This window comes from Seriola dumerili, unplaced genomic scaffold, assembly GCF_002260705.1.
Source record: "Seriola dumerili isolate Sdu_G_001 unplaced genomic scaffold, Sdu_1.0 BDQW01000003.1, whole genome shotgun sequence".
NCBI classification, from domain to species: Eukaryota; Metazoa; Chordata; class Actinopteri; order Carangiformes; family Carangidae; genus Seriola; species Seriola dumerili.
In genome coordinates this window covers 9,342,721-9,414,809 of record NW_019174258.1, presented here as the reverse complement: position 1 = coordinate 9,414,809, position 72,089 = coordinate 9,342,721, and the positions used below count along the sequence as shown (strand labels likewise).

The 72,089-nt window shown below is 39.9% G+C and overlaps 1 protein-coding gene across 1 annotated transcript; it reads right to left on the bottom strand.

Moving 5' to 3' along the window:
• Positions 1–28,392: 28,392 nt before the first annotated feature.
• tox3 (TOX high mobility group box family member 3) lies at positions 28,393–66,953 on the bottom strand. Its single transcript, XM_022744162.1, has 7 exons — positions 66,852–66,953; positions 45,420–45,485; positions 38,110–38,361; positions 31,533–31,796; positions 31,192–31,422; positions 30,944–31,024; positions 28,393–30,724 (listed from the first exon to the last, which is right to left on the bottom strand). The coding sequence occupies exons 1-7, from the start codon at positions 66,951–66,953 to the stop codon at positions 29,882–29,884; spliced, it is 1,839 nt and encodes a 612-aa protein (XP_022599883.1). The 3' UTR covers positions 28,393–29,881.
• Positions 66,954–72,089: the final 5,136 nt, after the last annotated feature.

Below are 72,089 nucleotides of genomic sequence, written 5' to 3'. Positions count from 1 at the left end.
TGACCACAGCAATAGTGTGATCATAATATATATATATATATGCTACAATTTTAGTATTTTCTAATCTCTCACATTGGAGTAATGGGGTCTTAAAATTCTATGCACATAGGTGGATGTTGTTTATATCATCATTTGCAGGAGCACTGTTTTTGGAGCTAATATAGTCACAGGGAGCACAAACAGAATAAGAAATGCTTTTTTTGTGTGTGTGTGTGTGAGCTCCAGGTGTGTGTTTGCTGTAGCTGGAGAACAGACGAGATGAGGACAGAGACATTCAAGGTAGATCATGTAGGCAAAATGTGGTGAAGTTACAAAAGGGGCACACCTTTATTTTCCAGAGTCTTTTATTTAAGAGAGATCCCAGTCTTTATCTCCCCTCCCCTCCAACACACAGTCACACCTGTTTTCAAAGCAAATGTTATCAGACCAGAGGCCATCCAACCAAATCAAACAGACAAAGCTCAGCTGTTGTGACTTGGTAACATTTCTTGTTCGAAATAGCTGCTTTCTTTTCAAGCAAATCACACACTGAAGGGCTCACATTAAATTGCCTCGTTGTGGCTTCAGGGCATCACATCTAAGCTTCATCTCCATAAAAATATAAAGTGGTGTACTTTTGTGGAGAACATAAATGCACAGGGAAAATAAAATATCACCAAATTTTTTGTTTTACTGTGCAGAATATTAGTGTTTTCATTGCTAATGAGCAATTTGGCATGGAGACAATGCTTTATTGTTACTGTTAGTCTGCTGAGATTCTGCACAGCAATATGTCTGTGTGTCTGTAGTGAACGAGGTCAACCAGAATTGTAGAGCAAACGATGAGACTTTGTGAGTGCTAATGAGAGTTGTGTGCTCTCTGCACCCTGAAACACCTTTTAAAACCAGTTTTATACCTAGAGGTTGTCAATGAGAAAGTAAAAAAAATAGCAGATGAAGTTGTAGGCAATATGGTTTATCATCAGCTCTGACATTTTTTTAAGGGTGCAGATGGCGCAGTGTGAAAAAAAAAGGAATAAATTAATTGCTTGTAAACATGTGTCCTCATGCACCAAGAAATATGCATTTCAAAACTTGTGAAACTCCCTCTCAGCATTCATCTGGATTTGATGATTAAAATCTGGATTCTAGTTTTTAATCCGTCTCTGCACTAGATATCATAGTTTTTCTTTTAAAACTTTATTATGAAGATTTCCTGTGATTCTCTTATTCATAATGCACGGAGTGTAGCACAGAGTTCTGTTATGTTTTAATGAGTTATGTTTTAATGAAATGCTCACCAACACTTTTGTGGTGTCCTAATTTCTGGAAATGTCACATCATGACCTACATTTTCTGTGGACATTCAAATTCAAAGGTCCTTGTCTATTTTTTTCCTAAATTTTACTTTCATTTACTGTAGTTGTTGTTGTCGCGTGCACTCACATGCACTGACACGTTGTCTCCAGGGTATGGAGCTCAGTCATGTAAGCGACCTCGTCTTTTTTTGGCTTCACTAACAACTGCACAACATGACAGCAAAGAAAACAGATTGTGGCAGAAAAAATGTTTCCATTGAATTCTCATCTCTTATCATTTTATGCATATACAGAGCATGACTACTCCAGGGCAGGTGTGAGTGATGGCCAAGCAAAACAAAAGTTATTTAAAACAAACAAACAAAAAAAAAAGCCATTTTGTCTTTCCATGTGTAAATGTGGGACTAATTACTGTCTAATAGAGGCTGCAAGGAACAGGCATGTGCCAAAGAAGTAATTTGATTGTAAGCAAGCCAATTATAACCTAATTACCCAGCTTACCTGAATCAGAGCTCAGTGGGTGAACAGATCATGCATAGTGGGTTTTATTCAAGGCAAGTGTTTATTAACACAAATGAGCTGAGGGCTATTTTTATAAAAGTTATATATGTAAGGACTTTACTCTTTTGCAGCTGTAACCAGCTCGTATGTTTTTCCACTCTGCACTGCACCTAATGAAATGTGGTCTGCTGATGTTACAGCCTCAGTGAATCTCACAAACTCTCCCACACCTTAAACCTGCATTAACTGACACTTACGTAAGGGCTACAGCAACAAGCTGAAGCTTAAAGTTGTTGTGGCAGACTCATTAGCAATTGCTTAATCACACATCCACCAGATATGAAACATCATTAGAATTCATTTGGATGTCCAGTATTCACCCTCCTTGTAGCTCTGACATTGCAAAGACACTGATGAGAATGTTGATAGTGAACTGGGCCATAAAACCAAAATAATGAAATTAAAGAGGCTAAAAAGCTACGTAGAGATGAGAGAAACCAGTCAGATGATAATTCTCAGTAATTTGATCCATTGTTAATATAAAAATGGTAATAGCAGCTTTAATAAGTTTTTTTCAGATGGTGTACAGTGCATGGACAAAATGGCAATAACACCCTACACACATGATCTTACCTTAATTTGCATGATATTATACAGATGTTCCAGTTTTGAGGCAAACTTTAGAAAACATTAGGAAAGAATAGGGAGACACAAGCACATCAACTGTTATCACCATGTATGATTCGGCAGGTGTCCCTCTTTTTTCCCCATCTCTCTTAAGTAGTCTGTAGCTCTGACCAGTCAGCAGTGGACAGCCCGCAGCAGTGTGTCCCAGAGCTGGCTCCAGTTGTGTTGTGTTACATTGGATTAAAATCAGAAATGACAGCCTGGACAAGTATGAGGCAGATGGCTCCTAACATGGCATCAGTTACAGGTCTTACAGGGAAAACCTTTCATCCTTTTGTTTGCCCTCTGCTTGACGCTTTCAGAGATCACATCATTAGAATCCTATTCTTCACAGACACCATTAGTCAACAGCATTGTCAAACTGGTCGTGGGTCTCTTTTCTCTTGGTTTGCTTTGTGGTACGCTGGTTAACGGACCTTATCCTTGCATAAACGTCAAGTGGTTAACACTACTGCTTTATTCTAACTCACTGTTTGTGAAACAAATCTTATATCGATCTATATCTGTAAAATCCAGATGTTATTATTTGGCTAAACAACAGCTTGACTGGAAAAAATCCATGTGTTTGCTTTCATTTTCTGAGCTGTCAATCATGTTCTGAGACCCATGGATTACTGTTTCAAAGGGAGACTAATGATAAATACTGAGTCCATAATGTTTGGTCTGTGAAAAGGTAAAAATTGCAGAGTTTGTTTTTAGAAGCAGAGAGACAAAACAGAGAGGAAACCTGTTTATCACAATGAACTAAGCTGCTGGTTCACAAGCAGCTGCCTAAACGCTGTTGAAAATACCCCCAAGAGTGCAGCTGCAGCCTCGAGCTTAGACTTTTTCTCGTCAGGGTAAGAATGAATCCGCTACTTCTGTTCACTCTGAACATGCTGAGAAACACATGTCACTTAACATTGTCAGGGGAAATAAGAGACTGTCTTCCTGTAAAAAAAGACCCCCATAGTTCATCTCTGTGCAGCAGGTTATTATGACCCATAGTTACGTTTTGTTGTCAGGCAACATCTGGTGGCTATGGTAATTATGACAGGAGCAAAAGGAAAAGGTCCAGTGACGTAGAACAAGAGCGACAAAGTCTGCATTAGCAAGAGGTTGGGGTGGACGGATGGGTCAACAAAACACAGCATATCACAGGAATATCACAAAGGAGACCAGTGTTCGACTCGAGTTTATGTTGTTTGTTTTAACCATGACAGTTCAATGAAGTTAACATTGTTATGATGGTAACCATGACAACAAAGATTGTCTCTAGTAGTTATTTTAACATAAACCATGATCTTTTCCGAAACCTAACCAAGCCATGACCATTTATTATTGTAACCATAGCAACAAATGTCATGTACGCCGCTGTCGGTACAGTCTGAATGTTTATTATTGTAGCCATGACAACCAAGGCCCGGTACGCCTGCCACCATAAAGGCACTAGTTCAGGTGACACTTCGATGGATCTTATCAGAGGGTTGCAACAAACGGCTCTGTGGTTGTTCAGGTTGGACGATGTGTTGGGAAATAACAATTTCATTGCCTCACTACCATTAAAAAAAAACCTCATCAGCTTGGGCATTGCATCAGTAAATCAATTACAGTGAACAGAGGTGCAGTGCTAGGAACAAGGAACAGAGCACACCTATGCATGGCATGCATGCGCACAGTTGAATTGAGCCACGTTTTGAAGGTTATATAACCACTGCTCCTACATTGATAAGTTTACACAAATTAGACATTAACGTTTTGTGTTCTAATGGTCAGTCTACCGACACATTAGCGAGTAAAGTCATACAGCTACAGTGAGCCCACTGCCATATTGGCAAAGTGCTACCTTTCTTTGCCTGCTACCTCTGTCCAAGTGAGAGGGTTTTTTCAGCTGCAGGAATGTAATGTTTTTCATGTCTTTTTTTTTTCACTGTACCAGAAACATACCAGTCTTTGAATTCAAAACCAAGGTATGTATCGAAATGTGAGTTTTACACAGTTACACCTTTAGACAATATCATAGATTAGTAGGTTGTAATTAGCTTAGCATGTGAATGACTTCATTTACTTACTTGTACAGAGCAAATTAAGCCTCATTTGAAAAATCCATTCTGAAGAAAAGTTGCAGTGCAGAGAAAAGTCAAGCTCACTCAAGCTCAAGCTCAAGCTCAAGCTCAAGCAAGCTTTCATTGCCAGCATTGTGGATGCAGCACAAGCTGTCCAAGTTTAATAGGCTGGCTTTGTAATGTTTCTTTGCAAAAGCATCACAAACAAAGAGACAGTCAGACGAGTGAATGATGAATGAAAGGATGTTTTGCTGCCTTTTCATCTTAACTAGTTAACGATAGCTGGGTAGGAAAAAAAGTCATTTAACTGTACTGCTCAGATCCTGCTGCCAGCAGCTACCTGCAACTTTTAAGATGGAATGTTTTCTTGTGTGTTACTCACTTCATGAGTAGACATTGGGAATCAGTCAATGCACCTTAAAAGTCAATATGAATATAATTTTTATTAGCTCTCTTGTATGACATACGCTTCAGTGACGATTGGATCTTTAGGTGCTTAAAATGTATTGAATGAATGAATTTCAAATGGATTATGCAAACTGTGAATATTCTATTTCCTCACTTAGATAAAAAAAAAAAAAAAAAGGTGAAGCATTGTGCCGGTGTGCACAAAATAGATTCAGTTCAAATAAAATTTTTAGGTTTCTTCTCTAGCCATGGGTGTCAAACAGTGATAGAGCACATTCTCTCTCTCTCTCTCTCTCTCTCTCTCTCTCTCCCCCTCTCTCTCTCGCTTTCCTTTCCAAATTTCATAAAAAACTGCATGGAAATGGGAAACATATTGTCTGGCAGAAACTTAAGAACGAGCTGTGTGGTAAAATAAGAACCACAGAAATGTGTTAGGCTTGAGGCCATGTACAGTAGTCCTTTAACACATGTATTCTCCTACTTACCATCTGATCAGGTTTCTAAGTAACAGTATAGTAAGCTGCAATGAGAAATGCTACTTGAAATTGGAACACAGACTACATATCTACATACTATTTGCATAATTCTTTGTTAACCCACTGTTAATTAGAGAACATCATTAAACAGTGTTTCCTGGAAATTAAATGGAACCTTTAACAAAGTGTACCCTATCCAGCCAAGATACTTTTCACTTTTCCTGCTTGGTTCAGAACAGAAATAGGACCAAGTAAAGATGGATAGTAGTGTCTAAGTTACACAAGAGGTAGAGATAAGACAATGGTCTTGGGTAATTAAAAAAAAATAAAAAATTTAGCAGCTGCTGCCTTATGAATAAACTGCTAGCTGAAAACATATTGTTAGACATTTCTGTAAACTCTATTATTTCACCCAGTATAATGCTGTGAATATTTCTAGTAAATACCCATAGTTCCCATTGCCTCACTGGGAGTTGGAGATGATGTCAACATCTAAATACAGAGATTTACTGTATTTAACTACCCAAGGTGGTGGGTGCCCAGAGCTGTTTTTGCACAGTTTCTTGTTTATGCCATTTCTAGTTTCTACTGACCGATTTGAATAGATATCCTCTTACAAGACAGTTTAGACTTGAAGCAGGTACAATAGGTGGGGGAGGAATCATAGATCTGCCTGGGATTCCATCTGTCCTGAAAATGTCCTTGAGTTAACTACACAGTCAATGGAAAAGATTTTTCCACAAAAGTGACTAGCAAGCTGAGGCAATACTAAAATTCGTCAAGATCAACTGTGTGATTCACAGAGCGCTCCGATTTTACCATTGCTCAATCTCACTGCTGCCTTTAACACTGATGATCATGACATTTTAATTCAAAGGCTTCATGTTTCCGTCAGCACAGCAGGTCCTATTCTTAACTGGTTTTCATCCTACTTAAAGGACAGGAGCTTTAATGTTTCAATAGGTAGTTTTAGATCTGCAGAGAAAATATTCTGTTGGGTTCCTCAAGAGTCAGTCCTTGAGCCACTGCTGTTGAACTTATACATGCTCCCACTTGGTATTATCATAAACAAACATTATGTATCCTACCATCCATATGCTGATGACACACAGATGTACATTTCACTTGCCTCTGATGATCTGAATTGTTCGATGTCAAGAAACTTTTTAGAGCTGAATAGAGACAAGACTGAAATACTCATTGGTCGCAAAAGTCAGACAAAAAATGTATTTACACTTGGCATCACTATCTCTGAAATAAAGTGAGCAAGTCAGAAACCTAGGCATTATTTTGGATATGAAACTGACTGATCTCTGACTCTCAGAAAATGGTCCATGAATTCATCTCCAGCAGGTCAGACTACTAAAATGCTCTACTTGAAGGATTATCCAAACAATCAGTGGGATGGCTCCAGCTCATTCAAAATGCAGCAGCCAGAGTTCTTACACGTAGATGAAAATTTTAACATACTGTATAACTCCAGTACTGAAGTATTGTAGGTACGTTCGGCAGTGGACAGGGGTCAACAAGTGCAATCTGACCGATCTGCAGCTATGCAGCCCATATGCAACAAAGTTGTGATGCACTGTGTGTTCTGACAGCTATCTATCAAAGCCAGGGTTAAGGTTTTCAGCAATTTGTGCTACAGTAACTCTTCTGTGGGATTGGACCACACAGCCTTTGCTCCCCCTTAATCAACCTTGGGCGTCCCTGATCCTGTTGTCGGTTGACTGGTTTTAATTCTTTGGACCACTTTTTCTAGGTATTGACCAATGCATACCACAAGTCCTGCCATTTTGGAAATGCTCCGACCCAGTCATCTAACCATCACCGTTTGGCTCTACTCAAAGTCACTCTGATCCTTACACTTGCCCATTTTTCCTGCTTCCAGCACATCAACTTCAAGAACCTGCTGTCTAATATATCCCACCTCTTGACAGTTGCCATTGTAATGAGATAGTCACCTGCCAGTGGTTTTCATGTTGTGGATGATGTATGTTATGTAAGGTGTATGTTACATATTTTCTTATGTTTATACTTACATTTTGTAAAGCACATTGAGTTTATGTGATCCTCAACATTATTACTTGGTTGGTCTTTCCATTTGTGAAATAATATATTGAACTAAATCCTACTTTACACCTGTACTGTGTGTGCAACAGCTCTGTTGAAATACAAAAGACCAGTTCAAATGGTCTTCAGTCCTCCCTTTCAGGCCACTGGTGTCAAACAATGACAGGCCATGCTCCCACTCTCCAAATCTTGGATAAATGGCTTTGAACTGAAAAAGATGTTGTCTGGCAGCATCTTAAACAAGCCACATGGCAATATCATGAATGGAGCAGAGCAGACATTTCTCTAATTGGCATGCTGTTGTAGAAGAAATAATTGGCTCATTTTAGTCAGTTGAGTGATGACTGGAAAATGTGCCCTTAAAGAGTATCCATTTTGTTCTTTGGGGACTAATCTGGGAAGCATTCATATTTATTGTCTGTGCTCAGATAGACATGGATTTCCTTGTCTCACGTGTCAAGGGTATGAAAGGAAGGGATGATTAATGATGCAAGTTTCTCTTTTAAGTGCCATTATGGGGCGTCATTCACCACTGCTATAACCTCAAGCACAGCAGATCTTTATTCAGTCCAAGCTGCCTCTATAAAGAGGACAAAATTCAATCACTTTCTCCCCAGTAGTGAAGGAGACAGGCTGGAAACAACATGACTGTGTTTTGAAAGCAGGTAAAGTAGAGCAGCAAAGGGGAATTCTGGTGTTTAAAAACTGGCATGAAAGCAGTACAAAATACTGTTTGGGTAGGTATTCTCATATTTGGTATAGTAATGAGAATATAAAGTAATTTGTTTTAGTTGCATTTAAATTCATCAAATGTGAAGCAGTACTTGTTTTGCAGAGCCCTATACATTGCATTTTTGTGGTAATAAATTTTATAAACCATACTCTCTCACTCCTCATAATCCTATGGCACACAGTTTCCTTACATGCCCTACGGCACATTCTACACAATAAATGATGAAAAAATAACTCACTTTTCCTATAATACATCTCTGCCTCTGTAAATATGAACAATTACTAATTGTTACACTTGTATCTCCACACAAGCACATCTCTTACAAATTACTGTACATGCATTAGCAACTATTTTTCATTAGCAATCATGTTTTGGAAATGTCTTAGGGTAACATAATTACTAATGCAAAATAGTTGCATATGAATGTAATTTGTTGGAGATTGGATTGCTTCATGGATGAAATTAGTTCTCTTCTTTCTGTAAGGCAGTCCAAACACAATACTCAGTGTGAATGTTGAAGCCTACTTTTGTCTTGGCCAGGGTCACAGGTTCACTTTTGTCCCACTCCCAAAACACCATAGGGGGATTTTGTTTCATGGCCCTGTCTTGAACAGGTGCAAAGAATGAGCTAGTTGGCTGAAACACTGTAACACACACACACACACACACACACACACACACACACACACACACACACACACACACACACACACACACACACACACACACACAGAACAAATACAACACATCTCTGTGCATGCTGTGTAGGACAGACCAGAGGGTTCAGTGGCCTTCTGTTTATCTACTCTAACACTGGTGTGTTAGAGTTCCAATCCCTGTTGAGATATGCTGTAAAGTCTCTGTACTTGACACAACACAACATCAAGAAATGGCTTTTGTGATTATGTCCTGCAACAGGCTAAAGATAAAGTACGATTTTGCACTACACAATTATTGCTCTGGTTGAAACAAAAGATAAAGGGCAGATTATTAAGCTTCTGTGGCAGTTCTGTTACCATAGACGCTTATTAATCTGCCCTTTATCTTTTGCAGTGTTTGAACTCATTCACATGTTCACAACATTATCACTGGGATGACAATCAACATGGTCCTATTTATTCGTACTGAATCACTTTGTTTTTGTGTGTCCCTTGGATTGAGGTTTGCTTGGTAGGAGCGATGTGCTGTGTGAAACTTTCTAAAGGTATGTTAAGCCAAAACTTGAAGCAAATGCATGCATGCAATGCATTTAGATGCATAACAAATGCATAAAAAAACAATGGAAAATAGAGAACAGAAGTAAGCCGAGGGAGCTGAGGTGAAGATGTTACAGCTAAAGCACTTTTTTTTTTTCAAAATATCTTATGAATGATGCATAGTTTGGTGAGGCTGAGAAATAATGGGCTGGTCCAATGGTCAAAGAAAGATATCTTGAGACTGATGGCCAGAATATCCTTCAGATCAATGCGGATATTCCCATTATCCAGTGGATAATTACACAGGACTCCTTTCTGTGACCCACGCACCCGACCAGTATAATCATTGTCAGGTCAAAGTTTTCCTTTGGATAACACTAAGAAAAATAAAGGCTGGATTTCCATAAAACTCCGTTTGTGGATATTCATGATTTAGAGACTGAATCTTAATGATTTTTGTGACCCTGAGACTTTTCCATCAGGCCAAAGGTCCCACTTGTAAAGAACATACCAAAATCTGATTGTTTTGATAATTACTGAACCCATCTATTTAACCTTTTCAAATATTTTTTCTCATTGTAACATTATTGCAGACACATAGTTTGACAGTTTTAATGCTTGCAGAACATATATTTTACCTACTACTACAGGATATTTTAATGATGTAAATAAATCCCACACAAAATAGGGACGTGAACTGTCTTGTAATTGTGTTGTACTTATTGTTTTATTATTATGGTATTTAATGGTGAGGTCCCTGCAGCTTTAAGCTATCTAACTGTTAAAGACCATCAACTCCAGAAAAGTCCAAAGAAACACGGTCTGTGTTGCCAGGCAACAGACAAATGTATCACTGGATTTAAGCATACCTCGACAGACTATTGCAAGTGGAGGGACTCGTTTGGCATGACATCAACTCAGTCACGACGGAGCCCAGTGCTATATCCTTAAGTTCGTTCCTTAAGTAGAGTGCAAAATGTATTGCAAATAGGGTGTTATGTAGTGTGCTCATCTCTCTGTTTACACCTCAGGCAACACAACATTTGCTTTAAGTGTATGACTGCACTGAGAATGTTCCCTCGCTCAAGTTTGGCAATCCAACACACTTAAATACATGCCAAATGTAACATAAACACAAATGCAATGTGTGCTGAAATAATTTCAAAGTGTTAAGAACAGGTCCAGCAACTCTGTGACACATGTGGAGGAACAGTCAGAGTGCTTTTGTCCTCTGACGGTATGTGCTATGCCTTCATTAAGTGCTTCTGTTCCTTTCTTCTCTTGTCCCAGCAAATCTCATTTGACCAACTGTGATTGTTACAGAGAAAGGGTCAGGACCTAATGAAAATGATTCGTACTGGCATTTTCCACTTCAGACATAATTTAACATCTTAATAACTCACTGATACAAAAAGTTCAAGTTCAACCTGCTTTTCATGCAGCGGAGCCTTCGGGAACATATCAAAAGTAAAAGTCTGGACAAGAGGCTTGAAACACAGTGTTGTTACATTAAGCACTTTGCACTGCAGTTAATAATAACGCTGAAAGCCAGTAAGGGTGGAGAAGCTGAATGAATGACTAGGTTACCTTTTTTCATACAAACAGAAAGGCCCATGGTTTATTTTTCTGTCACATATGATAGGAATCTAACACTCATTGCTTCATGTTCCACTACAAGTATATTTGGAAAAATTAATATACACACATTCAATAAATTACAAACATAATAATACTGCTATATTTTGGGCTTCTGTTGTCAGATTGGATCAAGTTATAATTTGCCAGAATTTTACATAATTGCATAGAAACTGCAGCTGAAAATAACCAAAGCCAGGAGAAGCTTCCTGTTCCACTGTGCAATTTATTAACATACCTCCACACAAGGAGAAATCTGGATAAAACCATGAGTTATAATCTATTGTATCTTGTAACTCTAAAGTACGGCTGACAAATAATAGGTACACAATGCTAAATAATGACTGTATGGATGAATACATGTGAAGACTGAACATCCAAATTATACATTACCTGGAACAGGTGTGATCTGCAGTTCCAGAGAAGTAGCTTCCCATACCAACACAAGACAATATGCTGAACAGTATGTAATAGACTTGCACAAACTATTTACAGCATATTACCAGACAATCTCCTCCATCTGCGTATCTATGTGAAGTAATAAAATAATTAGAATAAATGATTAAATACACAGTATTTCTACATGTACAACTAAATGATATCCAATGGATGCTACCACCATGATTGTGAAACTCAACCACGTCTCCAAGAAATTACATTTATGTTATTAATTTATTATGTTAATTATGTTTTGAAGGAAATGCAAATGCTGCCTGGATTATGTTCATTTGCAGTGTTTTTTTTTCTTCCTTTTACACCATGTGTTACAGTTGTCTACAGCATGCAGCTCATGGGGACGGAGGTGTTCAAAGCACAGGACTTTGACACCAGAGACCGGGGTTAGCATCCCGACTCCTGCATGCGAGTAGAGTTAGGTTAGGTAAAGATTTGTGACTTCTGTTCAATATTTATAAAACACAGTCTGTGTCGTGCTTCAAGCTGCTTTTCACCTTTTCAGTATTCAACCACAATCACAATATTTTTGTAACTTTAAGCAAGTATTGCATGTGCCTAAACGTAACCATCAATATGTTAGATCATTGAGTGAATATTGTGGCGGGAAAAGATATGATATTGTTAGTATGATACTGTTTTCAGTTTGCTTTGTAGAAGTAGCTGAAGATGATGGTTTTTAGAGGTGTACAGAACACTGTGAAGTCCCCTGAATACTGTCATCTATCCAGAAACAGATGAGATATACTGCTGTGAGGAAATGGTTCATAATTGCCATATTATATGAGAACTTAAAGAAGCAATTATGTAAGGACAGGCTCACAGGTTTTTATTACACATTAGACCCAGATGGACACTATCAAATATCATAGTTTTCTCAGCTGTAAATGCCTTATCTGGCAGTTACTATACTGTTAACCCTTAACAGCTCTACTTTTGTGTATAAAAGTATTACATTTTCTAATAACAAAGAATGGTCAGCTAGCGTCCTGCATTTTCCTGTAAGCTACAGTAACCTGTCTTTTCTCCTAAGCTCTGCCATCTCCCTGCAGCAGATGGACAGTGGGCCCACAGAGAGCCAGTGGAGCATACAAGAAGCAGAACTCACCATACAGTAGAACATGCAGCAGAGAGAAAGAGGAGCAGAGAGGGTTCAGGTTCAGCACATGTTCTGCTATTCTCTGCTCCAGATGTGCAGTCTTGCTCTTTCAGCATTTTATCTAAAGCCTCTCTGTTATAAAAACAGGGCTTTCATTTATTCTCAACACAAAAAAAAAATGGCTGCTGATCACCACAGTTCAGTTCATAATAGAATCTCAGCTCACAGGACAACTATTCAGGCATTTATTACTGTATTTATGACTGCTGACATGTCTTTTCTTTTTTGTCTTTTTCCTGTTAGGATAAGCATTTCGTATAGCTCTTCTGTGTGGTTTCACTATGAAAGACTACCTTTGTGACCTTTAGCTTTCTGGAGTATTGAGCCAGCTTTTGCATGTTGTAACATGTTGACCTGACAGTTCCTTTCCTGCACATGCAAATTTTCATAAAACATTGCTCGGCAGAGAGATGAGCTCAGATTAGATGAATAGAAAGTATGTGAGATGCACTAAGATTAGTTTACTGAATAAGATTAAATAAGATTTAATGAGATAAAGGTACATGACATACATCATTACATGACATAAAATGAGATTAGACTGAATCGAGTGAGGAGGTCACATCATAGATCAGAGGTTACAATATATAACCATTATTTCCTTCTAAATCGCCCATATTTGACCAAGTATTCAAATTAGAGTAATTGTATCTTGGATTAATAATCCTTCAGATTTTAGTCCTGGTTAATTTGGCGACACCCACAGTTACTGGTGGCAACATTAATGTTAAAGGGAAACTCCAACTATTTTACACATCAAAGTCTTTTTGTGCCTATGTGCCTTTTGGAAACTGTTCTCCTGTAAAAAAAAAAAACGAGTCCATAGGTTGTATGTGCAGCAGGTTATTATAACCCATAGTTATGTTTTATAAATAATATAATAATAATAAAATAATTATGACAGGAGCAAAGGGAAAAGTCAGATGAGTGGGTCAACGAAACTCTTCACATGATTATTATTGTAACGATGACAAGCAAGGCTCAGTACGCCTACATGGTCTTTCAGGTTGCTAAGCTGCACAAAATCTGAAAATTGCATGACAAAGTGATGCCACTTGAAGGAGTGTCATTTGGGGCTGAAGGCTACAAGTCTGAAAATTAAAAAAAAAAAATTGCAGGTGTGCAGTAAAAAAGAAGTGATGTTACCAGATCCCTGCAGACCACTCCTCATCTCTGCTTGAGCCAAGCAGTTTGAAGCTACATTAGCAGCTACTAGTGAAACACACTTGAATCTTCGACAGAGCAGTTGGTGTCACGTTGTGTTGTGGATAATGCAGGTGCCAGGTTTTGACAAGAAAGAAAAATGTGTGGAATAAAAACTATATCTATGGTTGTGCTTTTTTTTTAATTGGCCATCGTGAGTCCAACAGTGTTATAAGAGTGCAATGTAAAATCACTGGAGTACTATTTCAAATAAAAACATCAGAGGGGTCAGTTGTAGTGGAGAATTGTCACCTAATCTACTTTTTCCCTCAGCTCTACAGAGCAACTGAATGTCTTTTAGCTCTTTGTTTTGGTTGCCTGCAACTTTGCTCTACTGTGCATCGTGAAGTTGGCAGCTTCTTAAATGTTAACTGCTTAATTGTACCATCCATTTCCCCAATGTGGAAGCATCTGCATGTGTTATGCTTCTGCACTCATGTATTCAGGTTTTTCCTTTAAATTGTCACAAGGTTTACAACATTAAATTTAATAAAAAGTCAAACAAGAATGTTTGAAGCACTTCTGAGCTTTTGCATGGGAGGGTTTGCAGATAACAAAACTATTCAACAAAGGTTATCTAATGCTGTCCCAACATGAAGCATTTTATCAACGTGCCAGGATGTCCTACAGAACTGTCTGTGAAAATTGTCATCTTGTTTGTCTTTGCTAATTGACTGTCACTCTACAGGTCTGCAGAGCTGAGCGTAGCCTTCATCACACTAACCAGATCACAGCAGAAAATTTTTGCAAAGAATCAAATGAGTGATGTAACATGACAACGAAGACATTGCCCACCCTTTGTTTTTCTTGCTGCCCTAGTTTTGTCAGATGGTACCGAGGGAGACTTGAGGTAGCATTGCAGTAATTCAAGCTCTTATCCACATATAAGGAGGGGGAAGAAAAACACTTTCAACTCTGCGGGAACAGCAAACAGATGCTAATGAACATGATGTTCTGGTACAGGCCTCTGGCAACAGGATTAAAACAATTTAAAGAGAAATAAGGAAGAGAAGATATCCACATGAGCAAGGATGAACACTGAAAATAATGTACTAGTGATGATTCGTACTTGGCCTGAGTAGACATACCAACAAAATGATTTTCCTTATTAACTGTTTTCATGAGTAGTGGAGTCATTTTTAATATTGCAATGATCCAATTCAAATGTTATTTTTAGAGTTTATTTCCCATAATTTGAATTGCAGTTTATCGGGCAAAGTATTCCTGCAAGCAGTTATTCTTTTGAGGTCAATCAGTGAATACAATGGAAATTAGAGTCTGGGTTTCAGGTCTTTTCAACTTTCAAGCGCTCTGTCAATGACCTTTTTGTTCCAGTGAATTCTCACCAAGGACATAATCTAATGGGTTTCAAATGATCACTACACAGTTGTTTATCTGTAGCCTTGAGAGATAAATAGAAAATACTAATTTGTAGCATCATCGTATCAATTATGGATGTGAAAAAGAACGTCTTATAATCAGTGCATGGCACAAAAGAAAGACTGTTTCTTATTTATCCACCTTATTTAGCTCATATGATGTCATGTGTCAGAGTTTGGTCCATTATAAGAGTGAACTGACCATCCCTGCTGCCCTCCCCGGTCCCTGTAACAGGAGAGCCAGGTGTAATTGGTTACTTGACCGGCGTAGTTTATCTGTGGTGGACTGTGATGGATGCAACAGTGAAAGATGAGGCATAAAATTACATACACTGAGACAGGCAGCTACATTTGGTACAAAAGGTTGGAAAATGTCATGAGCTGCGTCTCGGAGTAGCAATAATAGGCAGTAGCATAGCACAAACAGAAGCATGAATAATGTATTTACATGTGCACATTCAGAACCCCCCCTACAACCACCCCCCACCCCCACCCGTCCACCCTGTGCACATACACACACACACACACACACACACAAAACAAATCACGTCAAATAAATGCTTGATTATAATGTATGAAATGTTTCTGATCAGTCAGCTGAAAAACTAATTTCATTTTCTCATTAGAAGTCTCTGCCTGAGGCTCATTCTCATGTCAGTGTTTATTACTCTGAAAACAGAAAATTAAAATCATGAGCTTGGTCAGAATCAGAGCTGTGAATCACTATTTACGACTGAGAGGGAGCGAGAGAAAGAGGGAGAGAGAGAGGAAAAATATTAAAGACTGGACAACAGTTGAAGAAATATATCTCATTTTACTGTGGCCGTGGATTTATAGCTTGCAAGACCTTTTCTTTCTCCAGAGATTTGTTGCTATGCAGTCGTCCATCATGTTTCTAATTTGGCATAAGGTACAGTAGGTTAGTGAATAGTTTCCATTAGATAGGTGAGTAGATTTTGCCAGGTTAATGAATGAAATGATAGTATAGTTTGAAATTGGCAATTTTTTATGACTGGCTAAATTATTCCCATTTTCTGTTATTAAAGAAAATTGAATGTTATTAAATGTGTTTGTACTTAATCATGATTCATTAAAACACATAGTTTAACTTCAGTCATTGTCAATGCAACCAAACCACCACTGTGTAACTGTAACATATTGTCAGAGGACCAGACACATTGCAGAAAAAAACACATTAAATATCTTTCATAAATCATATTCAAATTACAGACAAGAAGCTGGAAGGGAGTATACATTTTAAACATATTTAAAAAATTCAATGCAATTTTTCCAGAAAAAATATAACCAATGTGGTCAATGAGTATTCAGTTCACTATATGAGGGATGTATTTAGAGCTGCACTAATCAATATTTTGATATTGACAGGGGATCAAATGATTACATGTAAAGCAGGGGTCTCTAATAGAACCCACAGGGAATTATCACCCGACTCTGCAGTTCCACTCAGCTCTACAGCGTTTTAGCATCTTTTAGCTCAGTGATTTGAGATAGATCCAAATATTTCCTGAATGAAATATAGGAGATGGTGGAGAGACAAAACAGAGCTTAAAGGAGAGTGAATATATGCAAGGGGGCTAAAAACACAACTTCAAATAAATGCTAATTGTTGGTCTGCTTGATGGGTACATTAGCCAGCGTCTGCTCACACCTTGTTAATGGGTTATAATATGTCAATGTGGTGTTTACAACTTGTTTTAATGTAAAAATCAATTAATGTAGGTTTTTGTTGGTTACTATTCTTAAAAAGTATGTTTTGATATGGAATCAACCACTGTGTGAAGCGGTCACCATTTTAAAAAATGTTATGTGTATTTCTTCATGGATTCACCAAAGCCACCAAACCTTGGCTGGTATTTTGATCTTTTCCCTTTGGATTTTTAGTATAGCTCAGATTTCCGTTTGTGCCAAACACTGTGCCACAGTGGTGAAAACTATTGCAACAGTTACAACATAGACCCACATGTGGAAGGCACATGGTTCCTTCTTGTGTAGCTAATGTGAGGTTTTACTCTTAATCCAAATCTCCTAAAGTGTGAAATGATTTTGATGTGATTAAATGAAGATCAAACCATATGTTCCTCCCTCGGGGGCTGATTACTCCACACAAAGTATTTGTTTTTCACAAGGTTTAACTGACCTTACACAAGCACGGGTATTGTACGTGTATTTTTTTTTAACACTGTTATGACTATTTTATAGTACACAATGAAAATATTTGGCCCCACAATCATTTTTACAGAGAGAAACTGAAATTGATCTAGCTAATCCCTTGTTACTGAATTTAAAAAAGATACAATAACACACTAGAACCATGCTTTTCCTCAGTTTGTTCTGTGGTGTTTTAGCCCTGAGTGCTGGTTGTAAGCTGCAGAATTGACATTTATACATAGATCAATTGAATGAACTGCTCCTGAATCAATCGAGTTACAGAAGTTAAAAGAATCATGAGGCTCTTCACTGAGGGATGTGTCTGCAGTGTCCTCCCCAGCATACAGGGCCTACTGGGGGCTGACGTACAATCACTACTGATAGTTCAGTTTCTTTATGCAAACTCAGATAAGTCAGACGCCTTGTTATTATTAATGCACCTTAGGCACAAATTTTTAAACAAACCACTTTCTGCTTTAAGTTGCACAGTGCTTGAGATAACAGTGTAATTATTGCAAAAATATAACCTTTAACACTTATGCTGATGAGAGAAAAATCTATTTATATATACTGTATGTGTCTGATGTTTTGAAAATGAAACAGAAAATAGAAAATTCTTCACTTAATCTGATTATAGTGTCTCTACTGTCTTATTATTTTACTGCCTAATAACTTATGTATGTGTTTTGCAGACCTGTCTGCAAAGGCATGCTGGCCAGTCTATTGCCTCTTCATATTTCCTCTATATAGCAGCAAAGTAAGTTCTGCTCTGTTGTCTGTGGGGATACATTTCATCTCATTAACTAAAAAACCAGTGGTAAGTGAAATGTACCACAACCACAGGGTGTTTTTACAAATTCCTCAGACATGATCATACAATAGATGCAGAGAGTGTTTCACTGAGGCTCAATAAGCCTTGATTTGTTGAGGAGTCTTTGTATGAAGGTGCAGTCAGTAAAACCTTGCTATAAACAGACTTTATTCCACATCACAGAAACATGTGTCCTGACCTTTCCACCAAGACCTTTCATTTATTTTCTAATACACTTCCCCTTGTGAGTTACTCTGTTCTCATAGTCATAGTAAAGGTCAAAGCAAGCACTCATGTCTGATGTCTGCCTGCTGAATTAGCTGTGTCACCTTTAATTTCTCCAGAATCAGACCTCACTACTCTGCCGAGTCTCATTTGATTGTACTATGTGTTCAGTATTCATGTTGTATTAGTCATAGTGATTGTGCTGTATATATGAATATGAAAGTATGGGGGCAATAACAAACTAAAATACCTTTATTTTGTATTTTGTATGTCTCCCTGTCTTTTAATATAAAACAAGAATATAATATATAAGAGAAAATTATCCTGCGTAACTGATGTTTTGTTTTTAAAGAATTAAAAGCTGTGATAAATTAATAAAAGCTTACAAATATTACGTCATTTAGACATGTATCATTGCAATGAGTCGGCACCAAATACAATGTCTGCATTACTCTCCAAGTCTTTCAGTGAGTAAAACAGACATGAAAGATCTGCAGAGTGGTGCATCTCTTCTGCAAACCTCATTCATTCAAAACACAGATCTTTAATAACCAGAAAAGAATGAGGGGCTGTGATTATACATTAATCAACAATGGCATATCAAGCTCATTTGTATTGTTACCGAGTGAAGCTCTGAATTTGGGACATTGTGAAGAAATGACTCCTTTATGCATGTGAACAGCCTCTGACATGGGAGGTGGTGGTGGTGGGGGGGGGGGGCTGTCACAGCCATGTTGATCGATGATGCTGCCTCAGATTATGAACACAGAATTAGCACATTAGGACTTGTATGATAAATAGACCAACCATCAGCAAGTCCCCAAATCACCACAAAGAGCAGCTAGACAAATCGACTGAACCCACAGCTTCAGCTGAATTCAGCTGGCCAGTTTGCATAGAACCTCTAGCTCGGCTCGTCAGGGTTAGCCAACTGTCCAGTGTCACGTTAGGCAACAGTATGAAGTATTTTCTTTTAAAAATCTATCCATTTGAATGGAAGTGGTGTGGATTCACTCACAAGGGCAAAGTAACTTCACAAATTCACAAATCTTTGATGTCTAGTTCAACTTTGACCTCCATATTTGCGCTGTTGACCAATTGCAAACCACCGTGACAGTGCTAACCTTTTATCGAATGGATTTAAAAATGGTGGGAGCTATCATAGTACGTTAGTTGTGTTGCACCTTTCACTTTTATTTAACCCTCTACTGAGGAAAGTCTCATATACAGTTATGTGACAGGAGGCAATGGTGAAAAAACTATTGTCCTGTTAGCAACCGAGCTAACAAGCTCACAAAATGACAGTTATAAAGCAGTTTTCCCTTTGCTGTGAATTTAGCTCAAAGTCCCTGCACAGCCACAGTCCACCAACACAGGTGTGTTCACTTATTTGCCAGATAAGACCTCTCCTCAGGTCTGTCTGGGCATGTGTACAGACGGGTTTCATTGACACCTCTGTGACTCATTTGTTAGTTTTGTTGCACCTGTTGGGTGGGACAACTTAATACCTTCATCACTCTTATTTGTATATGTAGTTTTGTGACCTCAGCTTATTTCCATCACTGCCTTGCCCAGCGTCATCCTGAACATAGGCCTAATCAGTCAGAATAATCACAAATACCTGTGTGGGAGTGAAGGGCTCTTTACTTAACAATTTAATTACTGAAGGAGGGAAGGGGGGAATCATAGTAAATTAAATTAAGTGTTCTTTAAAATGAAATAAAATTGCCAGTTATTTCTCTGCAGGGCATCTTCAAAAAAGTTGCCTTGAGTGGCTGAATGTTAAGTGGCAGTTTGATTAAAATTCTTGAGTCACATAATACAAGACCAAAGACTGCTTTTATTACAGTTGAATTTCTAATTGCTAACTGTCTATTAATGTTGGTTCACTCACTCACTGACTACAAATACACTGCAGCAGTGTGTTTTCAATCAGTGAAATAAAAAAAATAGTAAAATGTCCAATTTACTTTAGGATGTGGATTCTATCACAGCATATGGGAGAGATTACCTGTTTACTGCAACGATAATACAGATACAGTTATAAAATATACATACACATAAAATATATGTGGACACAAACACACATAAACACCAGAACAGCATGCAACCTCCACACTGAACAGTTCTAACCCATCAGTGCTTTGCAGCATATGGACTCAACATTATTATATATATATATATATATATATATATATTATATTATGATAACTGAAAGCTTCCAGAAGCTGGAAAACATCCCATTATTTTTTGTATGCAAAAATTCTAACTTTCATCACATTACTGGTCGAGAAGCAATCTAATCTCTGCAGATTAAGCTATGTCACCATGCTAGCAGCAGGGCTCTATGGATGGCAGTAACGGTTGGTCCACCACTTTGGTGCAGACTGAAGTATTAAGGATTTCAACAACTCTTGACATGATTGACATGAATTTTTACACAATCATGGTCCTTAGAGCATGAAGACTTTGGTGATCCCACCATACAACGCTAGGTCAAAATCTCTCTTTGTCCAATACTTTGGTTTCTGACTAAATAAGGAACGACACTGTTGTACTTTGTTTGAAGTGCTAATTAGCAAATGGTAGCATGCTAACACATTTAACCAAGATGGTGAACATGGTAAACATTATACCTATCTAAATATTAACATATTAGTATTGTCATTGTGAGTATGTTAGCACGCTGACATAACCAGTTAGCCCAAACGACAGCCTCACAGAGCTGCTGCAGTAGCTGCAGAGACTTGTTAAATCTAATATTTTGTAATATTGAATCAAACTGTTTTGATCACTTTTAGTCTGAAAACTGACGACAGTAGATTCGGATCCAGGTGATTTACAACCAAACAGACAAGGCTGCTTTGCAGGCTGACCTTCCCTCTCCCTGCCACTGCTCTTCCTTGTTAATGTCATAGCATTTTGCTTGGACCCACATTAACTCTGTGTTACTTTCTAGCTTTTTGTATGAAGCTTTTATATCAGTGAGACAGGTCTGCTTTTTTAAAACCCCTCCATTCTTAAAGTAGTCTCACAGAAAGAACAACACTGACACTGTTCTTCACTCTCTTGCCTGCTTGGATTCACAGAAAGTGTCTATATTTGAAATATTTCAGCTGCGTATAGAAAACAAGTGTAAGTCTGAAGTGAAGTGTCTTCAGTATGTATATGTGAATAAATACTGGCACACATAACAAACATTAGAGGCCTTTCAGTGGCCTTTTAGGACTGAGAGGACTGTAGGTGAGAATGTGCTGAGGGTATAAGTGCAGACCCCTGGCACCCAGAGAGACCCCAGCTCTGCTCCTTCCATCCCCTTTAGCTGGCCCCTTCTCTCTCTGCAGGCAACTGAACAAAGAGAGGACCCAAACAATGGATCACTCTGAGAACTGAATGGCTTTGCGGGTCAAGCACTAACCCCCCTCCCTCTTTGACAGAAACACAACCCACACTTGTTCTGCTGAAGAGAGGCTGACCCTCCCGGCTAAGAAATAATGAACGCTGCCTGGGCATTAAACTGATAAAACTACTGGGACTGGAATCAGTTTGGCAGACAAATCACCTCTAATGGCGTGAGGCTGGAGCCTGTCTTCTGTCCTGTCTCTCCCTGCTTCATTACAAGTCTACTTTACACTGTCCAGGCATCCACACAGCCATGTTAAGCTCCACCGCAGAGTCCTTAGCTCAGGACGCTCAGCATCACCTATTCATACAATTGTTTCATTTTTGTTTTGGTTCGAGATTGCTTGACATGGTGCTGCAGAGAAAAGAGGCCATCATGTGCAGCCAACTGAAAATGTGTTGGAGAGATATTTGTTAGGCAAATCGACTGATCAACCGCCACTGAAGCTTCTGTTTATAAATAAAACTCCACCAATGACATCTCTCACAGCATCAGGGTGTAACCCAGAGTTTTGCATGTTTCATAGTCAAATTGGTTAAAAATATATTTCCAAATCATCTTCAACTCCTTCTTCCTGTAATTCCCTAGCATCTGGAAGTTCAGATCTTGTCACTTAGGTTATAAATCAGATCATAGAAACATGAATGTAAACATGAATTTATTTTTCAACTACTTTCCTGTAATTGTCTGAAGCTTCTCCTGCACATTCTTTTGTTTTATGGCTGCGAAAACACACCCAACCATCTGGTGCTGCGAGGTTCAGGAATTATTTTAATGTTATGAATTATGTGAAAATGCAATTAGATCCAGGTCTGTTCATAGTCAGCATAAGGAACGATAAGATAAAACTTAATTATCCCCATGGGAACAATGGCTAAGATCATCATCATTTACTGATCCCTCCCTTCTTTTCTTCTTCCTCCACTTTAACTTTGCTCCCACTCAGGCCGCTGTTTAACTCTTGTATTGTGTATGAGATGCATTTGAGCTCCTGTCAGCGTTGTATATGGCTGCCGTGACACTTCTATGTGGCTCAAACGGTGGTTTTACAGCTCGCCGTCTGCATGGGCAGCTGAGGTCTGGAGGCATGCAAGCTGTTCGGTCTTTCACCTTCGCTCGCAGCCCCTCCCCCAGGTCAGCGGCCATACATTAGATCAAGCTAGGCCTCACAGGGTCGAGGACTGGTGCCAATCACTCCACAATGCAGCATAAAGCAGGGGAGGGCGAAAACTATAAACCTCACTGAAGCAAGGACACATGTATTTCTATCCCTTATTCCAGCCCATGTTTGTTTTTATTACTGTCTGTTAGTAATTATTTAATTATTATAATTATTACCTCAGATTTTCTGTGTAATCTGCCCTAATTTACAATTGTTGTCTTGATTGTGGTCTTAATTAACTGTCAGCTGTCAACAGAGTGGAGCAGGCAGCAGATTGTATAGCTGTCAGAGGCAACGGAGAGGCAACAATTCGAGTAAACACTTTTTCCTTAAATCTCCAGGTTCCAGCTTCTCACTATTGAGTATTTGCCGACTGACATGAAACCAGCGGTGGAAAATACACTTACTTAAGCACAGTGCATTCTTAACTTGAGTATTTACATTTTAAAGTATATTGCTTACTAATTTATTTCACAGCTACTTCTACATGCGAAACCTATGATCAGGTCATAAAAGATGGTGCTTTATTTATTCTTACAATTCTTACAGTAAAATGCTGTGTATATGTTAATACACCGATAATAAAACAATGAACCTGCACAAAGATTACCTTTACTTTCAGAGTACACTTTGCTGATAATACTTTGTACTTAATGTTGGAGTATTTCTATATTATGGTATGAACAAATATACTATAAGAAAAATGTAGTACTTTTACGCCTGTGGGAAACTGAAAATGTTTTGGGAAAAACATGCAATTTAAATAATTCAATTTGGCTCTGGGCATTTTCTACAGCTGTAGGACCAAACAATCAATGAAGAAATAAATCCTCAGATTAATCAAAAGTGAGAATAATCATTAGTTACTGTCACCTAACATAATAGGCAGTTAATGCCAACAGGTACGTGCAGTATAAAGAATAATACCTGTATAAAACTCCTGTTCCTGGACGGCCTGTGTGTATAGTACCTGCATGTGCTTCAGACAGCAGCCATACACTGTGAGGACTCTACGGCTCATTTGCCTGTGCTCCTGCTCCCTGAGAACTGACTGTGTAAAAGAATCATCCTCAGCTTGAATCTATTATCACCTGATCCTGGACTGTTTCAAGTCTGCCAGGCCCACAGACCGAGTGGCTCATGTTTAACCCTTTCCCCGTCTCTCTGCTGGATGGCATCCCATTTCCTTTACTATTACCAAGAGTAAATGTTTTCCTTCGCCCTCTCCAATGAGTAATTTTTGGTGTCGAACTTGTCTCTAACCTTTTCCTACTCCCTTTTGTTTGGCTTTTGTTTGGCAACAGCTGTTATCATGGATTTCTTTCTTTTTTTTTTTTTTTGGTCAGCTGTGATTGCTCCGGGCAAAACAGGAGCAGATGGTGTTTTGCTATGCATGAATGGAGCGTTAGAGGAGTTGGATTGAATAGGCCAAGTTTTGAATGGTGTCTACACAGCACCTGCCTCTTGTAGCAGCAGGGACATCCTAGTGGCATGATCTGTCTTGGCTTCGCTGGCATCGTAAGGGATGAAAGAAAGAAACAGAGGGGGAACCTTGTTGGGTACCGTCCATATTTATTGATTTTCCTGCAAGTCGTGGCATAATGTGGTGTACAGTCAGTTTGAGTTAATTGGATGTGACACAGCGTGCACGTGTAATCTATCACTCTAGTCTCCTGGTACACTTTATCAGTTTTGTTGCCATAGAAACATGTTGGCTCTGTAATAGCCTATATTAACAGGCTAAGTAAGTTGCAATAAAAGGCAATTTCAGAGTTGGGATCCTCTGCTGAACACAAAGCCTATAAAATACTGATGAAATAAATCGGAAAGTGGCAGTGGAGGGAGAGTGAGCTGCATTTTACATTCTTAAACCAAACAAAGTCCAAATAAAAAGAAACTGCTATCGTTGCCATGCAATGCAGGGACATCTGTCAACCTCTGGGGCATGATGATCTGTCACAATAAAGAAAGCTTTCTCAAATCACTGACAGCTTGCTGTGTAATTTTTTTCTTCTTCTTCCAGAGCGACTGTATAACTCATCAGAGAATCAATGCTCCAGATACATTTGCTCTGCTTAATACTGACAATGCACAGCAACACAGCACGCTAACCATAATAATCTGAAACAAACCAGCTCCTCATACGCTCACTGGTGTTATTGTTATGGTGACAACTGTTTCTAATAAACAGTTTTTCTTTGGGATTTAGATGTTTATTCCATGACCTTTATGGTGTTGACAGCAGGATAATGGTGGTTTGCTTATCAGTCCTCAGTTTAGTCTGTGCTCAACTGCACAATATATACTCAAACATATATACATAAAGCTGTGGTATTAGCATGAAAAATCCTAGCATTTAAATTCTAGATTGCAATTGTCTAATGATCCATGAAGCACTTTTAAAATCATTATAAGGCTGGTATCTCAGACTTATATTATGTATAACATCATTAAATCTAGAGCAGTTTCTTCCATCCCTGAGTGTACTGCAAAATTCAAATCTGGTACCTTAACATTTAGGTAACAGCAGATCTCTGTCCATTTCAGTCCTCTACTGATTATGACTACATATACTGTAGTTAGAGGAAAGAGGATTATTCAGTCCTTGACAGCTGCACCACTTCCTCTGAATATATTAAACACATAGTATCCTTGCTGTATATGGTCAAATATATGAGACAGGTCGTATGAGAATTGTTATGGTGAAGTGGTGCACAGGCTGACAGAAGTCAGAAGACTGGCAGATCAGACTTACCGTAACAGCCTTCAACAAAGAGGGGGATAAGCCTAATGGCTGAATCAGTGTCACCAAGGCAACATCACTGCAATGAAATCCAAGGATGGAAAAAGTGTGAATAAAATGTGTGCATTTGTGAGTTTGCATGTTGTGTGTGTGCATGAAAAGATGTAGAGGGGAAAAGAGATGTACATACGTGACTATTTATGTTTGAACTCATGTTTTCTGCAGGATATCAAATTTTTTATTTATTGTTGGCATATTTTCCTAATAATGAAAATGAGAACTGCTTGTAATTAGTGCTAAATCAACTGACCAGTCAATGATGAATAGAGAGTTTAACACCCCAATTCAAAGAATAAGATAAGATTATCAGAAAGCCTGTACAAGGGTATCATAATATTTATACTAGTCCCCCTGAATGTACTACTAACTTTGCTCCAAGGCATCGTCTGTGGCGCTCCTTTACTCTGGCAGGTCAAAAGTTCTCTAAACAAACGTTACCATTGGTCAGGGATGTCAACAGTCCAACCAGCCAGCCCCCCCCTCCCCCAAACAAAGTTCACTATTCATCTCAGAGGTCAATAGTTCCCTCCATGAAGCTCATCATCCCAGGGTCAAGAATTCCTTAAACGTAGTCAGCCATTTGACTGGAGGCCTACTTCCTCCCTGTAAACAAGGCTTGGTGTTGGACTTATAGGGTCAGCTGTCTCTGCACTCCCCTAAACCAGGTCTTATCAGCAAAACTGGCCTGTTTTTTTTTTTTCCTCTTTCTTTCTCTTAAGGACACAAAGTTTAGTGTCCGAGCAGAGTGGCAGGTCCTGCATCTGTGACCTGAGTCCAGACTGTGAGATTGGCTGCAGCGTGGGTCTGATGGTCAGATGGTCAGTGTCAGCAGGGCTTTTGTTATGCTCACATTGTATCTGTGCACTGGACGGGAAAACAACAAAAGAGCCAAATAAATCATTAAAATACAGAATCCCCTAGCTTCCACATCTGACTCCTTAGTCATCCTTGGCACAGTGCCGAGCAACTGACCTCGGTGGAGGACAATTAGGTCACCTCATGATTGCATTACTCAAATGACATATTAATGTCATAGCGCCCTTCATGCATTTCATCAGCGTTAGTTAATGATGAGGACAGAAAGAAAGAAGAGCATGGGTGATATTGATTGCTTCATGCGTCTATGATCACATCGCTGTGAAAAAAAAAAAAATCTTGCAGATACAACAAAGTCTGCTGCATAAAGCAGGTGAAATTTATTTATTCACCTATTCAAATTAAACCAATCCCCATTATAGAGGGAGCAGTGTATTATCCTTGTAAATTATGTGTGTGTGTGTGTACAGCAATGTTTTGAAAATATCTGTAACCTTTTTATTGCAGAGTCCCATAACTCCAACCCTGGCTGTGAGATATTTGTACACACAGTGACCGCAGTACTGAGGGGTTATGGAATAACAAGGAGCTCCATGCATTATTAATGGGCTCTGCTGTGAATCTGTTCAGAATAATAACAGCGATTTCCCAGAGCCTCATTACTGTGTGTTTTTAAAGCATGTGTTTGGTATCCATGGACACCCGCTCTCACATTCTCCTCTTCTCCCCTTGTATTGAGATTCAGGTCATGCGCAGCACTTGCTGTTTTTAATTTTCATTTCATCATAAGCACTTTAAGACTGTTGCCAGCACTTATTTGCAGTTTTCCTGCAGACCTCTTCACTCGGGCTTCTGACAGGACAGATGCTACAATTAATCAAGGCAGAGAAATGGGCATCGTTTCCATACCGAGCTGAAGAGCCAATCACCGCAGTAGCAGCGACAGGCCTCGGCCCAAATTACAAATGCTTTTCTAAAACTAACTAATTGAAAACAAACCAAAATTTAAAAATTCTATCAAGCTGCTATCACAGAAGCGCAGCAGCAGATTCCCGCTCCTAATTTGTAACTAACATTAACCCATGTATAAAATGTCTCAGCTGCCTGTGGAAAAAAAGAAGGCCCTTCTCTGGGCCAGTGGATTCACAGCCTATTGTGAAGATATGATAATTATTGTTTGCCTGCCTTCCCTCCCCCGCTCACCATATTATTCAAGGGAGCTCAGCAAACCCCTGGGGATGTCTTGGAAATGAAGCGATTTTGAAGGGAGTAAGAAAGAGGCAGAATCCAATGCACTGGTGTGTGAAAAGGGGGACTGTTATTGAGACAAGTACCAGTTACATGCTGACCTTGTCCAGTATCAACACTGTTTTTACACACAGTTACAATGGACTTCCATTCAAATCACTGAGAAACAGCACACACTATAATAATGGCAACATGAATGCTCATATATCCCTGCAAAGTATTTTTTTTTCTCTTGTAGAATTACTCCATAGAAAACATACAAATTTATTTTGTACAGCTCGTACAGAGCCGAATGCTTATTTGTCAGTGTATTTATTTTCAATAGCTAACAAGGTGATGTGAAGAAATACCTCATAGAAATTATGGCTAATATAACTTTTGAAATAAACCGATTCCTCCAAATAAATATTTGTGATTGATAGTTTAATTTTGAACAGAGACACAAAGAAATATATAATACTTCATACAAAATTATGGCTACTATCATATTAGTGATGGAATGTCTCTGGATTCGACTTCATGGCCCAGCAAAAACTCAAACATTAAATTACTTCTCCTGTTGTGAGCTGAAAACAACTTTTCTAGAACTCCATACCGATATGCATTTATTCTATAGACAGTTTTCAGAAGCAGTTGGTTTGTAAGCAAAATACAAACAAAATTAATCGCTGCTATTGTAACTCATAAAAAAGTATAAAAGAGCAGAAATGCACTATGTGATATAGCAATCCACAGGTCGTTTAACAATGTTTTAATTAAAGCCTCACATATTAAAACTTTACAACAGGTGATATGAAAAATGTACAACATTTTCTTTTTTTCAGGGACTTCTATACAGCTGGCAAAAATACCTCCGATGCCTTTTCAGTTGGCTTTGGCAGTGCAACAAACTGGCTCTGCTAGTTTTCTTTTTTTTCCTTTTTTAAAACAATGACGGTATCAAGGAGCAGAGTAAAAATACATCAATCCCCAAACCATCTTCCTTGATCCGGAAATTTGTATTTACCATAAAATATCCCCTTTGTTACACAAGATAAAAACATAATTTAATTGTTAAACATCTGAAGTAAAAACAAATAGATTAAAGAGGAATTTTTTTGGAGGGGGTTGGGGGTGCCAGTTACACGCTTTTGGGCAAATCACCTGGTGGGTAGATTACTGGATAAAGGAGGTCTCATCTCTCCCCACTCTACAAAACCTGTACAGCAGATTACAGCTACAGTTTGATGATGTGATGACATAAATGATTTATGGCAGTCTCTGTCTCAGTCTGTTCAGTCATTCATTCAGAGATCTGCATCCCAAGACCTTGTATTTTCAGTTCCCCTTATTCTGCATTTGTAACATGGTTTAAATGTGGTCAAATATCACTGGGCCTCCAATGTGTGATGATTTGATCAATAATTTCCTCCATGCCACTGTTGAACAGTTACATCTGCGAGAATGATTGGTGAAAGAGAAAGGTTGGACTTAAGAAAGTCTTGTTATATACTGTCCAGTGTGGGAACAAAGACTGATGTGTGGGTTACTGGTTTCCAGCAAGGACCCTGTGAGTCATTCAGTCCAGCCAAGAGCTGATAAAAATCCTTTTGTTAAAACGCATTTAAAATGTCCTTTCGCTGGGGTGAACTGACAACTCTGGCCTCATAAATAAAGCTTTATTGTTAAATAAAACAGTGAAAGACACATGTCTTTCAACATATTGTGTGCCCAGTCAGTTTAAATTGACAACTGAAAGACCTCACAAACAAACAAATAAACAATCACTGGGCGCTCGCCCTAACAGGCTTCTGTCATAGCTCAGCCTATTTTATCGACAAAAGCCCAGCTAACATGTTTACCTCCTGTACACGTGTGTGCATATCCGTCTATAACAATGGACAAGTTCTTTGTATAACATTCTAAATCTTACACACTTCTTAAGTGCAACTTAGAAAAGCAACGTGGAATGATGCTTTTATTTTATTCCCGTTCTTTGAGATAGGATTTCCATTTGGCTCAGTAAATGCTGACCTGGGACAGGACCTGGGCGTGGGCCTGGATTTGGGAGGGGTGTGGTTGCTGCTGTGGGGCTGGCTGGGGGCTGCCGAGTGATGCAGAGCCTCCCACTGAATGGGGTGTACCAGGAGAGTGCTGGGGTGGGGAACACTGGGACTGGTGCTGCTGCTGCTGTTGTTGCTGCTGGAGATGTTGAATCTGCTGCTGATGCAGCTGATGCTGCAACTGCATGTGCTGCATCTGCATGTGCTGTTGCTGCTGCTGCTGTTGCTGCTGCTGCTGTTGCTGCTGCTGCTGCTGCTGCTGCTGCTGCTGCTGCTGCATGTGGTGCTGCTGCAGCTGTTGCTGGAGGTGATGTTGGAAATGCTGATGCTGCATCTGTTGCTGGATCTGCTGGTGATGCATCTGCTGCTGCTGCATCTGATGGTGCTGGAGGTGCTGCTGCATCTGCTGCTGCTGTTGCTGCTGCTGGAGCTGCTGCATTGCGTGCTGCTGCACCGGTTGCATGGGTGGGCTCATCTGAGACACCGCTGTGGATTGGGCACCTGCCACCATGGCTCCACCGGCACCCATCTGGCCAAGCAGCTGCGGGGGCATCCCGGAGGACATGTTCTGATGGGAAACTGTGACGGAGGTCACAATCTGACTGCCCCCTAGTCTCATCTGAAGAGGTTTCGGGGCAATGGCCCGTGGTAGGGCTTGTTGGAGGGCCTGGGATGCTGAGGACATGGAGGGGTGCTGGTTGAGGGGTGAAGGCAGCACCAGGCCTGGGGAGAGGCTGGTTGAGGCCAGGGTCTGCTGCACTGAGCGGATAGTCTGGGCCTCAGCTGATTCTGCTGCAGCCTGGATGGAGAAAAAATATCAGAAGTTATCTACAAAGCCACGGCTTTAGTATATTGTACATCTTCTACACCTCAAATTGCTTCAGTTCTTTCTGTCATTACAAAAGAGCTTTCTACAAATTCACAGTGCATAGTATATTACAAAGAATTCTGAGAAATTTAATTCACGATACTGTCAAATTCACACTTTTTTCAGGTGAAAGAAGAAACGGTTTCTCACCTTGGAAACCAGGCTAGCACGGTATGCAGCAAGGGCTTTTAAATATTCTTTCTTGGCAGCTTCTGTTTTGCTTTTGTAAACCTGTCATGACACAAAGGTATGCATGAATGGACAAGTAAAGGTTCTTTTTAATTAACAAAAATATTAACAATAAACACCATATATACTCCACATATATGTAAATACATATTTGTTTTCCACCTGAAATGTTAACAGTGCCACATGATCTATTTGAATGGTTGTCGTACCTGCTTCTGCTCCTCTCCCAGACCATCCCACATGGAGGCCACAATCTTGGACACTTCTCCAAAGGTAGCGTTGGGATTCTGACCCTTGATGGCGGCCTGGGTGTCTCTGAAGAACAGGGCATAAGCTGACACTGGCTTCTGAGGCTCATTGGGATCCTTCTTCTTCTTCTTCTTAGGAGTCTTGGGCTTCTTTGTGGGATCTATGGGGGCTGGTCGCTTCTCTCCAATCACCTGCAATGATAGAAATGCGCAAGATGAGAAAATGTACAAAAAACTCTTTTACATCAGCAGGTCAATTCTCAACAATCACCATACAACTAACTCATTCCCATCATCCTCACCCTGTTGCCGTCATCCTGGTCGTCTTCATTTATAGAGCTGGAGGGGGATGGTGTGGCGGACTTGCTGGCAGGCGGAGATGGGGAAGTGTGGGTGATGTTGGGTCCTGCCATGTTTAGGCTCAACTGTGCGTTGAGTTGGGATTGGTTGATGGTGGTCAGCTGATTCCGTGATATCATCCCGTTGGAGCTGTTCATGCTGATGATGGACTTCATCACCATGGCTGGGTTGGGTGGGTACTGGCGGAGGTGGCCCGGCCCCACATTCTGTCATACAAAAGCAAAGAGAGGCGTTGATGAGAAAGCAATCTTTAAATATTCAAAGGAATATTTTACTGACCCATGTTCCTCTGCTGTCACACTGCTGCACAAAGATATCTCTGTTCTCACTACAGCACCCTGCTGCTCACTGTTCGAAGATCACGAAGCTGTATCCCTTTACCAGAGAGGAAATCGGGTCATTGGATTCTTTGGATTGTTATGTGTCAGATCACATGTCACAATGTCCTGGGTCTTAAATGTCTCTATTACAGGCCATGATAAATTATCTTGGCTCCCGAGGAGCCAACTTTATAAGCCAGTAATAGATGGCTACACAGCTCAGTTGATTTATTTCAAAACTCTATTGTATGGAAATCTGTGACACAGCTTTTGACTGGCTGGTCCCTGGAGGGGAAAGTGGACTCACTTCCCCCGCACTCGGTACATAACTTCAAATGCCACAATAAAAAGATTGTTAGAGTCACAGTTTGTATGCATGCACCTACATGTCGGTTTAGTTTGAGGTGGCCACAAGCCTATATGCTTTAGTGTAATGTAACTTTAGAGTTATAACTCTGTGAAAGAGGCACCATGTTTGACTGGCAAAGAGTGGAAAAAATACTTCTATATAATCAAATCCATAAATCAACCAGCTGAAGGTATGAAGCTTAAGAGCTTTGGACAGGTCCCCTCCCTCCTACCATCGAGGTTACTATCGAGGGTATAATGTAATAACATTTTCAAAATCTCTTACACTTTTCTCCTGGTGAAACATTCAGTTCTTGAAAGAGTCTTGGAGAAGGTGTAGGCAACATGTTTGCATTGATTGTGGTGGGGATGAAATTACGAGGCCTGCCAGCTCCCCAGAGGGAAGACTGATCAGAGAGCCAGCAGAGCTGACATGGAACAGAGGAGGGGACGTGAACACAACAGAAAAGGTGATTTGTTCTCCCTGGGTACATCCATCTGGTATTCAGCAGCACAAACTCAATCTCTCCCAACATCAACACATCATAAACCCACGCACCTGGCTTTATTGAAAGAACCTTATGAATACCCGTCTTCAAAAACAATATTGTAACGCCATTTCAGACAGAAACATATTGGATCTACAATCCATTTCTTTCTCATATGCCATGTCTACTGCTTATCATAAATACAATCTATGAAGTGAGAGCAGATTTATATTTACATGCGCGAGGAAGATTCTGCGAAAGGTGAGACAAAGGTGGGGAAGAAATTGAAGACATATTGTTGTGATTCTTCAAATATGGAAGCTTTCACTTTTCTCACATATAAAAGCTGCAATAAACAAGCCTGTGACCAAATGACACATAACTGCAACCCGCCATGTTCCAATTGCTATTGTCATCTTCATTACTGAGAACACGATGGCTCGCAGTTTGCTTTCTGCTCGCTGTGAACATCAAAGATGCGCACACTGAGCTCATTAGTCGTGGCCATCTGTATAATAACACTTTTGCCCAATCCCAATGATGCAGTTTTGACTTAGAGCAATGGCCCATTCTGCCACTTATTTGGAATATGGTGATTTCTTCTAAATGCCCCTTGGATGTTGTGCATTAAAGAAAAAAAAAAAAAAAAGAAAAAAGAAAAAAAAGCTGTACTGATGACCACAGTTATTGGTCATCACTTAATCATGTCACATTCAACAGCCTGCTAAATGTCTTATTTCACCATATATTACAGCAGCAAATGGAATAGTTTTCATGTTACCGAAGCGCGAAGACAGTTACGTCAGTGAAATGCCAGCATTAGCACGTCTGATTTGAATGAAAAGATACCAGCTAATAACACACGAGTGAAAGAAATCATCTTAAGTAACAGCTGCCTTGATTGTGAATATGAATCTGATACTAGGTTGTTTATTTATGTCCCTCTGCCTTCTCATTTGCATTTTGATTGCAGTATTGTCAGCAGTCACAGCAGACATCTAACCAGATATTTTGATAGTCATCGTAAATCTGCAAATAAGTCCTTATCTTGAGTACACAGTGGCCAGATGTGCCCTCCTCTGTCAGGATCGTGTGTGCGTCTAGGTGTGTTGTCTGTCTGTGTGTTTGTACGTCAAACACTAACAAGCAGAAATCTACTCTGTGATCAATAAAAGTTTATTTTGTAGATTCAGTTTGCAATATTCCCCATTGTGCTGCTTTTAATGTCAAAGCTGAAATAGCTGGAATCCACATAATGCTGTTAACAATATGCTGCAAAAGAAGAAAAAAAATAGCTTGTTTTGTACATTACTGTTGGCTTCATCCACTCTTAACACAGCGAACAGTCCACACACAGACACATAAAGCATTCAGAAAAGATGAAAAAAAAAAAATGCAACTGACAACGTGTGGAACCTTTTCCACAATAAACGCAGGCCAATAAACACAACAGCTGGACTCAGAATGCAACATTATGCATCGACCGAGTGATAAAAATCTCAACACTGATGTCAATGAAAGCAAGTTCCAGTCTGTTCTTTAAGATATTGGAAATCAGAATTTGGGGAGAATTTATGAACAGTGGCACTATGTACTAAGCTGTAACAGGCTGAAAAGAATGTTAACAAGTTCAATTTCCATTCAATCAATGCTAGAGCTCTTGGAAATGTTCCATGGCAGGAGAGGGGTAAAATCATCTATATGGTAATTATAAGGATGAATCCCCCAGTAACTTTCGCCAGCATGAAAGGTCAGTCCTATTAAAGATAGTTTATCAGCGCTCTGCACATATTCCTTTACTCGGCTTCTAAACGGGTACATCATTTTATTTTTTTTCCTCCATTTTCTGCAACCTGCTGAAGTCTGTGCTTAAGCCAAATGAGAAAAATGGAATTCTGAATGCCGGTAAAGGCTATAATAGCATGAAGATAAATAGTTTTTCTTTCCCCTGCCCTGTCTCAGTCAAACACACTTCTCTCCCTTTCTCTCTCTGTGGTGTGCAAACTCCCCAACCTATAACCCCCACTTAAAAACAACCCCCCCCCCCCCCCCCCCCCCCCCCCCCCCCGCTCTCCCCTACCCACACACCCTCAGACTGTGAGGCCAGGAGGTTCCCTCCCCTTGGTCCAGTACAACCGCTGACCCATACCCTGTCCACCATTTCTCCTGATGCATTATGGGTATTTAAAACTTGTCCAACATGACATCATTTCATTTTGAGAGCTGCCTGAGAAAAGTAAATTACAGAATCAATCATGCAGAAGGTCAAGCTGAGACTTCATTACAAGTATTGCATGCCTGCATGAATATCTTTCATTTCTGACTGACCCAATATGTCACAATAGCTGTCTGTCGAGGTAGAAAAGAAAAAAGAAACGAAGCGAAAAAAAAAATCCACTCTCTTAAATTGATGTACAACTCATGTCAGTGCTTCTTGGCTTGGAAGGGAGATAAGAGGGAAGTGTAGAAAAACATGCTTTCTGCAACAGTGCTCACATTTTCCATTTGATTCAGGATATAGTGGTTTTTGACCAGTCAAAACCGAGGGTATTATACTCACTGGCAATCTCCACAATATCAAGGCATATCAAATCATGTGAACAACAAACTGCAAATGGCTTTTTCAGCCTCACTTTCATCTTGCATGATGCATGTGGTCCAAACACCATTTTGTGTTAGATATTAGCATATCTCTGAAGCTGTAAAGCTAATGACATGTGAAGCAGCCAGTTTGTAATGAAAAATATATAAATGCATCACCACATGGTGATAAACGTATTAAGACAGCAGCCCTCATATCTCCTAAATATTGATTTTAACATGTAATACAACTAGTTGACTACTGTAGGTTTCGAATCCAATCATGGAGGACACAGAGCCCATTTCAGTACATGCTTACGTGTGTTGAGAAAAACCTAAAATGTGGCGAAGGCACCAGGTGTTTTTTGAAATAGAACCCAGAGACCCTTGCTGTGCAGGAGGGAGAAAATCGAGAAGAAATTGTGAATAAAGCAATACTGGCAGCTCTAACTCCAGTACTATTTGGCACTATTGAGACTCAATCACAGATCAGGAGGACACATGCTGGGAGACAAAAATGAGAGTCAGAAGCTTGTTAGGAGAGCAGATTAAATAAATAATGACTTCGGATTCAGGGCTTGCCAGGCAGCTGAGAAAATGTATTTCTCTTTGTAGAAGCTCGGCATCTGTGGCCAATTTGCAAGACATACGCTGAACGTTATGGGGACAGGAATTAGCAGAACACTTGGCAATGCAATGACATGGAAGAAGCTTTTGAAAAGAGCCCAGGTATATTCACTGGTTGGGTTTCTCATTAAGTTCTGATAAGAGACAGGCTTTCACACACACTAAATATTCTCCACCAGTAAGCTACTACAGAGAAAGAAAACCAAGACAAGTGTTTGGGAAATATGAGCATGGTGGCTTGATGAAAAATGTAATTGCAATAGTGCACGGTTTATTTGTTTGCCCCCGCAGCCATAACAAATAACACAGAATGTAATCATGTATATAAGGTTGTCATCCCTTTATCAGTGTGCTGACAAAATGACAAAACACCCCTCTCAGGGCCTCCGTAAATCATTGTCTCTGTATATAGAAGGCACTGCAAACAGCGCTGTTACTTATCTCATTTAAAAGTTGCGTTCTCTTTTCAAGACGCAGATAAAACCATAGATGAATAGAATTTCTATAGGCATTGTCACAAGACTTTTGGGGATCAATCCCATTTACAGAAAAAATGAAGGGCCACCACAAGCCTTCCTGCGGTACAATGTGCGATGACTGATAACGAGAGAGTGGTGTGCCGACGACAATGCCACGAGGCAAAGAGCAGAAACCCATATTCTCCCCTCAGTTTTTAATAGAGTCTCTGCACAATCAGAGACATGAGCCATGCAAATGGTGTTAAAGAGGAATAATGTTTGAGAATCAAATCTAATCCTCCAGCAAGTCGTGAGAACAGTCAGGAATGTAATTGTGTCAAGGTTCTGTTTCTTCCAGATGTAGAAAGCTTAACTGACCATGAAATGAAAATTCTTTAGGCAAAAGCCTTCTGGGGCTCACTTACTGTATGCGGCAGAGATATTTTAAAAGCTGCAATTATTTTACATGCCAGAAGCATGGAAGCAGGAAAAGGAGCTGTAAAATTTTATAGCCCCTTCCCATATGGAATGTAAATAAATATCTCTAATATCAGTGTGATTCAACAAATGTGTTACAGAGAAGGGGGAGAAGCAGGGGGTCTAAAACACATTTCATTTATTCACACAGTTATAATGATCATGGCACCTCTTTCTGTGCTTTGTGCTTCACAAAGCACATTCAGCATCAATATCATCATCTCTCTGCTCATGCCTTTGTCCTTTCATTTCTTTTTTTCCTAAATGAATCTTCCATTTCTGTAACAGGTCTGTAAGACAACTAGTCAGCCAGTGACATTTCCATTTTTCCTCCTCAATGCTTCTATGATTGTGGCATTTGAAAATGCCCCCCCCCCATCCCCCCCCATCCCCGAGACAACAATCTCACAATCTATAGCACATAACAGTATCAACATAAAGACAGTGATTACTTCGTCTACTGTTCCGTGTTTGGCCATCTGTGTCGGTGGAAAGGAGGATTAAGCTAAAAACATGTTTGTCAAGACCTCACTAGGAGGGTAATTCTCTACAACACAAAGCTGATCCTAAACTCCACACAAAGCATGTGTCTATTTCGAAGACCTCATGAGACAATGGACAGAACCATGCATCAGCATTTACAGCAGAAAAAAAGGCTTCGGGAGGCAACATGAATTAAATATGAGCATGTGAAACTGGCACTTTTGGGTCCCATTTTCACTGTCCTTCTGGGGCTGAATGCGCTTTGTATTCTAACACCTGTGATCTATTCACATCTGCTCACCTTACAGAGGGGGATCATCCAGTGCACTGTGTGCTTTTCAAAAAAAAAAATCCTCACAGTAAGTAACATAATATCATGACATTTACTCAATGTGATCATATACCTCCTGTGTTGTAAACAAGGCCAGATGCTGTGCCAGATGCACTGACAACAGGAGGCGTACAAAAACTGTGAAGGTGACATCGTGGTTCAGTAAAAGGGCTCATTTAAGGACTGTACGCCTCTGATATCAGGGGTCTCTAGTAGTACATACTTATAAATCATATCTTTTAGTTTGGTTATCACATCTGGAGCTGCAGCTACAAGTAGAACAGCTGCTGGAGCAGTGCTAGTGCAGGATTTTTGTGTGTTGACAAATGAGGATAACATTTCTCTAGTCGCAGAAAATAAATAGACTCCTTGATTTACTGGTGTTATAAATGCATAGCAGTGCTCACCACAGGTTGGCCGTTGTTGACAGACATCCCTTCCTGGTCCATCATGTTGCGTGAGATGGTAATAGAGGGCAGATCCAGGCTCTGAGGGGGGAACTGAGGGATTAATGGACCCCTGTGCGGACCTGGGGGCTCTGACATGGCTTGGAAATGTGAGTCCACTTCCGATAGACCCAGACCAGACTCCGTCTCAGGTGGAGGTGTAATGGGAGGAATCTCAAACTCCTCGTCACCCAAGCTGGGCGTATGAAAAGTCTGAAAAGACAGACGGAAAAGGAAAAGTCATCAAAACCATACACACAACACATTCACTGAGGTGGGCCTTATCCAACACGCCGGAAGCACACCCTCAGGGATTAAATCAGACAACTTTGTTTAAGAGAGGGAGTGTTTTAGTGGAGTGGTAATACACTTGTCTGGAAGTGCACTAAGATGTAACATTTCCTAAACCTATTAAAGTCCACTTTGAGTAAAAAGAAGGAAAAAAGGCAAAAACGGAAGAAGACGTCAAAAGCAAAAATATCAAGCAGCAATCACGGGAGAGAGAGGATACATGATAAAAGCCCTTAATCTTGGGGATGGAAGATGTTGGGTTGAAGTGCAGTGAAAATACACGTCACAGGGAGATGGGTTTAAAGAACATTTTCAAAGATTATTACGCTTGGCCAGAAGTGTTTCTTTTTGTTCCCCTTGCCTGCACCCTTAAATCTGCTCATCAAACAGCCTAATCCTTCTGCCTTTCGAATTAAAGCTTTTGGTCACACTTAATTTGCTTATGTGCCTTCTTGGAGATGGGACTGTTCACCTAACTTGGGTCTTGTTGTCATCTGTACATTGCATTAAGCTAGACTCTGGAAAGCCAGTATATTCATATCCTCACAATGACCACACTGCAGGTCCACATAAATGCAGCTGAACACAGGGCCAAACAGTGTGCTATCTGGGGCGCTGGGCTCGGCTGCTGCTGCTGCTGTTTAAGTTACTCTTCAAAGCATGGGTCTCTCACTAGAAGTGATATGGGTTTAACTGCTAGCATGTCTCAGCGTACTGTTTGAAAACATTGTGGTATAGTGCTAAAATCATATTAAACTCCCAGCGCTGTTGGAAATCCTGCTGAAAATGAAACAAATAGTGCTTCAGGTTGACCTCTAACACTACGTCCTTGTCCTTGTGTCTCTTTTAAAAAAAACGTGCTTCTGGTGATCTCATCAGCAGTTTCTCACTCTTAACAAAATTTGACAGCATTACGGCACATGTAATGTGGCATCATTATAGCCTGGCTTGTCTCATAGGAATCCAACACCTACCATAACAGAAGTGAAGTTCTACTAATCTCAAAGGAAACTGCACTCTGCATCAGAGCTAACCAGGCCTGTCTCTCCTGTCTTTGTCAGCTCTGTCTCTCTGTCTCCGGTAGGGGATGGAATAACAGAAGGGAGACAACGGAGGGAATATGCCAACACAGCCCTTGATTAGGGAGTATTAATGTTCCCCTTGCTTGCTTTAGCACACAGACACTTGAAACTAATTCATTGCCTAGTCAGGACAGCTGTCTTGACAAGCACTGATGAATTCCTGTGGCAGAGGCAGCTAATAGAGTTTTCATTCCCCCTTTTCTTCCTCTCTTCCTGCTCCCCACCACTGTTTCACTTTTCAGTGCTTGTTTCACAGCTAGAGAATCAGTTCTCCTTTCAGAAGGAGCTAAGGTCATATTCATCACCCCTGGCCTCTGGTTTGCAGGGTTCAGAATAAATCACACGCACCTTCAGTAGGAACCAATTTCTCTGAGTCCTCTGCTGTCATATTATGCTTCAACTACTCAAAAACCTCTGGAACTTAGTTCACAATAATGCCTGTTCAGCAGCATGTGAATAAAAAACACATCGTGTTTATAAAGTTAATAAAACAAAGCTGTCATGAGTCATGGCATGACAATTCCAGTAGCACGTGGAGGGGATGAGAAATCGTCCATCATCTCTGTCTTCATTCATCTTTTTCAACTTCTCCTGCGGAGCAGGGTCAATCTCCACACCAGCCCTGAGATCTATGATCCCATCCTCATCTGTATCATATCATGTAGCAATCTGAAAACACTGGCACACCATTATAACCTCTCTAACAGAAACGTATCAGACCTGTTTTGGTCTCCCCTTGTCCAGTGCAGTCAGATACAAAGGCTGTGGTACCACATTTATCCGTACAAGCCCATGCAGGGATGCTTTTGAGGAGAAAAATACTCACTATGGATACTATTTGCTGATGTAAGTAGGTTTCCTGTGGTGTTACACTGTGTAAGGTAAATCAGGGCAAAACTATATAGGCCAGTGGATCCTATAGGCTGGTCCACCGTGGCCTGAATTACAGAGCCAACATAAAGTTTTGAGAAAAACATCAAAGAAGAAGGTTGACTGAGGTGAGTTCCACTGTTGTAGGAGAGAAGCACAAGCATGACTGTGACCTTTAAGTGAGACACAGACATGTACTTGGAGGAGAGGAATGCTAGTGTTTAGTGTCCCAAAACAGCATCGAAGTGGAGGACAGAGAAAGACAAATATTACAGTTGAGGTGCAAGATTGTACTTGTGTGCATCACCTCTCTTTATTAATGATGATAAAAATTAACATCTGCACCAGGGCACTGATAACGGAGACATGGCGTTTGTGTCTCATTTGGGAAGGGGGGGTGTATGGAAGATGTCAGCTGTCTGTGAAGAAAAAGGCCCTCTCCCCAGGGAAGGGGTGCCAGATTTTACTGGAACCCACAGAGTGTTACAGTGTTGCACACTGTCTGGTGTCATTTCACATAAAGCCAGTCTAATTCTGCACCAGGAGCAGCTTAGGGGGCTCTGATCGGAGATTAAGAGATGCACAATCCACTTTCTTCGCATCACCAGCCTGATTATCCATTTAAATTGTTCTGAAAGGCTCAGCAGAGCCAAGTGCCAGGCCAGATGCTGGCTTGGGATGTGCAGGCATGTACATGTTAAGGGGTGGGCAAGGGAGGGAACAACAGAGAGAAAGAGAGAAAGAGTAAGTGTGTATGCTTGTAAGAGAGAAGCCTGATGTACCCAGCATGAGCATCATGAGCAGGTGTGTGGGAAATCTCCAGGCCTCAGGGCTTATTGGAGGTGGTAAACCTGGAATACACAGTACTGTACTGCAAATTATTCTCAACAATCCCCATTCTGCCCAGCCAAATTTAAGTATGAGGTTATTTAAAAAAATATTCTCATACTGTAAGTTGTCAGTTGAATTAAAAACTGCCTATAATGTAGTAGGTAAAACAAAAAACAATAAGCATGTTCACCATCTTAACTTTCTGGAACGTTCAGTTAGCACAGCTACAGTACAGCTGAGGCTGATGGGAATGTCATTAGTTTTGCAGATATATGGTGATAAACCAAAATATTGGACAAATTAAAAATTTGCCCTGATGTCCCTGTTGATGAAAAGTCACCAAAAATTATTTTAATCCGTCCTCGGGGGGTAATGAATGTGCACATCAAATTTAATATCATTATTGTAGAGACATTTCACTCAAAACCATAAATGTGAATCTCATGGTGGCAATAGAGGAAAAGTCAGGGGAGCATCATTAGTATTCATCCTCTGGGCACCATGAATATCTGTGCCAAAGTTCAGGTGAAGCCATCTAACAGTTGTTGAAATATTTCAGTCTGGACTATCGCTGTGTCGATTCTGTAACCGAGACCGAAACCATGATATAAATGTGCACGATCTTGTGTCGCAACACTGTAAGGTGAAATTGCCACCCCCCCACCCCCAAACCCACTGCCATCAAGGCAGGTGCAGCCTATTGAGCCCTCAATACATTACTAATGAATCAAAACTCATTTTTCATTTCACAACTATAACACATGTAAATAATGAAATTACTTATTATTGTATTTAAAATTTGGGCAGGGTCTATAAAGCGGTATATTTTGTAAATATTGCACATTACACTTAGTTTGTTGTCTTCAAAAACCAAAGACCAATCATGACTGAATGATCATGCCTGCAGTAAAAGTTAGGCTAGACTAATTAGCTCTAGATTTATCATAACCCTGAGATTGCAGATGCCCCGGGCACAGTCAATCAATCTGAACCAAGCCATGGATTTGGAGATTTGTTACACCTCTAGTCTGAAGCAAAATGGTGGAGAAATTGAACGAATACAAGACATACCCCTCCCTGAATGCTGCTAGCATGGATAAAAATGATCCATAACAGAACTTTACAAACAAAAAGTCTTTACAATGTCTTGTGGTAAACAGTATGAGTTGGTTTATATAGAGTATATGTATATTGTTTTGACTCTATATATAATAAATAGAACCTTACACCAATGTTCATAACAATAAAAACACACAGGGAGATGACTAGGGAATGTGTATCAATGACTTTTCCCTTCAGACGTTTTATCCCTTTGCTGCCATGATACTCTTTCAATATCAGGACAAAGAGCAAGAAAAAGCTTTTCAGGCAATACTCCCAGTCCTTCAATAAACGTAGTAATGCAATTCACAGATGCAATAACCAAGACTTGTTAAAGGCAGCAGTATGCAATTACTGCATAGAATAGGCCTCAGAATCAATAGAGGCAGGATTGAGGATCCAGTTTCAAATATCTAGACAGGCAGAGTGCAGCTACTCAAATGACAACATCAACCATGGCACCCCTAATCAACATTATTTCAAATTTGGATCATTTGTAGTCCATTTCTACATATTTATAGTTCATTACACGTCTCTAATTTGATTGAGAAAGTAAAGTGATACATCTGAGTGGAACACAATCTCAGTGTACAGTATCCTTTTCCCTGAGGGAAGCAGTCAAGCTTTCCCTGCTAGGATGTATGCTTTACCGGGCACACCAAGGTCATCTTATCTCATCCTCTAAGTGCATAAGGTAAATGATACACTGGCCATCAAAACAGCAAATACACGTCTGCTGTTCTGATGTAGAAGCATTCTGCCTCCAGCACAAACAACTTTTCAATATACAGTATGTGTTATGAGGAAAATAGTATCCAGATGAAAACGGTTTTATATTTTGTTTATATTTAGTTTTAAGGTATAAAGTATAAGGACAGCAAACTGTACTGTATATTAAAGTGAAACTATGTAACCCTTGAAAAAAGAAATGGCACATTCTTCCTTTTACAAATGAAAAATTAAATGGATAGGTAGTAAAACACAGCCTCAGTGAATTCAGCACTCTTGGGATGTTACTGTTTCAGTCTCACTTGGCCTGGTACGACCAGTAGCTTGTGACCAGTAATGTTGGCTAATGTTAGCATACTTTAGATAAACACTGCTTAGATAAAGCTGTATAACAACTTGTAAACTACTTGTTTTACTGTTACACTTTGTTTTAGCATTCACCATTATCTCAGAACCCAGGAAGGTTCAGGAGGTGATGCTCACATTGCAAGTTTTTCATGTAAAACAACAGGTGGATTGATCAAAAAGGGCAACATGGTTGTTGTCTGGTGTCTTTGTTCACAACACAACATGGGTGTTACAATACTATTTAGGGCAAACAGGAAGCATCATAGGTTGGTAGCTTCAGAAAATACATAAAGTCTGCATCTATTTATCCAGTAACCCTCTAGTTTTATTTGAAAAACAATAGCCAAACAAATGTGGTGGCATAAATTTAACCTTGCTGTCAAACTTAGCTTTTCATCATGGAGTCGTCATAAAGAAGACTTCCTTTTCCATTGTGCCCTCAGCCCAAGGCAGACACATTAAGTAGATTAATATAGCATTAAAACTGTGATAGTGTGAAACTTAGCAACTCAAAGAGGAAGTCACTTTAATTTTACTTTAGCTCAGGTTGCAACAAACAATACTTTGGACACTCTATCGCTTGAAAAGAAAAATCTATGCTTCTCTCTCTGTCTCTCTCTCTCTCTCTCTCTCTAAGCACAATACCATCTGTGCTTTAACACTGGAAACAGTTGTTCCTTTTGATAAAATGCAAATGAGCTGGGCTGTTTTTATCAAGGAGTCCCACCCCCCATACGAGCCCATCCCCCCTTTCCCTGACTGCCACAGTGGGCCCTCACAGCTGGGGGCTGAATGCTCTCCAAGCAGCTTGTGTCGGCGTGGTCCCCGCTGCAGTGGGCCTCAGCAGCCCGTGGATACAGAGGATGCGTCCACTCAGCGCAAATGCGGGGGAAAATTAAACTTCTTCCGTAACACCCTGTGGCTTTGTGAGGCGGCCACTTTATGAACATGAGGTCACACGCTCCAAACACTTCTGAGCTTGAATGTCACTGTTGCATCCCAACTGCTCGACTGGCATGAATGAAAACAATAAGGTTAACAATGACATCTATGGCAGTATTTCGAAGCTGTGCAGTGATGCTTTGTTGTGGGTTTTGAAACCAGATTAATCTCCTCTGCTAAACTGGATGAGATTGGCCCGTTTGAACCACAAAGGATGATGGGTATTTTTGGTGCACTTGTCTCTAATGACAGGGCAGCGGAGTGGGTGGAGGGGAAATAAAACGGGTAAATTTAGCACACTGTTAGGACTACTATGGCTCAGAAAGATGCTTATTTACCCCCAGAGTACAACTGGGAAGAACAACTATTCCCTTCTTACTTTTAATACAGCAGTACAATGCGTGAGTGAGTGATGAGTTATTACAGCAGCTCCACAGCCAAAGATTGTTGGTGACATTTCACTTTTTGTAAGTGCCAGCAGATAGAGTGGCTCATAGAGTGGGCTCCTTCATTATGTCTTTGAAAGGAAGAAAACAGGTGTTTATATCCTCAGCTTCCTCAGATATCAGTTTATCTTGGAGAGTGCAGTTGAGGCAGTCAGATTACATCAGCATCAGCTCTCAGAAGTTACTATGAGACAATATAGGGTGAGCCTATAGCTCATCTTTTTGTAAGCTTAGAGTTTTGTGTGGGTCTCCCAACAGGCATTTCAGCAGGCAGCATTTCAGGTAATAAAAATAATGTTGCCTGTGAAAAAATGGAAAAATTCAAGTTGGAGTTCAATTACGGATGATTTAGAGGGCTTTACTGTATAAAACATAGGGATTCTGCTTCATGATATCGGTTTGTACTTTGTACTCTCTACATTTCCTTAAATAGTGAATCACCAAGAAATATTAATAGAAGAGCAATAACATTTATACACATGAAAAATGTATTTATGTACTACCAAGTAACAAAATGAGAAATAAACTTTTACAGCACTGTACGTAGCTTAGTTTATATTGGAAAGCATTAGCTGAATTCCCCATGTTCAAATGTGGAATATTTGTGTGGAAAAAATAAAACTATACTCACATCACCAGCAGCCAGCAGCGCCCCGTTCGCCTCTGCCATGTTCATGTAGTTGTTGTTATTCTGGAACTGCAAATGACAACAAAACAAAACACACAATCAGCCCACTAGTGTCCAGATAACAACCACTGTAACATGAGCCTCCCCCCTTTCATAATGGACACCTGTCACTCAAACAGACTGTCACACTTGGCTCTGGATGTTTACACACAGGTTAACCCCTTTCTCTGCGTGCTTGGGCGCATTCTGCCACTCTGCCATTATTGTGACATGACAAGAGGCGTGTGAGAGGCCCAGGCTGATTCGAACCAGGGTAATGAGAATCTGGTCTGGCTATTCAGCTCTTATGGGATGGCAATTAAGTATATGTTTGCATCACAAAGCCAAGTATCAAGATGCAGTGGCAGGTTATTAACTTCAAATAACCTATGGGAGAGGTGTGATACTGAGGGGAAATAAGGAGGTGGAGGGTGTTTTTAATATGGGTGGAGCTGTGTTTAACAATTAATTTTGCTTAATTTACATTTATCTATCCTTATGGAGAATCTGATTTGAAGACATTTTTTGGGTCCGTTCAATAAACATTTAACTGTTAATATTAGAGTAGATGTGAGAGTAATAACTGTGTAAAGCAAAGCCAGTAGTGAGAGCCAAACTGTAAAGACACATTAGTGTTTAAGACAGTTGATAAGCTATTAAAACCCTATACTTTAGTAGGAAATAACATGTTTTCACAACATCCCCCCACTTCCCTCCCCCCCCCCCCCCCCCCCCCCCCCCCCCCCCCCCCCCCCCCAACCCACACATAGCCTGCTGGCAAAATGGCAGCCACTTCCTTTCTTTGGAGGCACAACCATGCTGACAGGTAGGAACAATGGGACATAGAATGAAGAATTATGGGCTAGCAGCTGGGCCCAGGAGCACAATGCACCTCTCTGTGAGTGAGGAGTGCAAAACCCAGCCTACACGGCTCAGAGGAGAAAGAATCACAGCGCGTTTGCGTCTTCATGAGGTTCCACTGAGAACACTCTTCCTATTCCCAACAAAGCTCTGCAGTAATCTCTTTTGTGTGTTTATTACAAAGTCACTCTCTTAAAACATTATGAGTGATGAGGAACTCCAATAGACAGAGTGAAAAAAATGGCTTCTTATCTGAGCAGAAGCCAAACAATGGTGGAAACAAATTAAGATCAGAGCGAACTGAGAAGTGCATTAATATATTTTCTAGCCCTCTGTGTTTTTTTTCTTTTCTCCTTTTCTTCTGAGTGGTTAGTATGCGAATGTAATTACCGAAAGAGCTGCTGCTAATCAACTGCGAATGGTATCCATTAATTAGTCTATGCCCTGGAGAGAGAGTGGAGAATCAGCAGCAATGTTAACAGTGTTACGCACCAGTGAGAAGGGCAGCCACAAGCTCTGCTAGCAGTTGCTGAAGCAGGTGGTTTGAGCTGTCTAGGCCTCTGGTGCCGTCTTACCTGGAGCTGCCCCACTAAACTATATCTGACTCAAGCGTTGGGGTTTACATGTTTGCACAAATGCACACGTGAACGTATAAAGACACATAGACGCAGACTCACAGGCCTCAAGTGAGAAACATCTGTCAATAGCTGGTCCTCCTTCGCTTCCCAGCTGTGTGTAACTTTGAGACATGACATGGCTGGGTTACGTCAGCCACTCGGATGGTAATTAACCTTATGCTGGGCTTATCTCGGAAGTGTTACTCCGTCCCCCCTCTTCTTTTAGATAACAAATTGAAGTCTCAGAGATATCCCTCTCTATTCAAGCACTAGGAACATTGTTCTGATTGTGGGGGGAGATAGGGCTTCATGCAGTGCAGTCTCTGTTTCTTCTATCCCTGTGTCTCTCTGGATGTGAATAAGATTTTAAAGAGAGCAGACAATTGCCCTTCATTGTAAATAGTTCCTTGATCATTTGGGAAAACCCCAGAGGAATACAGACAGATTTGTAATCTTCTAATATAGATGCTTGTTTACTCTCCTGCATCTTGCATGGAGGGGAACAGTGACAAAGGTTTCTGTAGCTTTGTGTCAGGTTCCGTGCAAACTTCTTGCCGGCATTAATAGTCACACATTTTCAATTCAATTACTGGCCATGTTACACATCACTGGTTAATGTGGATGACACCTTCACAAGCATGTAAGTGTTTATAAATCAGCGAGCAATGTGTATTAAAACAAACACCACACTGAGAGGTATGGTTGAATTACATACTGTAAGCACGGACACTGATCCGAATCACATTAGCTGCATTAGAGAAAACACAATCAAGTTAAGTCCAAGTACTAATTAGTAGTGTGAAGCTCCCTGGGCTCTGTCTCAGTGAGTCGTGCTTTATTGTGTTTCCAGGGCCCTTTAAGAGCAGTTCCAAATCTCCTCTGAGATCTGTGACTAACATCCCAAGAAATGTCCCTAGCCACTGGTATCAATCTTCTCCATTAAAAGCTGTACCATGTTGCGGTGCAGCCGGGGCTGGAGGCCTCGGTGGACGACCAGAGCAGGGAGTGGAGATTGTTATTGTTATTCCCAAGTCATTTTTTGGGGGTGAAGGCAGTCGGCGTTCATGTTCACGGCACTGCCGATTGAGTCAAATGCCAGATGAAATTAAGTGTGATTGGAGGGACCACGCAGCTGACGGTAAGGGACCGCGCTAAAATGGGTCAGTGCAAACAATGAAGGCTCTGTAATTAAAATGATGTGACGAGCTAGACAAGAGCTGCAGCAGCTATGTGAGGGGCAAAACAACTGTGTGTGTGTGTGTGTGTGTGTGTGTGTGTGTGTGTGTGTGTGTGTGTGTGTGTGTGTGTGTGTGTGTGTGTGTGTGTGTAGAAGCATTTTGGATACAGAGATGTAACAAAAATGAAAAGTGGGGGGAATCTGAGGAGTGGGAATCACTTGATTTATGCAGGATAAATGCTCCTGACACACAATATACTGTCCTTAACTGTCTTGTAAAGCACTATAGCAACAGCTCAGTAGTTGTGACGTTACATGCATTCATGCAACCAGCATCTCACTTCTTCACACCAAAAATCAGTCATGTACTTCTAGAAGGGAACCACAGGGAAGCCATTGAAAAGGGTGCTTTAAATAGCTTTAGGGGGCTTTTATTAACAGAGTGAATTCACAGTTAAAGGTGCTCTGTAATATGAGTTGCACTAAGAGCTAGGCATGGCTACATGGCAGAGCAAACACTGGGCACTCAGTGTTTTTATTTCTCCTTCTGCACCACCAGCACATTTCTTCAATAAGTGTTTAACAGGAGAGAATTAAGAGCTTACATGGACCCTGATCCTGATGTGAAAAGACTCCACTGTCTGCATGATCGCAGTCAGACAGAAAACCAAGCAACCTTGCAGTGAATGGATCAATATGAATTTCTGTATGTTGTTCTGTAAATGCATAGTACTTCCTATGTTTTCATTCTAAATCAAGATAATACATGAAAGATATTCTTATAATCAAAATTTAAACAACAAACATCAGAATGCATACTGCCCATTTTTTATTTTTCTGACTGAAGCAGATGTAATTTTGATGCTTGACCCCGCCCCCCTCTTTTTTTAAATCCCAGTGCAGGAATATTTGTATGAAAGAATGTCCAGTGGGAAATAAGGTGTTTTACAGCTATTATAGCAAACAAAATTATTTCAACCTCAGGGCGAACACAATATTGCACCAACATGACCCCATCTCACCCCCAGTATGATGGAGTAACCACACAGATCCTATCAGTAAACATGAACTTGTGGACAACCAAGATCCACAGAATACATGCCTGAAGAGCGTCTGATAGCACCGCTGCCATCTCTGCATGCATACAAATGAAAAACATGCACTAGTTTATTCCTTTTTCATCTGAACATTGAATACTGCTTTGTCAATGGTCATCAAATAGTTATTAAATTAAAAGAACGACTGGGAAACATGAATGATGACATAAATTTACTACGAGAAAAATCAACCAATCAAAGAGATTTTTTAATGCTTTTCAAACTAGCCTGTTCTTTGGTGTTACAGCACAATCAAAAAGTCACAATACCAGTGCTGTCTGTCAGCAGGTAACCAAATTGGACACATTCTTTCTCCCCACCAAAAGCCACCAAACTAATTCAATCAAGCACCCGGGCTTTTCCAGAAACATATCAACTGCTGACAAGCGATTTTACAGTTCAGCTTGAGCTCAGTAATCACAGCCTACCATGTGTTCTCTGGAACATGACACTTGTGCTAATATGGTCTCCAGTGGTCTCCATAAAAGACGGCAAAAACACCACAGTTAAATCTCAACCTCCAATCCTGAGAAACCCACAGTAATTTGCTATGTATTATTTTATGCGATTTCCTTTAAGGCTCGGCCTACCGCCAGGTTAGAGCCGCTCTCTTAGCGAAGGAGAGTGGAGACTCAAAAGAGCAGCTCTGTTTCCTTTCCTGCGATCCTGGTCGGGCCCTGTTGAAGCCTCTGGAAAAGTTATCTTCTGATTCACAAGGTCCTCCTCCCCAAGTATATGCTCATTTACAACCCAATTCAGCATAAACACTCTGCAGCTGCCTCTCTGGTGATCACAAGGCCTATTCACGCCCAGCAGGCTGCTGCGCATGCAGCGCAGAGCTGACATATATAGATATATTCCCTCCTATGTGTGCAGCAGTCAATTTGTAAAGCGACTCCACAACACAGCATGTCCACACAGTCGGCTCACAAGCTGTGTTCTGATCTGCAGGCCGAATCGATTGGTAATTCAGTTTAAAGCTAAAATCATTACTCCCCCAGCCCAGCACTGTCTTCCGCCATTAGGGCTGCTAGTCCTCAACTATATAAGGTAGCATTGAGGGGAAGTTCATTGTAAGCATCTTACTCTTCCTTTGCCTCTCAGTGTGAGTACCTTAACAGACGCACAGAGCATCCAGCATGAGTAAAAGTCCAAGTCTTATCTGGGATCTGAATCAAGCTGATGACAGTTTTGTTCAGGCTGTGTGTGGATTTATCTCCTCTCTCACACCACACTGACCACTGTGGTCTGAACTGTTGTCATCACAGCTTGCTCTGCTTTAGTAAACGCAAACTTCAAGGAACAGTTTAAACCCTTGTGGACCGTGCATCCTGTGTTCTACATGTATGAGGTTCTGGTTGAAATTTGGACCTTTAACTTTTAGAAGATGTCATCACTAACGTCTCTAAAATGTAAGAGCTAGACTTTATAGATGGAAGTTGTCATGAGCAAAACCAAAAGCAGAGCCTCTGTTCTTCAAATTACACTACATGGTGCAGGGACATTACAATTCTGTCATGGGGCATGAAACTAAGTTTGCATATCCAACCAAAATGACAAGCTTAACTATCAAAATAAAGGAAAAACTTTGAGCGATTTCACAGCTCAGCAAATATGCATTATGTTTTTTCAAGCTTCCCAGTCATTATGGCGGTGTTGACAGACAGTAAAAGGCGAGTTATAGTTGGTGCATTCAGCATATTCCTTGGGACTAAATTTATATTCAGCACAGACTTGGTGTACAAGGGTGATAACATAGAGATGCAAACAGACTAGGGTGAGACAGTATTTGTAAGATCTTGAATTTGCAAATAAGAGGAGCTGAGTTCATTGCATTAGTTCATACATTAGTTCAGGCAGAAAAGCTGTGAATCACATGATGTACATTTTTTTACAACACTCTTTCCCTCATGTTTGACGGCACCGTGGCCAAAGTGACTTTTGGGATCTTATCATGAAATATCACTCTGTCACGGTGGCACCAGATGAAAGTCTGGACAAACTTTTGTGGAAATCCATCTAATAGTTGTTAAGGTTATTCAGTCTGGACCAAAGTGGTGCACAGGCCGACAGACCAACACTGCCACGCCACTAGCATGGCTAAAAAAAGGGAAGACTTTTATTTTGAATCGTAATTTCTCTCTCATTTCTTTAATAATGTTAACACTTAAAAATTCTTTGTCAACAAGTTTTATGTGTAAATGTTGATTTAAGAGCCAAAATAGCGACAATACACTAACACATTAACACCATAATTTTGCAGCACAGCCAGTTCCAATGCCAGCATGTTATACAATGGATCTAAAATACACTGAGGTTCACCATAGCTACTGTTTTCTCTAAGGCTAAGACTTGCAAATGCTGCCAAAACAAAGATAGTCTCAGCATTTGTCATAATGGACCCATAGCCTGAGCCCAGTAGTCTCAATACTATGCAGGTCAACATCCAACATCCAGTTTTTTTTCTTTTTTCTAGCTGTTGAGTCTGCTCTGTGCTCTCAAGAGCAAATCCTAAAAGAAAGCGCGAGCTAAATGGGGTGCCATCTTTGATCTGGCGGGGTGCAAAGCCATTGGCCCACAGCCACAAAGGGGCTTAGATGATGGAGAGAGCCTCAGAAACATGGTGTAGCTTTCTCACAATGGCTGCTGTTGCATGGACACACAGCTCTTGAGGAAGCAACATGAGAAAGGCTTGGCTTGGTGGTGTTGTCTTGCTCTTACTGCTAAGCCATGTCTCAAGGCTGTTTACTCTCGGCAGCTTTGAAGCAACTCCAACTCAAGATGGTATCAGAGGTGTGGATTTGAACCAAGCTTACTCTGCTCTGTTTGTCACTCTTCTACTTCAGAGCAGGAGGCTGCTCTGGGGTTAAGGAAGCTAATAACTAAAAATTACATGGTTAAATGTCACACAGAAGAAAAGCAGCTTTCTGTCACTGGAAATGGGCTTGTTTTTGGTGGCGCAAATGGTGATGGTTGTGCTCCTTCTCTCGGTTTGTCGTGTGGCTATGAGCTCTGGGACTTGGATTCACATAAAGCTCTATTGAAAGCTGCTGGGAGTGGAGTCCTCTCTTATTGCTTTAGCAGCACAGATGCATTTTTCTATTCCCTGTGTGCCGTTACTGGCTAATACACTCATTATAACCAGCTTTGGGAATGTGCACAGTCAAGAGCTTTTAGTGATGGACTCAACACAGTCCTTCATTTCTTATTGAGTAATGGCAGAAAAGGAAGATATTTGATTTAGTAAATAAAAACAATACATTATTTGGTGCATTTACAGTGCAGGTACAGAAGCCCAAAGTATGGAGAGCAACCACATCAAGATCTTCAGTCCAGTGAAGCCTTAATCTACAGTATCACATTGTTTTGATAATATCTGATACTAATAACCATTATCAGAAACATATAGTCTGCAAAATGAAATGTACTCTTTCTAGGGGCTGTGGCATTTGAAAAAAAAAGTGCAATTATTAAAACACTTAAGAAATCTTTACACTAAACCTGCAACAGTTTTTGTAGCATTGTGTGCAGCCATTCATTTGCCATTTCAGTCCAGTAATAGATTTTAAAACCTTCCTGTGTACTGTGATAATAACTTTCCAAGTTGGTGTGCAACCTGTGTCTTTTCTGTTATTCTTACCATAAGTCCACAGTAAGCACAAACCGACCAGTTGTTCAATCTCTATAAATCTGAAAAACACAAACTGCTGAGCGGTGACTCATATATCAGTCTATTATATACTACAGGGCTGACTGTATTAAACAAATGGCTAGGCCTGCAGCTGGAAAAGAGAGGCAATATAGAGAGAGCAGAGGTTATTGTCTAATTTAAATCTTGGCTGCTTTCCCAGAGCTGTACCACATTCCAATTTGTGGCTGTGTTGCTTGGCGCTACTGACAGAGGTCCGGCTGCAAATACTCTCGGGCTCCTCTCCAGAAATGTGTCTCCAAACTGACAATCAACAAGTTGGCAGAGATTAACGGAATGACTGGGGCAAATTAGGTAAAATAATGAAAATGCACAGATATGGATGTTGCGCTTTGTGCCATCTCTGCACGTGCAGTTTTTTTTTTTTAATCGCCCACTGCAGTGGCAATAATGTATCTATAATCATTACGACTTGATGTGCAACAACACAGAGCCATCAAGAAAGCCAGTGCATTGCTTCTGTACCGTCTTTGAGTTCCATAATGAAATAGCAGCTGGAAAAGACATCTGTGAAAACATAGTAGTTACAGAATGGTTGAGCAGGCTCTTAGAAGCAATTAGCTATTTCAAGCATTTTCTCTTTGGCATACTATTGTCCATTCATCTGCTAGATTGACAGCACACCAGGACATCATTAGCAAACCTGACAGCTGTTGAGTCGCAGACATTGTTTTTCTTGTGACAGCAACCATCAGGCTAAGTGCTTCACTAATGTTTTTAACAGTAGTTAAACTCGAAATGTCACTTTAACATTTCCTACTTCAAAAGCACCGAGAGATTAAGATACCAGCTTTGAATAATTACAAACACTAAGCTTCAACTTTGATTCCATATCATTGCACTGACATTTAAAGAGATTCGGAACAAAGACGCACTACACATCTTTTAGTCATAATGCAAAAATGATTCCTTTCGGCTGTTTAAAACGACAGGTGGGAGATCAAAGGCACACAGAAACCTGGAGGTCTGCCGTGTATAGAGGAGGTGCTTTCAAAAGAACAAGGTAAGTTAGCAAAGTGTTCACATGAGAGAAAAAAAAATAGTAAAACGCTCTATTTAAAAATCTTTTCTGTTGATGACACTTGTCAGTGTGTGGCCAATCTCCCTATTGATCAGGCAAACTGGTGAAAATCTATTTGCCTTACAAATCTTGCGCTTGTGCAGTGTATGTGCAGTATAAACACACTGCAGTTAAAAAGTAGCCTATATACACACTGCAGTTAAAAAGCAAATGACTGTTAATCCAAATAATTTGTAAAATGTACAGACACGACGGTTTGTCATGTCCTGTAGATATAGTTTTGACATGTTCCTCCAACATCCCCTTTCATGCTCATGAAAGAGCGCACAAGCAAATAACCCTGAATCTGTCTCTTTTTACAATTTAAAATAAATGTATATGTTGTATTTGTACGACCCTCTTTTACAGCTGTATTGATTTCCTCCTTTGACCACAGCTCCCTCTGAACACTTTTATCCCATTTCTCTACTGCAGGCAGCTAAAAAAAGGAGTCACTGACATTTTCTGTATTTGAGCCTTGACCTCTATTTTAGGATCATGCTGTGAGTTTCTCCACTAAAATAAATGAGAGCACGGCACAGTCTGCTCTGCACTCACACCTTCCCGTGCACATGTTCTCTCATCACTTTTCATTTGTCTTCATTAGGCTCATTCTTGACCCGTTTCTCCAAATTCTCTACCAATATATACGGTCTGCACAGAGCATCTGGACGTGCAATACTGTAACTCTAATCTCCTGGTATCCTTGTTGTTTATATGCAAAGGTGATTAACACCTAATGAAAATAACTTGTAACTAACGCAAGCAAACATGTTATAGCCTAAAATACATGTAAAAGAGTTTCCCATGTCAGTCAGGTGCATTCAGTCAAATGACCCTGAAAGACAAACGTCACTAATCCAATTAATCAATATATAAACAAAAGCCTGTAATAACAAAAATCGGTGATTTCAACAGGGGGCGCCATGCTGTAAAAGCTGACTGCAGCTTTAATTTGCAGTGAGAAACAGAATTCCCACTGTCAACTTGTCATCAGCTAATTTACCTGGAGCCAGAGGGGGAGATTCACTGGACACATAGGGAGAGTTAATCTCTTCATTCATCTTCGCTAAAGAGATCGACCCAATTAGCTCAGCACATTGACTGACAGCCCTTGTGTTTGCTTTTCTCCCTCGACTTTTTCCCCCCTCTTCTTAAATCAGGAGTTATGCAGTTTATGCTGGCTCCAGCTAAAGGGCCTCTAAAATTATTTGAGGGTACTGTACAATAGTGAAATAATCATGATGTCTTTATTCAAATCTGTCGAGTCTGAAATATTCACCACTGCAATTTGCTGTGACTGATTAGCCAGTGGAAGGGTTGCTTGGGGATAGCTCTCCAGAGCTCTGTAATTGAGCGGATTTGACTTGGGAGAGGTTTTTTCTGCTGATAACTACACACATTCCCTTTTTAATGTACTTTTCTTTTTTTAGCCTCTACTAAGAGCCAGTGCACATCAGAATTATGATGGTTGCAGAAACAGCAGTATGTAGTATGTAGGACAGTTTATATTACAATCGCTGTCCCTAGAAAATGGGATTCCACGTCGTCTTTCATCTGATGATTTACCACAATATCTCTGGCTGTAGCCCAGAGACCAGTCAGTGTTGGCTGGCCTGGTCACTGCAGGACTGTCAGATCTAGAAACTCAAAGATCAGGGACAACAGCCCCGAGGACTGCCGCCGTAGCCTCTGACATCGAACAATACACACAACATAGAGAACATTGATGCAAATGTCTTTGTGCCATTACTAATTTTGTACTACAGGATATGAAGTCTTAAAAATGCTAAATAAGCACTTCGCAAAATATTACATGAATTTCATCATTTGGCATCTTTTTGATCTCAGTGGTGAGGAGAGTTATTTTGCCAGTCAAAGCAGAGCTTTTGCTGGAACAGCTGTGCTCAGTCTGGTATGACCAGCAGCTTGGTGTGGTTAATGTGAACTAATGTTAGCAAAGTTAAGACAGATATTGTTGAGTGACATTTCACATTTACAACTCTTTTGAAATTGTTACTAGTTGCCATTGTAACAAAAAACAGCAAGAAACACCGTGTGTTTAGTAAAACTTATATACGACCACTTTAAATCGCTGAGGGAAAATTTCTGTGAAAATCATCAGTTTTCCTTTGATGACCTGTGACAGTTTGACAAACGTATGGTTACATTCTGTTGCTGGCACATACATGTGAGGGATTGAAAGGCTTAAAAGGGATGATAAACAGTGCACTGAAAAGGGGTAAGCCATCAAATAATGTCTAATAATGAGCTGTTTCATTATAATCCTGTGTGGATAATTATGAGATTAATATGTCAATTCTGGTTTTGGCAGGTTCTGCATCCAGGAGAAGCTACATTCAACACAGTCCTTGTGCCACAATGCAATGAAAACTGTTTTCTTCTTTCACATTAAATCGTGTTTATTTGGTGCAGAAAACAAAGAGAGATGCTGTTATTCTTTTCCAAAACACAACACTAATGCTCTGGGGCATGATTTGTCATTGTTATTCAGGGCTCGCTCACCTACACTTACAACATGATCCTTCTGGATTTTAATTAAGCACCAAGGTACCTCCCAGGGGGTTCTGACTTGGCAAAGGAAACTACTTTGATTTATGTACTACTTTGTTGTTCCTGCTTGAAGCTTGCCTGTTATGAGAGACTGTGGTGATGAATGAAAGAACAGGGCAATTATTCTTATTTGTTAATTAGTTCCTGTTAGGGATATGTTCTTCTAAAAATATCAATACCCACTAATAGTGAAGCTGCACATCCCTCAACCCTCAAAACAACCAAACAGAAACCAGTGACTGTGTTAGGACTGTGTACACTGGGACTCTTACTGTAAGCTGGGCACATGCTCGTAAATGTTGAGCTAAACTTAGTGACAATTCACCACTACATCAACTACAGCTAATAGGAATGTGCCTCTGTGTGTTGCCAGCAGCATAATACATCAATTTGCATGCATCCACTATTCACCACCATCTATACGGCAGAAAACAGCACAAATCAGCAAAATACTTATTTGCAGGACACTACAGGACAGTATGCCATTTCAACAGTGATTGTATTCAAGCACAAGTTACTGGCTGTTAAATCAGTAATTAACAGTAAACATTAGTGTAGCTCCAGAGAATTTCATGAGCAGCAGTGCACACATTTGTCAATTATCAATATGCCACTCAGTCAAATGAAATTAACATTTTTATGAATGAAATACGATTTTATTGTTATGGAAATATAAATGTATGAGGGAAAAAATAAACAACATAAAAAACATTAATTAAAAAACAAACGTAGGGGTGCAGAAACATTATTACCCTGTAGTAAGTTGTAGTGAGAGTCTTAACACTTTTCAGACACACTAACTTATACAGCTGTCATACTTGTTAGTCAAAGCTAATAATGTTGTTTCTCTTTCTAGATAGGTATTACTTATAATCATATAGCATTGATTCAATATAAAATATGAAGTACTGGCAAGAGCAGAAACCGAGACTAATGACAAATACTCACATGTGATCTAATACTGTTCAGACCAATTTCTATAGCTGTTGATAGTGTTATGGTGTCAAGTTTCTTCTACTTTTTATTAATTGACCACAATATACAAAGTGAAAATTGCTCTTTCCAACAACTTCATTGAGACCGACTGTGCCACATATCCACATTCACAAATCAAAGCAGCAGCTGAAGACATATCCCATGATGAGGGTTGAAAGTGATGGTCAGCCACCTCAGTGACACAGCAATGGTTTCAGAGACAGACCTTGTACGAGGTCTGCTATCCTAGATGCATATCAGAAGCTAATGGAGTCTCGAAACTACAGGGGTGCTGCAGGGTCTCTACGATTAGCTCGCAGAACTGCTGAAGGTCAGCACTGCTGAGCTGAGCAGCCACAAGCCTTCATAAAACCATGCAGCGTATCATTATTTTCAAAGTGTTTCATTATGGACGGTTAACCTTGGCTAACTCCGACCTAACACTTTAATCAGCTGCCTGTAATGCCTTTGAAACAGTGTAATCATTCAGCTTCTCTTCTTGTTTATCAGCGGGAGACACACAAATGTAGTGGAGCCTATTTCAAAAAAGACAGAACACTTTCCCAAGGCTGTTCAGGTATTTGAAAAGTTTACACCGTGAGTCAGAACCTCCAAAGATGAGGAAGTAGATCAGTTTCCTTGGAAGGAATGTCATTTGAAAGAATCGTCGGTGGCTGTCCAGCGAGGGGAGCCCTGCCAATGCTGAGGCCTCAGAGACCTTGATCTTGATTCTACTGCTGCCATCCCACACTATGACCACATGCGAGAGTCGTTGAGCCAGCGGAAACACACACATCACAATAAACGAGGACATGCTGTGAATGAGCCTCGACTTCAACTCCTAAAAACATCAGAAGCTGGCTCAAGAATTCCATGGACCCCATTCATAATCCCAGCTGAGGTTTCAGGGACTGGACCTTTATTATGTGGCTGGAGCTTTTAACCGAGGCCATGTCCATTGTTCCTTTTGATCACGCGACTAAATAAAAAGTAGATCAATTCATGAATTCTGCATGATATTTATGAGACGGAAATTCTGAGCGCAGTGATATTTCAGGAATATTCGAGACCTTTATTCATTCAAATGAAGGCAACTGTTGGACAATTATGGCTAAAAGAACGACGTCAGAGTGACGCAAAGAGTCAACAGTCCCCCACAGTGTCCCGTCCTGACAGCTGAAACATGATTTACATTTTTATGGTTATGCTTAGACAACTCTTCTAACCAGTTCTTGGTTAGGATATAGTGATAGATAATGATCACAGAACAATGCTGAAAAAGGTCAGTGCCTCATGCTTCAAGTCAAGTTATCACGGTTCGCACAAATATAAAAGTTATTTATGGGGAGAAATTGTACAAATGGTTGTAAAAAATTGGTGATAAGTTGGTGACCGAGCAGAGAATGACAGTGAATTAGAGGCCAGAAATAATAAATAAACCATATTAGACATTAGCAAAGAGTAACTGTTGTTTAATTCCTGTGCAGAAGGTCCTTTTAAAGGTGAAATTGCTCTCCAAGATGGATACACATTTCTGCCAAACCAAGTATAAGGAAGACATAAAGGGCAAACATATTTTTCTAGTAACAGCTGTTTCATTCTCCTCCGGGACTTAACAGAAGAGCGAGACAATCCTCTATCAGTGCAATGTATCAAGAGCTTGATATCATTCAAACAGAACATAAATTATGACAAAAAACAAACTATTCATGCCAATGAATACTCTTATCAGTCACATGCATGTATATAAAAGATTCATTTAAACTGTGGTGGGGTGAGATGGCAGTTTTCCAATTCTGGGAGACTATTAAAGCTCATTTAGGGGGGTGAAGTAGCTTTATAGGCTGCAGTATTATTGCTATGGCAGTAACTGCTCAGACAGACGTCAACATTATCCAACTACCACAAACAGACTGTATTTTTGTGAGGGAGTGTTTGACAATCACTACAGGATGCTCAGCATGAACAGAATCATGCGAAAAAGGGACAAAACAGTGACCAATGTTTATTATATCTGTAAGCAATGAATAATTCAGTCTAATCATTAACAGATGTATTTCAAAGTGATGTTTCCGCAGTTTTCTGTGCGATAAACAGGTTACGTTCAAAGTCAGTCTTCCCTGAACCATGCGGCAGGTTTCTACAACATGGCATCTATTTGACCGTTCAAATAAAAGTTTTATTTACCCCCATTATTTAAGCTCTTTGTCCGAGAGGTCTAAGGGGTATTTGCACACCTGCTACTATTGTCAGTCCTTTTAGCACAACCTGGTAACACACTGCATTATGGGAATGTGTGATGTAGGAGGGGGCCGCTGTAAAGGGTGAATTAATCACACTGCGTAAAATGTAATACTACACACACCTGCAGCCCGCACAGCCTATAATGAGAAAGAAATTCACATTCAAACTGATACAGGAACAATTGTTGAAACAGTGACTAATATTTCTATGAGTAGGCTGCTTTAGCTGGAATGGTCACAGCTAAATCAAAGCATAAAATGAAACCTACACTCAGCCAATAATTCTAGTCTGGTTGACAGGACTAATTTATGTGTTACAGGAAATAATATCTTCATCTTGAAAATGTGATTCTGCATTTACCCGACTAGAAGCTGACTTTAGAGAAAATAACAGTAACAGCTGGAGGAAAGAAGTCTGATATAAACAGCGTGGCAATGAATTCAACTCCAGTCCAGTCTCGAAAATTTTACCCATAACTGTGTGAGCAGGACGACATTCGTCAGTGGCCTGTGCTCCTTGAAAAGAGCCAAGGGCTTAAGTCAAGCAAGTCAACTTAAAAGGAAAACAGCAGAATGTTTTGATACAGTCTGTGAGCCCATTAAGAGAATTGGACATTAGATCTATGAAACATGGAATGGCTGCGTCTCTGGAAAGCTTTAAAAATGAATGTGCCTTAACAGTGAGGCTAACCACTAAAGGGACACAACACTTATTGAATCAGCCAACCAGAAGTGATTGACTGGTCCTTTTGAAAACTGCTTAATTCACGGTAAAAGCAGTTTTTTGGGGCACAGGGACTTTTTTTTCCCCCCTTCCATTTAATAAGTCAGCAAGGTTGAGGCTGTCAAAGATGTAGTGAGCCAAAACCAGATTAAAACAGTTTATCACAGTGGAAAAATATCTCTCGTTTGATTCAAAAGGAGCACAGTGTTCACAGAAAATAAGAAGAATCCTTCAACTTTCTCATAGACGAGTTCAGTCTCAGCGTGGAACTAGGATTTATGGATGTTTTTGGAGTGGGCTTAGCTTATTTGGCTTTTCCTCAGACACAAAAAAAAAAACAAACACATTAGTTAAAATGTGTTTGAATACAACACTGCAATTGATGCCAGTGTGGATAGCCCTTTTATGCTATACTGTATATGGTTTAATCAAAACCACCAAAATTAAAACAAATTACACATTGGAGTTATTAGTGTGCCATGTTCCATTTGCACAGTAATGAAGCATCAAATAATAACATGTTTTGGAGAAAAGTAATAACGACACAAGGAGCAATTTTCATTCAAGCAATAGATTGTATTGTACTACACATCTAAACTCTACTGTGGATCTGATAATGATAAAAATAACAGAAAAAATAGCTATTAAAGAAATCATGAAGACAAACCAATGATCATTAACAGAACATTTAAATAGCCATTCAACACTTTGAAGAATACAAGTAACTCCTCTTTTAATGTATGACATTGGATGTCGAAAGAAACAATTTTTCCTCAGGCACTTACATGGTTTGATGGATGGTGCAGCGATGCTGTGTACATGATCAAAATCCAATAACAAATGTGTCTCTCCTGCGCATTCATCCTCTTTATCACTGAAAGAGATGTTTTTGAAACAGCATGTAGCTACACATTTTCCAGCAAGAGACTGTTGTTTTAGTTCAGTGGGGACCAACACTGCTGGGGTTAATCCTCATGGAGAAACATAAAGTCATACACACACGGCAGGCCCACTCTACAAAGACATCCAACATGTAAGAATTGATTCTTGAACTGGTTTAACTGTACTTTGTGTTTAGGCCCTGATTTGTCCCTGGTCATGAAATCACATGTTCTTTGTCTACAGCCATGTCAGATGGACAGTGGGTTGCCAAACACAGCAGAAGAGAAACTATTTTAGAGTGTGAGGTTTGTCTAAATGAACAACACAGAGTAAAGCACTGGGAGATGTAATGAAGAGGATTTATGAGCAGTGATGGCAGGATTACAGAAGGTCTTTACGAGTGCTGATCGGGGTAATGGTCTATGTCTGTATAAGATTTCAGGGCCATATTGTCACATCCACCTCATAAACAAAACAGATAACCTGGTCTTACGTTTCCCACAGGTTCACAATGTTGGTTCAGATTATTCTGGAAAAACAGCTTGAAAGTGAGAAGCTAATTCTGAGAGACTTAGCTGCTGCTTGTGCATGTGCATACGTGTCATATGTCTACAATGTCAACATCTTAACATGATCAACAAAGTAAAGAGACTGACAGCTGTGATAATGTGGTGCCACAGGAATCAGAGACTATCAGGCTCATGGTTTAAAACAACCACACAACGTCTTCAGAAACAACCCCTGTAAACCCCTTAAAAGCCAGTTTTCAAACACAATTATACAGTTTCCACAAATATGTCTCTATCACTGATGTGTCCTTGTAGGATCACAGCAACTTTGTTGAGAGGAAATCCATGTTAAGACCCAGTGCTGGAAGTGGAGACCTGTGCATTGAGAAACATCTGCTCTGTACAGACATACGTTTAGTGTGGTCTGTTGGACAGAGCAGTCATTCTTAGATGTAGGAACTCCAAGTACAGTATGTGCCTTGGAGTGGACGGACTAAAAATAACACTCTCTAATCTCAGTGGGAAAATTAGGTGTTTAATAAATCTGTTAAACGACGTCTCCTGACAGGCTACAACTAAAAGACTCAGCAAAACACATCAGCTATTCACTTTTTGGACACTTAAACATTTAACATGCACCTTGGAGTCATATCCATCAACCATTGAGTTTGACAAAGCAGACAGCCTCTGGGGTTAAACACACACACACACACAACACACACACACACACACACACACACACACACACACACACACACACACACACACACACACACACACACACACATTTAAAGTTGTGTTTGGATATGTTTAGAATGTGTGTGATGAAATGGCACCAGCTGTGTACACTGGAGAGATGCACAAGGCCCCCCGGTTGAGCTGAGTGTTAACCCCTTCCCTCCCAAGGAAGCAGGGGGGACAGCAGACACAAAAGAAGCTTGGTTTGGACACAATAAAGGGTGTGCTGCTGTGACAGTACAATAATTCACTAAGATCCTTCCCCCAGTTCCTTAAATCTTTGTTGTTTTTGGTTTCCTTATGTACGCATGGGTCAGTGCGAGCAACATGAACCATGAGCAGGTTTCTGTTCCACCTACAGCACATTTTACAGGCTCCATAAAATCCTCTGATAATTGCAGCTGCACCCCTACATCATCATGTCAAGTCTTACTGTCTGAACAACTTCCTAATCATTGTTTTCACAGCACAGTTAGTCTTTCATATCATGGGTGAATGGACAATAAAATACAAAGTAGATGGTGAATAAATTCTCAGGAGTGCTTTATCTAAGTTCAGATTATAAAGGACAAAGTTGTCTATGTGCTGTAATAGAGAATTTGTCTTATTATAAACTTGCATTGCTTAAGCTTTTAGTCCTGGTTGATCTGATGACACCTGCGGTTACTGGTGAAATCAGAAAGTGTGGTTTAATAAAAGACCAAACGCAACCTGAGCAGCTACTTTGTCAGAAATACAGAGGAGCAACAGGAGTATCCGTTTACAAAGCAACCAACCAAACTATTAAATGTTGCTTTAATTTAGAATTCAGTCAATAGAAATTAAAATCGCAATCTAATTTCATGCTGAACATGACATGAGTAGTTTTCCACAACATGGCAAAGTTGGTTACCTTGCTCAGCTAACATGCTGATGAAAATAAGATCACCGTTTTTTCTTTCTGTTTTTTCTGTTGCATTTGTGACTACCTATAAAAACTATTAATAATATATAGTAGATATATAGTTTTAAAACCAGGATTTGAGCTTCAAGTCAAAAGAGGCTGTTTAAAAAATAATGATAACTTGCACAAAATCTATACTTCCTCTTACAGTGCTCAACATCAACAATGATACAGGTCACACAAGTTTGTAACTTTCCATCTACAATGTGTCTCTGCAACGGTGTCATTAAAAAAAACTCTGATGTATGGCCAGTTCTCAACTACAAAGAATTATGATGTCTCTGTGGTGCTGGTATTAGTTTTGCAAATAAACCTCAAGTGTTCGCACCAGTGTAGGTGAAGAGTTTGTATTAACATCTGTTGGTAATTTCAGTCTCTTTTTGCCTGGAGGTAATGAAAGCCCACACTAAATGGATACTGTATCTGAAACATTATTAAACCTTAAGAAAAAAAAGACCAGATGGCCATAAATATGGGCATAACACAGGGTCCCTTTCATGAGACCATTAAAGTCAGTCACGTTTGGCTTTTACAAATAAAAAAAAATAAAAAACCAAACAGCTCCTTGTCTTTGGTTAATGCTGTGCCTGACTGAAGAGCTGGCCCAGAAAAACCACGCAAGTTTAACTGTCTCACATCATCACTGGCATCACCAAAATGATAAACTGGACAAATGAGAACTATATTATATGTATACAGACATACACAAGTATATACAGGCTGTTTAACTTTTATTAAAAGTATTTTATACTATAATTTTCCAAACTTTAGCAGACAATCAGAAAACAATGCAAGCTGAAAGTACAAGTAGGGGACTTGATGGGTATGCCCTTGAGCAGAACTGATCTATGCTCAACCTTAAGTCAGGGAGGTTTAAGAGAAATGGACCCTGCTGTGACAGCACTGTCACCCACCTGAACACTCAAAATCACAGAAATAAACCTTTTACATTTTCTTTAAGAGAGTTTTAAGAGTGAACAGAGTTTAATTCTACCAGATTACAGCAAGTGATTTTTCTTGCTAAATATATTTTATGAGCATTATTCAGCTGTGTGAAGTTGTGGCATGTTCCTCTTCAGGACTGCTGTTTCTCCTTCATCTCAGAGCCAAAAAACAGGCAGCTTCATTAGTCATGACTGCAGCACCTAATTAAGTTTGTGCCACTCGTTTGGATTTTTCTGTAAATTTAAAAGAATCTCTGATGTTTCAAAGTGCCTCTGGGCCCTTCTTGTCTCTGTTGTCATTAAAATTGAACATTTCCTGTGCCAGCCTTTTGAGAGGGTATTGCCTGTTTTCAAATCAAAACTGTGAATCTAGTGAAAGTTGTTTGCAAAAAAGGTGCTGTGACAGCTTATAAATAGATGTAAGAAGTAATGCTTTAGTTCTGTGTGACTTGTAAGCATGCCACATCTTTTGGATGACTAACCACTCCGTATTGTGCTACCTTTCAGCAAGTTGATTCAAATAAACTGGAGGCTTATTTGAAAGATGCATGCAAAAGAATCTATTTGTTCACCATGGAAAGGCTTTGTAATTAGCATGAAATGCATGCTTTGTACCCCCCCCCCCCCCCCGACTCTCTCTCTCCAAAATAACTGGTAGAGATACTGGATAAGCACCTTCTCACCACTCTCCCTCCCTCTCGCTCTCTGCCTCCTTTTGCATTGTGGCCAATTACTGTTACAGATGGAAAATTTCACTTGACCTGGGGAATGTGAGCAGGAATAAAATCGCGCTTCGTCTCTTACACCAATTCAAAGCAATGTAGTTAAAATTTCTCAAGGCTGATGAAGACATGATGAAATTGGGCACATATGACAACTTGGCCACATGACAAAGAGCTGATGAAACACTGAGAAACCTGGTAACTGTTTTGAGCAGCATCAGATTGCAAGGGCTGAATAATTTGGGAGGGGGAGGTGTGTGTGTGTGTGTGTGTGTGTGTGTGTGTGTGTGTGTGTGTGTGGAGGGATGGGGGATGTAAGGGGTACCATTGTTTAGACTTCATAAAAGCAGCACGCCGCTGTTGTGTGATTTTTGCCTGTCATAGTGATGTTCTCTCTTGCTGTGGAACATAGGAGTCAAGCTGCTGATGGATCACTGGCCTAATAGTTCAAGTGTTACATCACTGACAAAATATCACAAACCATCAACTGTGTTTTACATAACCTCAGTCTCACATTTGAGAGTTAATAAACTTGTCATTCCTCATCAATGTTATTATTAACAACTCAGAAACAGCACTGCACACTCTGTATACAGATGTAGCAAGGTGAATACAACAACTTCCTGCATTAACATTAACAATGTTAAATGCAGAAACTAGGCTATCCAACCTGAGAGAGAAAACTATGCTGTACATCATGAGGCTGTTTTTATTAGTATGACAGTCTGTGGGTTTACTGAGGCCATGTTTAGATAAGATAAGTGCACAACACAGCGTATTGCTGACAATGAACACATTCATACTGAACAGATAAAAAGTCTGCTGTCTATTTCTCTTTCTGTGTATATATTTCTATGTGGAGCTGTGAAGTTGAAAACTGATAATCAGAGTTCATTTCAGGCACTATCTAAAAAAGCAAAAAAGAGCAACCCCAATTTGTTAAAGCTAGTGAAATACTCTGAATAAAAGTTAAACAGCCTGTAACTTGATGATAATGTTGCATTCAGATTAACACAAGAAATCTACATGCCAAAGGACAAACAAGTGTTTCTATTACATACTATTTAACATGTTGAGAACTGAAACTGGATTACAGTGGAGCAGAGGAGTTTATCTGACACTTGATACACTGCATCATACTTTGATCACATTTAATGCTCACACTGTAGCCTAATGTAGGTTGCTGATGCAATGATCCACCACTGATGTTGAGGAACATGAAACTGTGTATCCAACAGCGCCTATGACTGTGGATCACATCACTCTATAGTGAGAGTTTAGCGGTGCAGTGAGGCTGGACTGAGCCACACAAAAAGTAACACAGAGTCAGTGCACTTGCATTGTACTCTCCTTGCCATTAACACACAACAAAGTTTGCGGCAAGGGAGGGCAGAATTCATTAGGCAACTTTAGAAAGGCAGTGGTAATAGGGAGGAAGTAAGCTAAATGGAGACAATTAGCAAAATTAGCATATCACTTGTTTTAAATCAAATATTTTTTAAACAGATTTTCACTCACAAAAAGACCAGATGAGCTACGGAGTTACGGAGCACGGTTTCAGCACCAGCGTGGACACACAACACAAAACTAGGCTAAAGCACAAAACAGATGGGTTTCTCACCTTATTGAAGTTGTAGTAGCCCAAACAGTGGGCAAAATCCAGGTTCTGTGGATCTCCTGGAATAGAATTTCCACCAGCAGTCGGATAAAATCTTACATCCATGATGTGAGGGAGCCGCGCAGCTGTAGCTGTAGCCTACTCTGCACGGAGCTCAATTTGTTTCTGCCGTTTACAATCCAAGCGCACAGAGACAAGGGAGACGGAGAAAGAGAGGCAGCGAAACTGACCCCAGCTTTGTTGGGGTAAATGAGATACTGCTGTAGGGAGAAAGGCTTCGGGCAAAGTTTTGATATTCCTCTTCTACGCCTGGTTCAGCCGCTTCATTTCTGAGGAAGAAACATGAAGGTTGGACTGAGCCCAATAAGCTGTCGCTCAAGGAGCAGTAGACGCTGTGTGCCCATGCATTTACACACAGCTGCTGCTGTATACAAAGAAGCCACGAGACCGGCGACTGCGCGTGGGTCCACCTCCTTTTTCCTCGCGCTTCGGATGCAGGAAAAAGAAAAATGAAAACTGAACTTGATAACCACCAAGTAAGTCCGCCCGTCACAACAGTACGCGTACACAGAATATGTGTACTTGTCCTTCGCCGTGTCTCTCAGAAGTTCATTTCTCCAACTTAGAAAACAAGTTGGTGAACCAGTTTAAAACTAAGTAGCTAGCTGGCCGCACGAGCCCATCTGCTAAATGCAGCGTTTGGAGGGTTTGTAAAACAAGCAAAACAACACTCCACAGATGGTGCAATTAGTGAATATGATGTAGTACACTGAGTGTCCCGGTTCTGCCTTTGGCTCTGCCTGTCGTAGTGATGAACAAGGCAAAATGTGTGAACAAGCCAGCCACTCCCCAAACACACTAAGCCACTCCCATGAAAACACTGCATTTAAGTCCATGTGACATGTTGGCATATGATAATTGATTACAATTACAGCAGGCTGTTCTGCATATGTACATTTTATTATTCTAACATATGCCACATCAGTCCTTGCTGTATTTTGTCATTTGTCTTTTGATTTGCAAACAGAAGCACAATTTGGAAAACCAGTTAAAATTTTTTTTTATATTTATCATTCAGTGGACAGAAGATTTTCTCACCCTAAGGGTTAGAAGAGTCTTTGGCGATTCTAGAGATAGGCTACCAGAAGAGATCAAGTATTTTAAGTGAACATCTGAATTTTCAAACATCACCGTTTAATTATCTTTTAAAGAAACCAGTGGTTACACATGTGACCTGAATGTATGCTAGTTACAGTAATAGGGGAACAAAGTCAGGCTAACTTTGAAAAAGTGGATACTCTGATGTTCTGTCAAACAGTTGAGCATTTTGAGCCAAGTATAACTTTACATTTCATCACATTTTCACTTACATCACCAATGTTAATGTTAACGAGGAGCTTTCAATTTCAATGCACCTGTTTTAAACTTAATAGTGTTTGTTTTTGCCTTTTCTTCTGTGAATTTTCATTTGTACTCAGGTGTGACCACTGGAATGTTTTTTTTCAGTCCATTACCTAAGATATCTAATGTAGGCTTTACCAACTAGATGTTAGCTGGGAGCATCTAACAATTTACTGTTTTCCCTCCAATCTTTTCCCTTTTTTCTACAGTTTCCGTACACGATGAATTAGAGTCATAAAGTCCCGGAATAAGGGCATTTTTTTCTTATGTTGAAACACTTTCAACTTGCATGCACATGGCTTCTGTTTGTGCCACCCCAGGCAAACTTGCGAATGCTTGCATGTTTTTCTCAGTGTCTAGACATCCATACCTTTATCCTTGTATTTCTTTATGTCAAGGTTTAGTGTACATAAAGAAATGTGCAGGATGGCAGGAATTTCAAAGTAAGCAAGTGCAAATAAATGAATGAATAAATAAATACAATTGTAAAATGTGTAAAATTTGGGAAACAAACCAGAGTTGGATCTGCAGCATTGTAGAGTTAGATAGTGTTATTGCAGAAAAAAAACAGACAGAAGCAAGTTGTTTAGCTGAATCTTTGTTTTTTGAAAACTGAAAGGTGTGACACACCACGCTACCTTTTTTCTTCCCATTTATTTATCTTAAAAGTCTGCATGCACATATCCCTGTTGCCATTATAATTTCTTTGAATAATCTGTTTTTTTGTCATTTGGCTAGGTTGTTTTCCAATTGCTTCCTGCTGTTTTTTTGTTCAAACATCACCTGGGGTTGTGTCCTCCATTTGACCTCATTATTTAACTTCTACATTAGATACACTTGCTTTCTATTTACAGTATTTGCACTTGTTCTCCTGCATGTATATTCAGTTGCACTACACTTTTATGCACAGAAGTACAGTATAATCATCCAGATGTGCCATATTCATCTCTGCATTTGTCAAGCTACTGTTCTATATTGCAGGAAATTGTAATGTATCTCTCTTTCCACAAACCAGACGTCAGTCAGACATTTGCCATGACTACAGCCCTGTTTGTTACCCCATACAAAAATAATGGTCAGATGCAATAATAATAATCAGCTATTTAGTAATTATCAAAAATGAGGACAAAAGACAAATATGAGAAAGTACCACAGCTAATGGGAAGGGCGGGGTGGTGGTGCTTAGAGGCCACTAGGAAAACAGAACGCCCTGTTCTTGTTATTATGCTAAATGCAGTATTTGAAACTGTTTTTTGAACTTTCATGATATTAATACACGTGTTTTAAACATGTTATATTGTAGTGATGATTCAACCAAATGGGATTCATACACAACCTTGTGCACCTGCCTGTAAATGCTTACAGTGTGCATGAGGTCTGTGCATATAGTACAATTCTCCCAACGCACGTCTCAGTTTTCTTCTCAGGGTCTGAGTCAGAAACAAGTTTGTGCAAGTGTTTCTTTGAGGCAGCTGCTGGAAACTGTTATTTCCAGCCAATCAGATCAGATATATTATTTTTCAGTGGAAGTACTTCACAGCATTGGAGGAGAATATGTGTACACAGGGATGTATAGAAGCCCACCAACTTTAAGACTGTCTGATCAGGTTTATAGGTAGCTGTACTGTATGAGTGAAAAAAACAAGTAACAATAGTTTATTGTTTACTGGTGAAACAGTTGAAAGGCTTGTGTAAGATGAAAGTCATAAAGAAATAGAAAACAAAGCCTTGAAAGTAATACTGAGTGCAGTAAAAAACAAAACTCAAAAAAAATGTTGACAGTTTTAAAGGAAATATGTATCTGGTTACTGAAGAATTTTCAGAAACAGGAAAATTGTTTATTATAGGAAACTGTACTAAAATTAAATAGAACTCTTTGTAATGTAAAGATGAAGATGAACAGTTCATTAGTTGAACTTTAGATGATAATAATCCACCCAAATACATATATACTGTATATACATATATATATGTATGTATGTATGTATGTATGTATATAGTGAAGTCCTCTTCATTGCAAACATTATGACTGGCCATAGCAGGAAAATCACAGGCGTAATTAATGCTATTAATAACACCTGTGCCTTCCCTGCCAAGACATGTCAAAATGTCTGCAATAAAAAAGGTCCTTTATTATTACCGTGTACATTCTACAACACAAATGAAGAGATGAATAAATATAGAAGTGGTGCATTTACTGCTCACTTTACCCTTGTTTTTTATTCTATTTTTTTCATTCACCTGTCACATTCATCTCTCCAGAGTAGAAAGAAGAGGCCAGAATAAACATGAAAATCAATGCTACCATGAGGAAACATAAGCAAAGCTTTGCCATTATGTCATATTTGTCTGTAAATGTCAGATTTTAGTTATATTCACTATTAAATCTTTGCTTTGAAATATGTCAAAATGTGCTCTCTGTCTACCATATTCTGTTTAAGTGAGCACCCAGTACTATTTTTTCTTAACAATTCTTCCATTTATCTGTGATGACACAGCTTCAGTGTAACCTCTTACTCATTGTCCGTGGGGTGTACCAAGGTCTAGTGTAGAAAAAATAACAGGTTATTCTTAATTGGTTACACTTGGAATAAATCAGACTGCTTTTGATATTACTTGTGAAACTGAGTGTACCCAGAGAGACTGTGTACGTGAATAGAAATTTCACGACATCATTGGTGTATTTATACTCTCTCTTGGAACAGGGGTTAGAAATAAAATACCTTTAGACAAAGTATGTTGAACTAGGAGTGCTTTTTTCTTTATTAAATACAAACATATCTCAGACACAACTTCTACTTCTTGTTTAGTCCTTCTTCATTCAGTGCTTTTAAGGTCATATTACCCCTGGCCTTTCTACTCTGGGAATTATTAGAGTACACAAAAACCCTGGATATATATTAGATTGTAGGTCACATGTGCCATACTGACGTATTTTAACTGCTGAATCTTGTTGTGACAGTACTTACACCTCACTCTAACTGACTAATACATTGATGTTTATAACATTTATGACAATACTTAACATTATATATAATAGAAATAATAAAGTATTTATATACATTTTATTTAGAATAAGTCATACAGTATTTCTTTAAATATTCAGATATTGTATGTTTGTTTTTCCTACATGATGGTTCTTTTAAACACTTGTTACGAGATAGACGAAAACACTATGCAAGTGGGATGCGTGTTGGCAAGTAACATACGCGGGCTTAATCAATGACATACAGTGCTAAACTGTGCTGTGCTGTGCTGGGGGAGATAATCCTCATTTGAACACCCTCCAGTGCTTGCTTAGAGATGGTCAACAATCCATGATAGTAGCCAAGAAATCTACTTTGTAATTATGGACACACTGATGCATATGCAAACCATTTTTCGTCATGTTTCTGTTTGATAGTGGCTCTTGCATACATAACGAAGCAATACCTTCACATACTACACACACTGATACGCCCACTCAATCAAATCTCATTCAGTCTTGCACATACAGGCACATAAAAAAAACCCACGCAGTCTCCCACACACCACATATCAGATAAGCAAGCTCCACTACATTCCCAATTCAGTCTGGTTATTGGATGTTTGGTTTTCAATACAACAAGTACGAGTGTGGTGTGTGTGGTTTGGTTGCTGTTGTTTCTTATTCCTGTTTTTAATGTTGCTTGGCTGTGCAGCGAGGGAGCGGAATTAATTTCCTTTCTGATGGTTGGGTATCAGTGTCTCAGCCAGATGAATTATGCTTTTTTCCATATGTCATTTCCTCTCAGCCTGGCAACACTGGAAGCATTTGGTAACGTGAAAACATTATCTTTTGCTGGCTCCTGCTCAGATTCA

Coding starts and splice junctions, on each gene's coding strand:
- tox3 (XM_022744162.1), bottom strand. CDS start 66,953: ATGGATGTAAGATTTTATCCGACTGCTGGTGGAAATTCTATTCCAGGA. Junction 38,362..45,419: donor CGCTGCTGGCTGCTGGTGAT/GTGAGTATAGTT, acceptor CTGTCTTTTCAG/ACTTTTCATACGCCCAGCTT. Junction 31,797..38,109: donor TCAACAACGGCCAACCTGTG/GTGAGCACTGCT, acceptor TTTGTATGACAG/AATGTGGGGCCGGGCCACCT.